Source organism: Ovis aries, chromosome 2, assembly GCF_016772045.2.
Source record: "Ovis aries strain OAR_USU_Benz2616 breed Rambouillet chromosome 2, ARS-UI_Ramb_v3.0, whole genome shotgun sequence".
In the NCBI taxonomy this organism is placed as follows: Eukaryota; Metazoa; Chordata; class Mammalia; order Artiodactyla; family Bovidae; genus Ovis; species Ovis aries.
In genome coordinates, this window is record NC_056055.1 from 33197802 (window position 1) to 33269890 (window position 72089).

The window sequence follows — 72089 nt, forward strand, 5'->3', positions numbered from 1 at the left end:
GAAGAAAATGGGTTACTGTCCTCTCAGTTCTCCCATGGGTGGGGGACATTGCATAGGAACGGGGCCGGATTCACCACATCCTGGGGAATTTTTAAATCAGCTCCGAATCAGTAATACCAGGCTTCCTGGGTGGCTCAGTGGTGAAGAATTCGCCTGCCAGTGCAGAAGACCCAGGTTCAATCCCTGGGTCAGGAAGATCCCCTGGAGAAAGAAATGGCAACCCACTCCAGTGTTTTTGAGAATATTCATGAGAATCCCAATGGACAGAGGAGCCTGGCGGGATATAGCCCATGGGGTCGCAAAGAGTCAGATATGACTGAGCAAATAAACAGCAACAATAAATCAACAACATCACTTGGCCAGCTCATAGGAACAGAACTTTCAAGGAAATTCAGCACTAGCATTCTGGTGCTGGAGAGACGGAAAGCTCTGGGATTCTTTCAGCACCGGAGGTGCATTGTTCCTGTAGGCCCAGAAACGCACAGTGACTTCTCACCTCGCCTTCCTCAGCTGGCAGCATTTACTTGCTGGGCGCTTTATTACTTTCCCTCGCAGACGCCTCTGTTTCTCATTAGAGCCGGGGGCCTGAGCCCCTGAGAGCTGATAACAATTTCGCCCCTAGACAGACCTTATTGGTTAACTGGAAAAGGCAGGTTAATGGTGTCTGCGCGGAAGGTATATTATTAGAAGTAAGTCTGTGAAGCAAACTCCCAGTGACTCTAATCTTCGGAATGCTGACTCCCGGGGTCAGTAATTGGGCACCACAGAATTCACCAGAGCAGCAGGCCTAAGCCTGTCTTCAGACCTCTTTGAAATGTGGTTCCTGGGCTCAGGAAAATAATTGCTTCATTTGAAGGGGGTGGAGAGAGATGAGGGGAGAAGAAACAACCTTCATTATTTCTCCAGTTTATCAATGCACCATGTTCTCCATATCCCGGTCTAATTAAAATAACACAGGCTGTTTGAGAAACTCAATCATTTCCACGGTGATTTTTGTCAGTTTGCTCCTCCTGCCAGTTCAGAGATGCCTAATGGCCGATAAGCCCGTGCTCTGGGATTCCTTCCTTCAGTCATTAATTCAGCAACACAGTGCCGCGGTGCTTGTTAACTGTTCTTTACCCCTGTTCTATGAAAACCCTTAATTAACAGGGAGGATATTTTAATGTCAGTGCTTTGCAACTTTCCAAAGAAAAATGCCAATGTAATCAACTTGAACTCTTGACCACTGCTCCTAACACGAATCTTCTTCTTCTCAGCCAGCTGGGCTACCTCTGTTTCACATTCCAAATACCCAGGCTGTGATAATTTGGGAGTGTGGTATCAGCACCAGGAAGTGCTGGAACATGCAGTTTTTCAGGAGATCCCTCGGAAATGTGTCCTTTGTATTAGGGCCCTGGTCATCTGAGAAAAGCTCTAGTTATGATCCCGAGATCCATTTTATATGTTCCTGGAAAAGGTGAAAGGGACAAAAAGAAGAGACAGTAATACTCTTTCAGGGGATGATTCTGTATAACCCTTGTGGCCAAACTTAATTCAGCCTCACATAGAAAAAAAAAAAAAAATGAGAGAGGAAAATAAAAAGTAAAATAAACTAAAATCCATACACTAGGAAGAAAGAAGTAGAGAGAAAGTCAGGAAAGAAAATAAACACTTGACCCCACCATGGCAATGTTGGCACCAAGTTTTCTGGCCTTGTGAGACAGGCATTGCAAGAGTTTCCGGCATGTGGCCAGCCCAGCCTGGCCTCCATCATGAGGAAAGCACTGCAGACACCAGGGAGCAACCACTGTGTGGTTACCTTAGAGACCTGAGGTGTGGTCCTTTCATCCGCATGACCTTGCGGCTTTGGGTCTGGCCCTTCGGTAACTGCACAAGCCCCTATGTCTGCCGGGCACTTGGCTTAAGACTCTTCCAACTCATTCTCAGGACCAGAGCTGAGAGCCTCCAGGGCCTCAGAGCCATTCCAGTATCTGACCTAGAACCCATCAGCCCTGCCACTGAAATGGCCTTTTGACCTGCCTTCTTGGTGAACCATTGGCCCAGGCTAGCACACACGGCACCCCACTCCAATACCCTTACCTGGAAAATCTTGTGGACAGAGGAGCCTGGCAGGCTGTAGTCCATGGGGTCGCTGTCAGTCCGGCACGACTGAGTGACTTCACTTTCACTTTTCACTTTCCTGCACTGGAGAAGGAAATGGCAATCCACTCCAGTGTTCTTGCCTGGAGAATCCCAGGGATGGTGGGCTGCCATCTATGGGGTCTCACAGATTCGAACATGACTGGAGTGACTCAGCAGCAGCAGCACATTTGATCTTGATGGCTTGTAGAGGCAGTCAGCATGCTTACGCTGGGGAAATGGAGATAATATGAAAGGCAAGAGAGTGGATATAAACCAACTCCACATGAAGTATAAGAAAACATTTTATAGCAAATTACCACTTCTCTCAGTGTATCCTGAGATGCCAACTTTATCAGTCAGTTCAGTCACTCAGTCGTGTCTGACTCTGCAACCGCATGGACTGCAGCACGCCAGGCAGGCCTCCCTGTCCATCACCAACTCCCGGAGCTTGCTCAGACTCCTGTCCATCGAGTCAGTGATGCCATCCAACCATTTCATCTTCTGCCAACTTTATAAATGTTATTAAAATAATGTTAACGATTGTTTTAAATCTTCCTCTTCTGTTAATGTTAATTACAAGGCGGATGCAGGTGTTCCTTGTGCTTCTCAGGCCACAGCAGAAAAGTATTAGAAAGAAATATATCAAAACCCAGAGTCTGGAATTTTAAAAATGAGATTCAGATGTGTCTATAAATCTGGCAGAGAGATGCAGGGAGGCCCTTCAAGCTGGGGTGGGCAAAACATGCCTGGAATTTGGTCGGTGACCTCACCTGGCCACTTACTTCATTAAGTGTGCTGCTTTGGGGCACGCACAGGTCTGGGGTCAGCCCGGGTGTTTTCATGCCTCTTCTAACACCAATACTGTTTGCTGGCCTTGGGGGCTGCCCAGTGTCCTGCCTCCTGCTCAGGTGTCATGACTCAGCCAAACTCGAGAGGCAGGAAACTGAGCTGGATGGATCACTGGTTTGATCTCAAGTGACAAATCCCTTGTTGTGACTTCTTCCATAGGCAGGAGATTGTTGATGGGGGTGGGGAAGCCAGAAAGAGGCAGAATCAGCAGAAGGTCAGCAGGTGAGTATTCACCAAGATGGCACCCCAATCCACACGCTGTGCCCATCAGCCCCGCTCCCGATGAAACTGCCCACAGGTTATCAGAGACTGGTGACTGACAGAAATTCTTGAGCTGATCTTGAGGCTTGCTAAAAATCCCTCCACTTGTAGCCTGCCTTCATTGAACAGGTTCACCTTAATTATTCTGTGGCAAATTGCACACCCTCCAAATTTCACAGACCCTAAACAGAAGACCTTTGCCAGAGTTGTTTTTCAAGAACTTCAAGTCAGCTGTGTCTGGTTCCACCTTGAGCTGACTAAGTCTGGTTAAGACCATGGACCCTAAAACTGGGCCTGTTCAGGGGTCCAGTGAATGATCTTTTGATGTCAGATGGCTCCATACTCCATTCTCAGACCATGCTGCAAAGTTGCTTCAGTCGTGTCCAACCCTGTGTGACCCCATAGATGGCAGCCCACCAGGGTCCCCCATCCCTGGGATTCTCCAGACAAGAACACTGGAGTGGGTTGCCATTTCCTTCTCCAATGCCTGAAAGCGAAAAGTGAAAGTGAGGTCAGTCAGTCGCAACCCCATGGACTGCCGCCCACCAGGCTCCTCTGTCCATGGGATTTTCCAGGCAAAAGTACTGGAGTGGGGCATCATTGCCTTCTCCATCAGACCATGCTGGATGCCTACATTTTTGAACCTACATCCCACAAAGAAGTATGTAACTCAGACAGGCCTGCACAGAACCTCACCTTTTTTATATCCCCAATCACCTTTCCCTATCATGAAGATCATGCTATTTTTTTAAATCCCATGTCTCAAGCCCCTTGCCTTTGGGGAAGCAGATCTGAGATGTTCTCCCATCTCTTTGCTCAGCTGCTTCATGAGTAAACCCTCTCTTTCCTGCAAACTTTGGCATCTTAGAGTTCTGGCTTGCTGTGCTTCAGGCAAATGACCCTGATTCAGTGACACTGATGCCACCTGCACAGTCACATAACCTATCAAGAGAACATGGAAAAGTGTTCAGGAATCTAGCACAAGGAGGTGTCTTGAAGGAAGCAGCAAGAATTCTGGAGTCAGGTAATTCTCGGTTCAATGCTTGGGTGGCCTTTCACTCCCTAGATGAGGCTAGGCAAGCAGCTTAGCCTTCCTCTGCCTCAGTCTTCAGTTCTGGAAAACGGAGATAACAATACTCCTGTGGCACAATTGCCAAGAGGAATGAAACAACAACATACGCAAAGTGCTTGCCACCGACATTTGGTCCTTTGTTGAGATGCATCAGATCCTATTTCCTTCTGCATATTATCTACTGCAAAACTATCAACTTAGTGGAGTAAGTAGAGGAAGACCTGGGAGACATAATTCTGGTCTCTTAACAAGGGAGGTGAGATAGATACAATAAAAGATAACAAAGCAAGGCTCAAAAAAAAAAAAAAAAAAAACAAAGCAAGGCTCTTTAACCTGAGAATCACTGGCAGTAAAAAGATATTTATGGCTAGAAAAGAGATTCACATGGCATGGGACTTTTCACTTTCACAGCTCAGTCACCCACCTGAGTGACTGAGGTTATCACGATCTCTTCATTTCATTTTCCAAAAGCCTGATTAGCCATGAAAATGTTTTATGGGAAGTAATTTACAATGACCATGTTTTATAGTTAAATTTGCTTAATGGTCGAGCCCACAGGTCCACCACACTTGGGTCCCCTTTCCTGTTCCCTGGCTTTCCACCAGTTGCCACAAAATCCAGTTCTACTATCTTCTTTCTGAAGTACAGACTTTTACTATGAGGGCCCTGAGAGAGAGAGGGAGACGGAGGAAGAAAGAGGCCTCCTCCCATAGCCTCCTCTCCAGCCCAAGACAAACTGCTCTTTCTTCCAGGAGGGTTGACAGTGAGGGTCTCCATTGCCTTACTGCTCCCTAGAGGCCCAAGGCCACCTAGTGATTGCTAATAATACTGGTCCAACTTCAGTTCGTTAGGAGATAGTCATTTTTACATACACCCGAGTGTAGACCAGCTGGCTGTTGTAGATTCTTCCCCACAAAGTGCAGGACATCACACCATAAACTTTCTGCAGTCCTCACCACATCAGGCCTGGGTCTCTGGGAACACAATCATTCCACAAAGAACATACACAGTTTCATAAGAACAGACAACAGTCTAGTACACACACGCACAAATTCTCCCAAAGAAACCCAGCTAAAGAATGCAATCAGTTCAGTTCAGTTCAGTTGCTCAGTCATGTCTGACTCTTTGCGACCCCATGAATCTCAGCACGCCAGGCCTCCCTGTCCATCACCAACTCCCAGAGTTCACTCAAACTCATATCCATCGAGTTAGTGATGCCATCCAGCCATCTTATCCTCTGTCGTCCCCTTCTCCTCCTGCCCCCAATCCCTCCGAGCATCAGGGTCTTTTCCAATGAGTCAACTCCCCAACAAACAAAAGTTAAACCTCATTCTGCTTACTCCCCAGTTTTTCCCAACAGTGATTGGGTGAGTACATACTTATTGATCCATTGCAATTCATACATTCATTCAACAAATAGTCATTTGTCGCAGCTAGTATTCTGGGAGCCAGGGACACTGCCTGTCTTTATGGAATTTAAAAGTAATAGCCCATTATAATCCTTTCCCAGAATTCAATACATACACACACACACATGTATGTGTGTGTGTGTGTGTGTGTGTGTGTGTGTGTGTGTGAGTCACTCAGTCGTGTCCAACTCTTTGAGATTCCAAGGACTGTAGCCAGCCAGGCTTCTCTGTCTATGGAATTCTCAAGGCAACAGTGCTGAAGTGGGTTGCCATTCCCTTCTCCAGGGGATCTTCCTGACCCAGGGTTTGAACCTGGGTCTCCTGAACTGCAAGCAAATTCATTACTCTCTGAGCCACCAGGGAAGCCCACATACATCTATACATACATTTAAAAAAAAGAAAGAGCAAGCTCATCTCAAAGGCTTGAATTCAAGTTTCCCAGTCTGGTAAAATAAAACATTTCTAACCTTTGAAGTAATTTCCATTTCTGCCCATTTTGGCTTTAAAAAAAAAAAAAAAGGCATGAAGGGCTGCGTCCTATTTATACATGAGCTTCATCAGCACTGGCTGATTCTCATAATGCTGCTTTCTTTTCTAGATACTCACAGCCCACGCATGTATTGATCCGCTGCATTCTTATCCAGGTTTTACTTCTGCAGGATCTATTGTTTTGTTTAAAAACATTAAAAACATTCTCCACTTCTAATCTTCCAGTGCATCTCCTAATCGTCACAAAATATGTCTGTGTCTGTATATTAAAAGGGTCACAAGAGCAACAATCATTTCTAGTAGATTTTCTGGTACCCCTGGTTTACAGTTCCCATTTTCCTAGCGAATATTCCTAAGGATACAGGACTTGACATTGTGTTGAGCCTTTATTCAGTGCCATCGCTCTGCTGAGACCATTATGCTCACTGTCCTCTTCACTTCCCACGGCAGCCCCACGAGGTCACCTCTTCACAGAGGAAGGTGCTGAGAATCACTGAGTAAGTCTCCAGCCAGCTAGCCATTTGCAGAGCGTGAAGTTGGCCTCAGGAGGGCCAGTGGAGAGTGGTGGAGAGTGAAAAGGGCCCAGGAGAGAGCCTGTGCTTAACTAAGGAGCAGGTGCCCAGCAGGAGAACCGACCAGATTCTGAGGTTCATGCCTACCTGTACCCCTGCCAACATCTCCAGCCTGGTGTGTGGGCATGGATTTACTCAGCCAAGTCTTGCTCAAACATTGACTTCTCAAGTTCTGTTGACTGAAATGGAATTGGCAGTTAGGTTGTTTTCCTTTTCTTTTCTTTCAGTTGCAGAAAAAATAGACTTTTCCACAAAACACTCCATCAGTATAGGCGGGATGCAGTAGGTGGGGGTACAAGTCTTGATAGCTTGCTTCAAATGTCTCCCATAAACTACTTTATTTCCCATTTGAAGGGGAAAAGTGAAGGGAAATCATCGTCTTCACTGAAATCTGAAGTTGTCCTTCTTTGTAAGTTTTATAAATGGGGTTGAATCAAGCTAAAGAAATTTAGGGAATGAAAGCCCCCAAAGAAAGTCTCTAGAAGTACCTTCCTGTACTTTTAATGTGTCCTACGTTCTGCGATATTGAAATTCATCCAAGAACTGCCACCTTCTCCAAGAAGCTGGCCCTCTCTGCCATCTCCCACAGACGGAGGCTATCTTCCTCTAAGGGAATGATGCCATATATCAGGGAGCCATTTCAAAGTTGAGCAAAAAACCACAAGTGGATTTAGGCTTTTCAGGTCTGGAGCGTCGACCTTCCACACACATTTCATGGGCAGGCCTTTACGCTGCAATCATGTCTAGATTTTTAGAGGCTTTTTCAAGACATGTCAGGATTTGGGGAGGGTTTCCTTTTCAGATAAATGCTCCAGCACTGACTGCTCTGTGTCTGAGCATAGTAAAGGCATATTCATTTCTGTGGGAATGTTGGAACGCAGAGCGGAAGAGGTTCTTTCTGCCCATGGCTGTCTCTAATCTCAGAAGTTCAAGTCTCCGAAGCTGATAGATCATTATTCAAAGTAGTGGATCTGACAGGAGGACGTAAGCCCTCTCATGATGGGCCGGGATTTGGTGCCATCACAAACAAATTTTTAGATGAAAATAAGCTGTAACCAAATCTTTCAGTGGATTCAAGAGAGAAGCTGCACTGACATCTTCTTCCTGCCATGGTTCAGGAGTAGAACTCAGAGGCCTCCTCACTTAAAACAGTTTTCATGGTGACCTTTAAGCTAAGTCATCCAGTCCACGCTCGAAACAAACTCTGCAGAGACCTTGCCTCCTAGCCTGAGTATTCAAATATAAATTAATTTGGAAACTACAACTGATTAAAGATGCATAGCATTATCTACAGAGAAGGCAATGGCACCCCACTCCAGTACTCTTGCCTGGAAAATCCCATGGACGGAGGAGCCTGGTGGGCTGCAGTCCATGGGGTCGCTAAGAGTCGAACATGACTGAGCGACTTCACTTTCACTTTTCACTTTCATGCATTGGAGAAGGAAATGGCAACCCACTCCAATGTTCTTGCCTGGAGAATCCCAGGGATGGGGGAGCCTAGTGGGCTGCCATCTATGAGGTCACACAGAGTCGGACACGACTGAAGCAACTTAGCAGCAGCAGCATTATCTTGACTGACTAGCAGATATTTGGTGAGGAGATACACCTCTATTTCTGGAAATAAAAATCCTCTCAGAAATACTAATTTTTCTCAGACTTTTTTTTCCTGTCTAAAATATCTGAGGGGGGACATCCCTGATGGTTCAATGGTTAAGACTTCACCTTCCATTGGAGGGGGTGCAGGTTCAATCCCTGGTCAGGGAGCTAAGATCCCACATGTCTCAAGACCAAAAAGCCAAAACATGAAACAGAAGTGATATTGTAACATATTCAATAAAAACTTTACAAATAGTCCACATTATTAAAAAAAAAGACTTTAAGAAGTAAAAATGAATAAGATGGGGAATAAGATGTACTCCCTCAGTCAAGCAGCTGACTCTGGGTGTGGTTTGAGGTTGAGAAAGAGAGGGTACCTCCTAAAGGGATGACAGTATTACAACCTGTCAGAGAGAGAGCGAAATTTAGAAAGCTCCACCAGTGATTGGGGTATGCTTACCCAGCACTCCCAGCAGCTCTCTCCTGTCTTTGAGTAAAAAGTGAAAATATTCATTCCCCGTAAGACAACCAAACACCAAAAGGTTATTGAGGCATCTATAACTTAGAACAGATCCTGTAAGTGACCATTTATTCAACACGGCTATGTTTACTGAGGGCTGCAGAAAACCCCTAGCATCATTCCACTAAAGAATGTCATAGAACAGATACATCCTAGTACTTTGGGCCAGTAATTATTATGGTCCTACTTGTGCTATTAAGCAAAAATAAACGTACTATCTGTCACTTAGTGATTACAGCTTATACTTATAAAGCTAGTTTAGCAGTCTTTACTGAGAAGAGATACATATTTTTCTCTTTTTCACTAGCACTTTTTAATGTTTTCTCTTACATGTATTCTCTACCATTTAACAAATTTTGCTTATAAAACTGTTAGAAAAGGCAAAGTGAAATATTTCACTCACAGTATTTTCTTAGACTATTCCTAAGTAAATAAACATAAATGGCCTAGATTTTTTAAAATACTCTAGAGTCTGAATGTAAAATAAATCATCCGTTGTGTAATAACTTTCATTGGAAGAGCCTGCAAATAGATTTATTCTGCCTCAACACTTCCCTCACTCCCATATGGGAAAAATAAAAGCAAATCATTTTTGTTTGACATAAAATCTTGACCTTTGTTGCATTCATGGCTGCTGAGAGAACAACATAGTCAGCAGAACCCCCTGGAGTGTGAACCATTGATCTTAAGTTCAGGAAGTCATCAAGTCTGCAGAAGTTTTCCCAAACTAGAAGACCACTTACTCCTTTCATTCTGAAGAGACTGACTTCCTGTCTTCATCTTTATTCTTAAGCCTTCACCAGAAGAGAACTTGGAGGAGTCAGCAGGAGAATTTATATCACAGGCCAAGCAGAGCAGCTTTGGGCTTGCTCACTGCCTGTGTCCTTAGAGCTGAACAACCAGGAAGGATGCACAGAATCCACTCATGTGTTGGTCATTGAGAGCAAAACTGGTTCCATATGCATACATGCACACACACACACACACACACACACACACACACACACACACACACACACACATCTGATTGTGTGTCTGGTCTTTAGACAAGGACCATCCCGCATTGATGTCAAGAAAACAGGGAAAGAAAAAGTTCAATCTGTTATTGCTTAAACCTATTTACAAGAGAAAATGCATTCAGATGACCTATTCAAAAGGTTTTAACTTTATTCCCAGTGACCAATGTGCATGAAATTAGCCAACTTTCTACCTTTTTAAAGAATATGAGCTATTAATATTTTTATTAATATAGGATTTTCAGGATTGTAGGATTATTACAGGACTTATTTTGGTAAGGGTCCACATCAATCTCTAAAATTTCCACTTTTTTTCCTAGGTTTTAAAAAATCATGTATCCAAGAAAGATAAAAGAGTCAAGTTAAAAATCAATATTTTGGGGATGGGAGGTCTTCTGGACACAAGCCCTATTGTGTCCTATAGCCCATCTATTTCAAAGCTAGATGCTTTGGAAGCCCATCTCTCAGGTGGAAGTCTTGAAAGTTGAGGTAGGAGATGTGAGGTTCAAGCCCGTTGCTCCTGAGGGAGAAGCTGGGAATCAGGAATTCCCTCCAGTATGTCACAGCACTGAGCAGGAGGTTGGTGGCAAGTCTCTTTCCCATCCATTTCAAGGTGGGTCTTTTCTCATTCTCTTGATGTGTAGGCATCTCAGTGTTTCTGGATTTCTTTCAGATTGAATTGTTCTCTTGTAGCTGTAGACTCGGTGTATTCCTCAGAGGTGAGTTCAGGAACCTCTTACTTTGCCACCTTGAACCAGAACCTGAAATTACTACTGACATTCAGGAATGGGAGGAAATGGGTGGTGAGGGTCTGAAAATGCCATCAGAACAGAAAAGGAAAGGGATTCTCATATAAGTGGTGGAAATCACTTAGAAATCTGGAATAAGGATTTTTAAGTGCACACACGCACACACACACACACTCACCCGTTGCTTCAACAAAACTGCCACAGGATTTCTCCCTTGCATTCTCATTCCCACAGCTCTAAGGCTGGGCCATATTATATTAATTGGCTGATTTCACTTGCCTCAAGTGAATCTGATTTGCACAAGTTCACAAAGATTTTGCCAGTATTCCCATGAGAATCATGAGTCAGTTACCCTAGAGTTCCCTGGGCCCAGTGGCCTCTGCGCTGAGGGCACTGAGAGACTCTGTCTTCCAACCACAGCACCCAGCCCTGCCATCAATAAACCTGTATTCCCACAGTCAGCAGGGAACCACTGGGGAAGATTTGAGGCTGCCCCATTGCTCAGTGTCACTCTACAGCAGTCCTGAATTTATTTCTCCACGCTGTCACTTTTTCCAACTTTACTTATGACCAGGAGAAGTACACAGTGATAAAAAAGAGCCAGGCCATGCACACACTGAGGTCACTCTCACATCCCAAATAGCCTATGGCAGGGTCAGCAACAGGCCAAAGCATGTGCATGAATACAGACATTTTTGGTGGTTTTTTTTTTCCCAGAGTTCCCCCTTGTCTGTGATAAAGCTGGAAGTGTGGTCACTGATTTGGTCAGGAGAGATAGCTGTCCACCTGTGTCCTAAATCTGCTACCCTAGTGATGACCCCATGACGTTTCCACCAATGCGGTTTCCCACCTCTCCAAATTCTCTCTTCCAGTAGATCTTCTGTGGAGGAAGGCTGAAATCTGGAACCAGCCTCTGACTTCAGGAATAAAACTTTCTCCTTCAAACTTTCCAGAACAAGAGAGCAACACCAGCTATTAATCTCAGAACATGCATTTAACAATTCTTTTCTAAAAGACAAAATAACATTTTTCAGTCCAGCAAGAACACACAACTTGTTAAATTGATTAATGAAAGTGCATTACTATTACACACAGAATAAACATTATTGTTAAAGACAGAAACAGAGCTACCTGCTAGCAGCTTATTTTCAGTCACCTGTAAAATAATATTGCCACAGATTCACATGGCAAAGCTATTGTTAATTAGTTAACTGACATAACATTGCCAATAATTTCAATCATGTTTGAGAGGCTCCTCAAATAAGTCATGATTCATTTAGCTACTATCTCCACCTCACTAAATCTTAAATACTGAGATGACAGTGATAAAATTAAAACATTCTAACCTAAGAAGTCACAAAATAAATGTGCCACATACCCATGTACCCATTTTGACTCTTTGTGTATGTAAATAAAATTTAATTTTGGATGTCTGGTTTTAATGGTATATTTTTCCCTCTAAGTTTTTAATTAATTAATATGATACTGACAGCTCAAGACCTGCAACTCTAGATTGACTTAATAAAGGGGAGTTGGGGTGCTTAGACTGCCTGGGTCTAGGTTGGGGTGAATCATGGCCAAGGCACTGAGGGTCAGTGGGATGACATATCGCTCACCGGGTGACTTCCCACCAGTTATGAAATGTCTCTGTTACTCAGTTTTCCAGTCCATATGGTGGGGAAAATTATAGTGTCTCTCTCATCAATTCTTATGAGGATTCAATGAATCAAAAGTATAAAGTTCTTTGAACAGGTAATACATAAAAAGCACAGAGTAAATAGTAGTTGCTTTTGTTTTCAGTGGAATTTTCAACCACTTACAGGATTGTTTCCCTTGACAGTGCCTCAAAATCAACACATCTAGAAAAAAGCATTGCTCTTCTCTTTAGAACAGCTCCCTTTCCCAACTTCCTAAGAAATAAAACCCCAGGGCAGTTGTGCCACTACTCAATAACTGGATTGATTACAGATATTGGTTATTGATTACATTATATATTGATTAAATATGTTGGTTATTGATAACAGAAGTATCAATAACCAATATATTTGACTCCTCCTATCTGCCCCCCACCCTGTCCTGCCACCAAGCTGCCACCAAAGACTCTTCATTCTTCTTTCTAAATTGGTTGCCTTGTCACATCCTCTGTTTTCCAGTTGTAATATTGTGATACAGCAAGAACTGTGAGTTTGATCTTTGTCCCTGGTTCCTGTAAGAAATGCCGTGGGAAGAAAGAGCCACCTCTATGGACCGTTGGTGAAGGCCTTTATTGGGCGGTCGCTCTCGGGCAGAACTCCCGGGGGCGGGTGAGCAAGGAGACAAAGGGAGTCTGCGAGGTAGGAGGAGTGAGGAAAGGTTTTATAGCTAGGGCCGGGTTCCCATATAAGGAAGAAAGCGCGGGTTTCAGCGGTGTCTAAGGGCTCCGTGTCGGCTTCCTGATTGGATGGCTTGGTTGTTGGCCTGCCTCCTGGGCTTGTCTGCGGCTCTCTGCAGGGACATGTCCCGACATGTCCGACCTTGCCCTTACCTTTCAGTTCCTAGCACAGAGTTTTTAAAACCCTTGGAATTTCCTGAAAGTTAAGGGTAAGAAGAGCATCCTTTGTTATTTACAATAAGCCCTTCTCAACCTTACCTGAGTTTATGCAAAATCCCATTTGGACAATGGGTTCTGATGCCAGAGGAATTTACCATCAGATTAGCAGGCTGGACATTTCAGTCCCACCATCCTCTACTGCTAGGAAGGAGAAAAGGGCATGGAATTGAGTTCATCGCCAGTGGTCAATGATTTAATCAATCATGCTCATGAAGGAGACCCTCCATGAAAACACTAAGTGCAGGGACACGTCCACAGGCTGGGAGGGTGATGCTTCCTGGGGACAGAAGCTCCTGTGCGGAGGAGACATCCAAATCTCACCTTGTATGCCTCTTCATCTAGCTGTTCATTTGTAGCATTTATGATATCCTTCACGATAAGTGGGGAACAGCAAGTTAAATATTTTCCTGAATTCTGTGAGCTGTTTTAGTAAATTATGAAACCTAAGAAGGGGTCACAGGAACACTGACTTGTTGCCAAGTCAGAGGCATTGGGCTTCCCCCAAGTGGCTCAGTGGTAAAGAATCCACCTGCAATGCAGGAGAACCAGCTTTAATCCTTGGATTGGGAAAAGCCCCTGGAGAAGAAAATGGCAACCCACTCCAGTATTCTCACCTGGAGAATCCAATGGACAGAGGAGACTATCAGGCTGTAGTCAATGGGGTCACAAAGAGTTGGACACAACTGAAGCAACTAACATTCAGAGGTGTGGGTAACCTGGGCACCTGCTACTTTGGATTGGTATCTAAAATAGGGACAGTCTTGTGGGACTGAGCCCTTACCTGTGGGATCCATGCTAATTCCAGGTAGTTAGTGTCAGAATAGAATTAAGTGGTAGGACACTCAGTTGGTGTCCACAGAGAAATGGAAAATTGCTTGATGTGGAAAACCCCTACATTTGGTGTCAGAAGTGTTGTGAATAGAAAATAGATTTCCTCTACAGCCTCCACATTCCAATGAAGACTCTTGTTACTTCAGACCTCAGTCACCACAGCCTCTGGGTTAGCAGACCCCTTCCCCCAGCCTGAGTCCCTGAGTCTAATCACCCTCTGAGACAGTCTGCATGGAATGGATACTAGCCGACACCTGTGTTGTATGACACTTCAGTGGCAAGAGACTCGCTCAAAGTAGCTTTCATTGACGGAAGCATGCTTATGGAGAACAGGCCATGTGGCTTTGTCTCGTGAATAGGGTTGTCAGAGAAATCTGGGGACACACTTATACTTAAGATCATCTGATTATCTGAAATTCAAATTTAACTTGGCGACTGGCTTTAGTTTGTATGGTTGGCATTGTCATTGTTATTGCTGTGTTTTTCGAGTTTGCTAAATCCAGCAACCTTACGTCACATACAACCAGGAGGACATCAAGGGCCTGTAGTTTACAATGGCAGCTAGAGTGTCTAAATAAAATAGATCTCACCCATCCAATACCTCTAAGGACCAGTGTGCAGTAGGACTTGTGTAGGATGATGTACGATATTTTCTTTTTAAAAATGCACAATGTGAGAGTTGCAAGTTAAGTTTTACTGGGGGCAAAATGAGGACTGTAGCCCAGGAGACAGCATTTCAGATAGCTCTGAGAAACTGCTCTAAAGAGGTAAAGAGGAAGGTCAGTATATATGTGATTTTGGTGAAGGGGGAGTACATACAACCAAATATGTGGTAAAGAATCCATCTGCCAATGGAGGAGACATAAGAGATGCAGGTGCAGTCCCTGAGTTGGGAGATCTCCTGGAGGAGGGCATGGCAATCCACTTCAGTATTCTTGCCTGCAGAATCCCATGGACAGAGGAGCCTGGCAGGCTATAGTCAGTAGGGTCGCTAACAGCTGGACACGACTGAAGTGACTGAGCATGGCACAGCACAAAGGTAGACTCTAAGTGCCCATGGCAAGTGTCAATTTGTAGACAGTGGTAACTAACACTAGTCTCACATGTTGGGAGAATACCTCTTATGTCTCTTCAGCAAGTAGTGGAAACTGCTATAAATTGGTGTACCCTGATCATACCCTACCTGAAGCAAGCTGCTCCTATTCACCTCCACCCATTGTTGCCACCAGGGATGTGGCAGAAAGAGTTAAAAAAAAAAAAAATCCCAATTTTTTTCCAAATAGAAAAGCTTTTGATATTATGCTATTCACAACTGATTTAATAAGAAAACATTGCTTTGGCAACTCTGTGTGGGCAGACAGAACAAAAAGGTGTATTGACCACATCACCTGGCCTTCAGGCTACTATCTGCCACCTCTTCTCTACAGAAACACTGGATATCAGTCCTCAGCTGGAAAGAAACATCCCTTGCTCAGTCCTCCTTGGTCATTAGGGTAACTCAGCAGTAAAGCAGTTCTTGACCAATGAACTCTCTTGGTACAGCTTGATTTGAATTCTCTGAAAGAGACAACTTCATTGGGTTGGCCAGTCACTTTGCATACAGCACTCTTCTTGGTCATTGGCCAGCCTCGGGAAGGGTACAGCATTCTAGTCCAACTGGCTGTACCCTGGGAAGAGAATTACAAGGCCCAAACTCCTCACATGGCTCTCACTCTGTAACACCAGTGGTACCGGGTTTCTTTCCATTCCTCTTTCCTCACTCTTCTGTCCCACTACAGAGTTCTCTTACTTCTCTTCTCTGAGGTCATATCTCTTCTTTCTTATGACCAAATTAATGGCTTCACATACTTCAGCTCTCAGCCTGTGTCACTTCCTAAGAGAATCCTTCCCTGGCCTTTGAATAGGTCTGCTACTGCTGCATACCCACAAATGGAATTCAGAAGATTTGCTAGTACTGTGCAAACACTGGCCAACAGCACATGGGTCTCATCAGAATGGGTTCTGGAATAACTCTGGAGGCTTCCTTCCTTCCTGCCAGGAACTGACTATTTCGTGCTAACTCATGGGGGAGCCATCCTGGGGTAGCTGGAGAGAGGACTTGTGAGGCCTCTGCCACAGGGGAAAGGGCACCCAGGGAGGCCAGGGCAGCTATACTGGTGTTTTAATTATCTACTGCTGTGTAACAAACCTCCACAAAACTCAACAACTTAAAGTGATAATTTATTATGTCTCACAGTTTTGCCATCTGGGTTGGTTTTGTCTGGTTGGTTTTCTTCTTCAGGTGTTAGAGTAGGAATGTCTGAGATGGCTTCTTCACTCACATCTGGTGTTTTAGCTGGGATGACTGAAAAGCCAGGACCTGGCTGAGCATCACTCTCCCCATGTGACATCTCCCCATGACTGGCTCGGTTTCCTCATAACACTATGGTGTAAGGATACTGTGCCTATGATAGATTGCTTCCAAAAGAGTAGATTTAAGCAGAAACCATCAGTCCTTTCAAGGCCTTAGCTCAGAATTCTCATACCATCTCTTCAGAGCCTCCTCCTGACCAAAGCAAGTCCTAAGGCCAGCCCTATTCAAGAAATCGGAAAGACTTTACCTCTTGGAGGGTAGAGCAGCACTTATGTACAGAGGGAAGGGAAGAATAGTGGCCATCTGAGGACAATATCTACCACCATCAGTGTGGACACATTCAAGTACCTTAACCCTGATACAGCAGATCAATGCATTGTGGCTGGATATCAGCCAAGAGCCTCTCTTAGTTGATTGTTGCAGTTTTACTCTTGTTTATGATTTGTATTACTAGAGTCTACAGGATGGCAGGAATGGTGACTGTGTTTGCTCTAGTGTCAGGTGTGGTGACTGTCACACGGCATCATTTAATAAGTATCTGTTGAATAAATGAATTGATAGTCCCTTTTTAAAACTGCAGCCAAAATTATCACAGAACTGCTTCAAGTGACTAAAATGCTTCCATTTTTATGTGGTGACAATTTGATAAAGGGTTTTTAAATGGGGAAAAACAAAGTTTAGTGTCAGAATTCTCTTTGGCAGAAGGACTAGTTTTGCTTAAAGGCACTAGAATGCATATTTTGGTACCAATACCAGGTGTTTGCAGGAGGCATAGAGGAGAAAACTGAACTGAGAAACAAAGACAATACAACAGGTTTCTCCTTCCCTCCCCTGTCTTATGGATGTTCTTAACGCCCAGCACAGATTCCCTACAACTGATAAAATCATCAATAAGAAGAGCCACCCACCAAGAGCCACCTCCCAGGAAGGCTCTCCTTAGGCAAGAATGAATGCATTCTTCCAGCATGGAATGCTTAGCGTGAGGTAAAGGTTTTATTTGGGAAGCAGCCTGGGGTAAAGAAAAGAAACAGAGTCAGAAAAACTGGCTTCTCTTCCAGCTTTGCCATGCTGTAAGAATTAACCCAAAGTAAGTCACTTTTTACACTAAAACAAACTCCAATATCTGAAGGGGGCCCATAGAGTTTCAGCTCCCACCCCTCCTGACCAGCGTAACTAAGCCCCTGTGTATGGTTACAGGATGTGACAATCCCACCCTTCAGCCTCTTTGTGCCTACTCATGATGCCCATCGTCCTGCTGACCCAGGCATTAAAAAGCCCAAGCTTGTACCACTTGCTTCATAATAGCTCAATCAATCGAGAGACAAGTTATTGGGGCAAGGAATAGTGACTTTATTTGGAAAGCTAGCAGACCAAAAAGATGGTGGACTAATGTCCTAAAGAGACATCTTCCCTGAGTTAGAATTCAGGCTTCTTTTGTACCAATAGGGGTAAAGTCCTGGTTCCAATCAGACTCTGAAAGGAATGTGTTTATTTCTTCTTTCCTGCAGCCATTCATAGGTAGCCCTGGTCAAGAGGTTTTCTGTGAAATAAACAAATGTATTTTAGCTTAATGCTCATTACAGTCAGCAGAGTTCCCAAAGAACAGCCATTATTTTTATGGAGGGGGCGGTGATACAGTTTATATATCTATATAGTCTTTTTCAGATTATTTCCCCATATCGATTATTATAGAGTTGGAGAAGAAAATGGAAACTCATTCTGTTATTCTTGCCTGGAAAATTCCTTGAACAGAGGAGCCTGGTGGGCTACAGTGCATGGGGTTGCAAAAGAATCAGATGTGACTTAGCAACTAAACAACAACAACAAGCAAATTATAGAGTATTGAGTAGAGTTCCCTGTGCCTTACATTATGTCCCCATTGATTACCAATCTTATAAATAGTAGTGTGTATATGGGACTTCCCAGGTGGCATTAGTTGTAAAGAACCCGCCTGCCAAAGCAAGAGACATAAAAGATATGATTTTGAACCCTGGGTCCAGAAGATTCCCTGGAGGTGGGCATGGCAACCCACTCAAGTACTCTTGCCTGGAGAATCTCATAGACAGAGGAGCCTAGTGGGCTATGGTCCACAGGGTCGCAAAGAATTAGACATGACTGAAGCGACCTAGCAGCAGCAGTGGTGTGTATATGTTAATCCCAACCTTCTAAATTATCCCTCCCCGCACCTTTCCCCATAATGTATAATTTAAACTTATAGGCAACATCCCTTTAGTGATTAACTTGTAGCAAAAGCAATAGAACACAAAGGTTAAAGTAAAAGAAACAGATCCAATATGCAGTCAGATTTGTTCTTCCCTGATATTCAGTCTTGACAATCTGAGATGCATCATTGACGGAGCTCATCTATACATCTGCTTACTCACAAGACATTGTAGTATTTGCCTCCAGAGTCTCCTGCCTCCCATCTCTATTCCACACACTTATGGCCACTTCCAAGTCTGTGTCCTCCTGGAACTCTGCTCTGGCTTGATTCCTACATCCTTGATTCTAGGCTTTCCTTATTTCACTGCTTCTGAAGATTTCTAACTTTCCTTGCTTAAGGAGAGCAGACCCTGGTGGTTGCCTACCCTAGATCCCTAAGGTAGACTTACCACTTACTGAGAAGCCATTGAAGCTGAAACCCCCAGGCCAGCCACTGGGCTGGGCTCCCATCCAAAGCCTGGGAAAAGCAAGCATCTCACGTTCAAGGTTACATATGTGTGTAAGATATTTTCACCACAATTGGGTGTGATCACTGTCATTTTCCTCCCCAGTTTCCCTGCCTCACACTTCCCCTCATATTGAATGGTGGCAGGGTGCTTGTAGGTAGTTTATGGTGTACTGATAAGGGGAAGTGAAGCTGGGGAACATTCAACATGGGCTTAGTAGACTATGTGGTTCACTGCAAGGTAAACCCACATTGGCTTAAAGCAAATAGTGAGGTTTATGAAGCATCTGGAATACAGCCAGAAGCCAGAACTTTTTTTAAGCTGTTTTTTTAAGCAGTAATACATTAAAATATATATATAAATTGTGAATAAAAGTAACCAATAAACTCTTTGATTATTTTATGATTTTATTAATAATTCAAATCATATGAATATATGGGAAACCATGTTAATTTCTTAATAATTTTGTACAAAATATTGACAACAAATTCAGCACAAAACTCACAATGCACATTAGGGTGAGGACTTTGGCAACTAACTGTTTTATGAGTGTTGTGAATAAAAGGTGTGTCTGTCAACCACACCAGGCACAGAAGAACACACAGAAGAACTTGAAATACCCTAAGACATTACAACGCATTTATGAAAGAAATCAGGTGACAGTGTCTTCAATTTTAGCAACAATCCTTAATCTTTAATGGCATTACTGATCGCAGGTTATCAAACTGAAAAATACTTTTTTAAGTTATCAATTTAGAAAAAAAAATTTGATCTATCACATGGAGAAAAGATTGAATTATCTTTTTATCATCATTGTAAAAAATTATACACAAATTATTGCCAGGTGAAGAGAGTTTTAAAGAAAATATTTCATAGAGATGTGCCAGGCAGTTACTTAAAGTGTTATTATTTTTGTTTATTTATTTTTAATTCTAATTTTGAATTCATGACTTTATATGTCTTTTCTTAAAAAAAGAATTCCAGAGTGTATAACCATCCAGCAACATAAAACCAAATCTGCTTTGCCAGTAGCTAATTACCCTTCCTCTCTCCTAAGAGAATTCAAATTCTGTTCAAGGACTCACTTTCTTCTATATAACCCTGAGTTTCAAGGAAGATGGTCCCTGCCCATCTCATGTGGTTGCATTCCTTCTGCCAGCCATTACCTTAGGCGTACACCTGTGATGCAATTCTGGTCAGTGGCTAGGAAAAAGTTCTAAAGGGGATTTGGGAAACGGTTTATTTTCTTTGATTAATGGGGGGGAAAAGGCCATTCTTTGATTAAAGAGGGAAAAAAGGCCATTCAGGGTGGGACTCCCTATCTTTATCATCTGGACATTGCTGTGTTTGGATGTGACAGCTGGAAGAAGTGGAGCAGCTATCTTTTGACCATGAGGAGATCTAGCCTCAGAACAAGCTATCAGAGAATGACACAGAGAAAAGAGCTAATCTAGAGACAGGGGAGCCTGGTGGACTGCCATCTCTGGGGTCGCACAGAGTCGGGCACGACTGAAGTGACTTAGCAGCAGCAGCAGGCTGTACTCATAGACTTCTATGTGAAGTCATAACATGTTTTCTCTCTGTTAAAGTCATGTAAGTCAAGTTTTCTATTACTTGCAGCTCAAAGCATCCCAACAAATACACTTACCATCGTAGTTTCCAGTGCCTCCAACAACCTCTTACAGGTGATTTTCTGGTTCTCTGTAGTCTTGCCCTATCCTACACATCCTACCATATTCCAAGGTCTCCCAAACTCACACTCTCTAATCTTAATGGGATACACACTGTGCATACTCTTTCCCACACTTTACTAAATGAGAAATTAATCACATGCCCTGCCTAGTTTGCCCATCCCTTTGTCCTCAAGGTACCAGACCCAACTCAAGCTGTAAGGGCCACATGAAGACTTCTCTGATTAACTCAGCTTACTCATTTCCTATTTATTTCTATATCTGTAGCTCTTTATCATATAGTATGATATATAATATTGAATTATACAAGATAGTAAAAAATGTCCCATCTTTTTAGACCTTTCATTAATTGTATCCCCATGAAGCTATCTTTTCTATCTTTAACACTTATTCAAATGCTTATCTATATAAAAACTTATCCAAAATCCATAATCTTAGAAATACTTTGAAATTAAAATTACTTACAGTATCAACAGTATTTTTTAATAGCTTACCTGTCTATTATGTGTACAATATGACTTGTAAAAAGCTTCCAACCTTAAATCAGCCCACTACAAGACCTAAAGATGGCTGATGCTACAACCCAAGCACACCAAAGACTTTAAAATGAATAAAAACTAAGAGCAATGTTAGGTCTGAAATGCAATTCTTTCCACTTATGTATAAATGTGTATGGATTTTTTATGATGGATAACTCAATACTTGCATTATAAGCTACTTAAAATTATTTTAAAATAATCCACTTAACCTCTCCTTGCTGTGAGTTGAGCGACTAGCTAAATTAGCACTGACATCTTTGAAAATGAAGACAGATACATTTGTATTTTACACAGGCTGAAGCTAAAACAAGACAGGCAGCTGCATTTGCTTTAGCTGGCATCTAGCCTTGAGTTATGGCTAATATATAACACATATGTTTTATTTTTTGTGCCACTGAAACATACTTTTGCATTTTTCTTTATGGTGGTATATTTGCAAACATTCCTCCTGTCTATGGAGTTTAAGTGTACAAGTTTCTCTCTTCTGAGCTTTGAGTCAAGAATCTGCTTGCTGGAGCTTGTGAACCACACCACAATCTCCCTCCACCCTCCACCCCCATGTTTGCCACCTCTTCCCTTCACACATTTTAGCACAGAGTTCACACCTACTGAAACACTCAAGAAATGCCCATTGATACACATCTATCAATACATATATTTATTCATTCCTCCTTATTTATTTAGGGATTTGTTGATAAACTGATTAGATCCCTGTAATCATGGATTTTATAGTCTAGTTTAATGAGTAAAATTATTAAATAACTACAAAAATAAATAGATATAGCTATAATACTGGCTTTTGATTAAATTCAAAATGTGCCTTCCCACCTTATATGGCTTCTCAACCCAAGTGCACAATTACCATTGCATCTAATCTTTATGTTATGCAATGAATATTCATGATGTTCAAGATTCTGGGAGTACACTGGAGTCTTATGGAGAGAAGAGCAGATCCCAATGTAGAGACTCAATTTTCAGGAAACCCAGTCATCAGCTCTGAGAAGCTCCTCCTGTTTTTCTCTAAACAGACTGTAATCTGGGTAAGCCATTTCTTTACACTGCATTGAATTATCCTCTCACGAGTTGTAAAAGTGCATGAGTCACAAAAGTTTACGTTATGCTGTGCTAACAAATACTCCTAAAATACCACAGGCTGAAAACAACAAAAGCTGATTTCTTACTTATGTTACACATTCTTCACATAGAACACTTTCCTATTTATTATCCACTTAAGAGTCCAACCTGAGGGATACTTCATCTCCCAGGAAAGAAGGAAGGTTGGAAGTGAACCCCCAAAATGAATATGCAAATACTTCATTCACAATTCATTGGCCAGAGCTGGTCAAGTGGGTTCACCCGACCACAGAGATGGGAGACTTAGCTTACTGTGTGACTGGAAGGGGGAGAGGTAGTTATTTATGTGTAGTGCTAATAACTACCAAAATGTGATTCACAGGAGCAAAGTCACCTGAAAGGAAGGCTCATGTCAGTCCAGGAGCAACCAGATACCTTGGAATCACTGGTTTAATTTCTGGATGTTATCTTCAGTCAGATTAACCTCCTAACTTTATATCACACTATGATAAGATGCTTCTTGGGGAAGTTGGCACTCATTTAAAAACTTAAATGTACTAGAATGATTCTTCTAAGCAGAACACATCCATGGGAATTATATGATCAGTGTATATTTTCTTGAGTATTCTTGAGGGCTACGACCACTGAAAACATCCACAGATGAATCGATAGAGGAAGCCAGTGCCCACAACCCAGGCCTTAAGAGATGCATACAGGATTCAGTTCCCATCTGTGTGAAGGGAAGGGATGGGTGTGGGATCCTGGCTCTGGCTCTGGCTCTTACAGGCACTGAAGGATGCTACTGCACTGACTGCATAACACAGAGAAGGTAGCTGCTGACTTGTTAAAGAATCTATCACAAGCCTAGGTCCAGCCCCACTGGCCACATTCTGTTCACCAATGATGCCTTAGAAAACTCTACATCTGTGTTGTCCAACATAGCATCCACTAGCCACATGTAGTTCTTTGAAAAGTTATTTTATCTTATTTAAATTGTATTTAAATTTTAAATTGAATTTTAATTATAATTAAATACAGTTTTGAAGAAGGAAATGAAAACCCACTCCAGTATTTCTTTTATATATATATTTATATATATACACCACTTCTTTATTCTTCAAGTCTTTGCTGAAGGCTCTCATCCACTGCCAACAGGAATAGAAATTGGCAGAATCTTAAGGAGAACAACTTGGAAAATTATACCAAAATTACACAATTTGATATGCATATTGATATCAGAAATTCCAGTTCCAAGAGTGTATCCTACAGGTGACTTGCCATGGGTACCTGGGTCTTTTTTTTTTTTTAAACTGGAGGCTAATTACTTTATAATATTGTGATGGTTTTTGCCATATATTGAAATGAATGAGCCACAGGTGTACATGTGTCCCCTCATCTTGAACCCCCTCCCATCTCCCTCCCCATCCCATCCCTCAGGGTTGTCCCAGAGCACTGACTTTGAGTGCCCTGCTTCATGCATCAAATTTACACTGGTTATCTATTTACATATAGTAATATACATGATTCAATGCTATTCTCTCAAATCATCCCACCCTCACTTTCTCCCACATAGTCCAAAAGTCTGGTCCTGTTTTGCTGTCTTACATATAGGGTCATTGCTATCATCTTGCTAAATTCCATATATATGTGTTAATACACTGTATTGGTGTTTCTCTTTCTGACTTACTTCACTCTATATAATAGGCTCCAGTTTCATCCACCTCATTAGAACTGACTCAAATGTGTTCTTTTCTTATATCTGAGTAATACTCCATTGTGTATATGTACCACAGCTTTCTTATCCATTTGTCTGCTATTAGACATCTAGGTTGCTTCCATGTCTTAGCTATTGTAAACAGTGCTTCAGTGAACATTAGGGTACATGTGTCTCTTTCAATTCTGGTTTCTTTGGTGTGTATGCCCAGCTGTGGGATTGCTGGGTCATAAGGCAGTTCTATTTCCAGTTTTTTAAGGACTCTTCACACTGGTCTCCATAGTGGCTATACTAGTTTGCATTCCCACCAACAGTGTAAGAGGGTTCCCTTTTCTCCACACTCTCTCCAGCATTTATTGTTTGTAGACATTTTGATGACAGATATACTGACCAGCATGAGATGGTACCTTGTTGTGGTTTTGATTTGCCTTTCTCTGATAATGCCATTCCAGTATTTCTTGCCTGGGAAATCCCATGGACAGAGGAGCCTAGTGGGCTACAGCCCATGGGGCCACAGAAGAGTCAGACGTGACTTAGCAACTAAACAACAGCAAATACAATTTTAAAGTTAGCTTCTTAGTTGCACTAGCTTCATTTTAAGGGCTCAGTAGCCATATGTGGCTAGTAGCTACCATAATTAAACAACACAAATACAGAATACTCTCATCATCACACAAAGTTCTGTAGGACAGTGCTATTCTAGCAGACCCAGATTTGAAAGCAGGATACCACCAAGGATGTAATTGTCAAAGAACAGAATTTGAATCTGATAGTCTTTGTGATTTAAAGGAAATACAGTGAATGAAAGAATATATTCAACTACAACACAGAGACACCACAGGCAGAAGGTAATGTGTGGAAAATTCAGTGTGACTAAAGATGCAGTTTCTTTAAGAGAAAATTTCAAGAATAAAGGAAGACAGACAAGGAAGCCTGTAAGTATTTGTAAGATACATCAGTGTGTAGAACTTATTGGAATATATTCAAATTTATGCAATACTATAAAAGTATGGGACAATTGGAACTTCAACATTGCATCATTGGTGATTTTTAAGGTTTGATATTTTTAATAAATTTATTCAGGTATAATAGCTATCATGGTTATGGCACACTAAGAAGCCTTATCTTTAAGAACTACATATTTAAAGACAAAATTATAGAATGTCTGGGCCTTGCCTCAAAGTAATTCAGAAGAGGGTGGATGAGCAAGTGGATGAAATGAGGTTGGCCTTGGCCATGGGTTGTGGATTGTTGATTTGAGTGACAGATGTACAGATAATAATAATAGTTATATCATTACAATGTATTATAAATAATAATAATTTTATTATTCTGACTAGTTTTGCAATTGTTAAAAATTCTCCATAATGAAAAGTTTAAAAAGAAAAAAACGTAGAGTAAGGCAGGCCCATGGAGAAGAAGGCCGTAGAGATACGGGATGGTCTCTCAGTTTCCTCTCCAGGCACTTAATAGGGGCACTGACCTTGGCTTGGGCCCTTCCAGTCAGTCAGTGGAGAGGATCTGTTTCAGGTACATCCTTGAATAAAGATGTCTGGAAGCCAGAGCACAGCAGGAGATGGAAAATGAAGCCTGGCAGTGTGGATAAACCCAGGCTACTCTCAACGTGTGGACATGAATCTCAGACTGCATAGCTATGGCAAGCAGAGAAAAGGGAGATGGAGTTTGGGTGACTCACCTGGATGCGTGTGTATCGATGCCTACTAAAGGGGAAAGGATCTTCTCATGATGCCCCAGCACAGGGGCCCTGAGGAACAGATAAGTTGGTGCTATGGACTGTTCCCCCGCTCTCAAATCCATAGGCTGAAGCTCTGCTGCTCAGAGTGAGGTGTTTGGAGAGGGGGCCTCAGGGAGGCGGTTAGAGTTTCCGGAGCCACGCAACCTGTGGCGTCATGTGACGGCAGCCTGAGCTGGCCAAGACCGGCAGGAAAGAGACTGTTTCACCATGTCAGCCTTAACGTCCCAATGAATTTGACTCTGCAGATCATTTGTGAGGCCTCTCAGGGAGGAAAGAATGTGACAAAGGTAGGGAAGTAACATTTGTTAAGTGCTTACTGAGACTGCTGCTTTGTGAATGTGGCTAGACATCTTAGAAGACTTAATCATTGTAACTTTCAACATGTAGTTTTCCTTCCCTTTCAGTGCTCCTTGACTCAAGAGAGGAGGAATGGAGGCCACTTGAAGATCTTTATGGTCATCATCTCCCAGAAATTAAGCCACAAGAAGACCTTAGGAGAATCAAGAACACAGATGGGAACTTCACCAGAAGCAGTGGCCACAGCAAGGCTCCTCCAGGCCCCAGATGGGAAGGGTCCTCTAGCTTAGGAGATGGAAGGAAAGAGAGAAGATCTGTGGACCTCTCCTGGCAACACCACAAGAAAGGTGGGGGAACCCAGAGAGGAAGGCTATATGTCCATCAAGGCAGAGCAGACCCCAGCAACCTTCCTAGAGTCCCTTACCTGAGTGGGACCTGGACGCACTAAAGATATACCCAGTGGGCTATTTAGACATGACTCTTGGCTCTAGGCAAAAATGCCCACACCCTACTTAATCCTGGTATAACACAGATCCCCAGGGAAAGATCCAGAAGAGGAAGCCTAAGCTTACAATGTTTGTTCATCCAGGTGAAGGCAATCATAGACTTAAAAACTATAGAAAATGACAAATTATAGAAAGGAAGAGAGTTATTCTCAAATATTTTAATTGGAGACTGATTCACGTAGTAGGTATGTTATCTCATGCACTTTAATCCTCCAACAACCCCATGAAGTCAAAGTGTCTCTATTGTATGTTCTTTATCCTTTCTTTGTTCCAATTGACACACAGGTGCTGACCCCTCCTGGGGTTCCAGGCATTCGGATGGGTGTTGGTGGGAGTAGGGAACTAAACTGGTAAAGAACTTGCCCTCTTATGTCTTAACAGCCTAGTGGAAACAAGACATAAGCCATCATGCAAATAAAGAAAGAAGATCAGTACAAACTTTGATAAGCATGCTCAGATAACAAACTGGATGATGCTACTAAAAAAAAAAAAAAAAGCAGAATCCTCTTGGACATATATCCAGAAAAAAACAAAAAAAAAACACTCATTTGAAAAGATACACACACCTCAGTGTTCACAGCAGTGCTTTTTACAGTAGCCAAGATACAGAAGCAACCTAAGTGTCCATCAACAAATGAACTGATAAAGATGTGGTGTGTGTACACAAGGGAATATTACTCAACCATAAAATAGAACAGCATCTTGCCATTTGCAGCTACATGAATGGAATTTGAGAGCATTATGCTAGTGAAATAAGCCAGAGAACGATGAATACTGTATGATATGACTTATGTGAAATGTGAGAAAAAAAAAATACAACAAAATAGTGAACATAAGACAAAAGAAGCAGAGTCACAAATAGAGGGAACAAGCTACTGGTTGAGGTGAGGGGCAGTACAGGAGTTGGGAAGAGGAAGGTACAAACTGCTGGGTGTAAGCTAGGCCCAAGAATGTGTTATACAACACAGGGAATCTAGCCAATTCTTTTTTTACAAAAACTGAATAAAAAGTAGCTTTTAAAAATTATATAAAAATTTTAAGTGCTAAAAATATGCATGTATAAAAATAAAAAGAATTTGAAGAATGAACAAAAAGAGAATGAGCAAAATCAGCTTGGTTGGAAAGGCCTCTCCAAGGTGGTATCCTACGAGTTAATACCTAAAGCCTTATTGTAGAAAGAGTTGGGAGATAAAAGGGAAGGGAACTGTAAAGATTTGAGAGTGAAGGAAGGCAGGGAGGTTGGGTTGAAAAGAAAGAAGAGTGCAGTGAGGGGGCTGGAGGAGACGTCAGATCACCCAGAATCTCTCAGAGCAAGACTCGGTTGTTGTTCAGTCACTAAGTCACGTCTGACTCGACAATCCCATGGATTGCAGCACACCAGGCTTCCCTGTCCTTCACCATCTCTCAAGCAAGACATGGAGTTTCAATTTTATTCTTAAAACAATGGGAAGCCATGGGTTACTTTCAAGTAAGGGATTTGCCCACAACTTGTGTAACTCAATGGACATAAGTTTGAGCAAACTCCAGGAGATAGTGAAGGACAGGGAAGCCTGGCATGATGTAGTTCATGGGACTGCAAAGAGTCAGATACAACTTAGCAATCGAACAACAAAGTATATGGGTTAAATAAGTTAATATATGTACTGCACTCAAAGCAGGGGCTAGGGTAGACAGCACTATACTAAGACTCTTATTCTTATCCTTCTTATTAATGTTGCATTAGAGAAAGTCTTGGGCTTCCCTGGTAGCCTGCAATGCAAGAGAAGCAAGCTCAACCCCTGGATCAGGAAGATGCACTGGATCAGGAAGATGCCCTGGAGAAGAAAATGGCAACCCACTCCAGTATTCTTGCCTGGAGAATTCCATGGACTGAGGAGCCTGGCAGGCTACAGTCGATGGAGTCACAAGAGTCAGACACAACTGAGCAATTAAACTACCACCACAGAGAAGAGCTCAGAATGAAAGCAAGTAGACAAGTTGGGAGGCTAGTTTCACAGTCCTTATTGGAGCCTGAACCAGGGTGGTTGCTGTGAAATTGGAGAGAAGAAGGCTGTATTTAACAAGATGAAACACAATCATACAATCAATAGTATTTTCTGATGAACAGGAAAGAATGTTTCCCGCTAGGTTTCTGTCCTCATAGACTGCGGCATGCCAGGCTTCCCTGTCCTTCACTATCTTCTGGAGTTTGCTCAAATTCATGTCCATTGGGTCAATGGTGCCATCCCACCATCCTCCATCTCCACCTTCTCCTTCTGCCCTCAATCTTTGCCAGCATCAAGGTCTTTTCCAAAGAGTCAGCTCTTTGCATCAGGTGGCCAAAATACTAGAGTTTCAGCTTCAGCATCCTTCAAATGAATATTCAGAATTTATTTCCTTTAGGATTGATTGGTTTGATCTCCTTGCTGTCCAAGGGACTCTTAAGAGTCTTCTCCAGAAAACCACAATTCAAAAGCATTGATTCTTTGGTGCTCAGCCTTCTTTATGGTCCAACTCTCACATCCATACATGACTACTGAGAAAATCATAGCTTTGACTATAGGGATCTTTCATGGCTGTAGTCACTGTCCACAGTGATTTTGGAGCCCAAGAAAATAAAATCTCTGCCACTGTTTCCATTTTTGCCCCATCTATTATTGGCCATGAAGTGATGGGATCAGATGCCATGATCTTAGTTTTTTGAATACTGAGTTTTAAGCCAGCTTTTTCACTTTCCTCTTTCACCTTTATTAAGAGGCTCTTTATTTCCTCTTTGCTTTCTGCCATTAGGGTGGTATCATCTGCATATCTGAGGTTGTTGATATTTCTCACAGCAGTCTTGATTCCAGCTTGTGCTTCATCCAGCCTGGCATTTCACATGATGTAGTCTGATAAGCAGGTAACAATATATACCCAAAAGTTATACTGGACCAGGTGCTGGTGGGAGAGAGAAATGGAAAATAATTGTTTCATGGGTAAAGAGTTTTAGTTTGAAATGTTGAAAAGGTTCTGGAAATAGATGGCTATGATGGTTGTATAAAAAAAGAGAATAATCTTGGTGGCACTGAACTGTACACTTAAAAATGCTTAAAATGGCAGAGTTTGTAATATCCTATAAGAGAAAAGAATCTGAAAAAGTATATACAAATACACACATATATATGTATGTGTGTGTGTGTATATATATATATATATATATATATTCAGTTCAGTTCAATCTCTCAGTTGTGTCCAACTCTTTGTGACCTCGCGGACTGCAGCATGCCAGGCCTCTTGTCCGTCACCAACTCCTGGAGCCTGCTCAAACTCATGTCCATTGAGTCAGTGATGCTATGCAACCATCTCATCCTCTGTGGTCCCCTTCTCCTCCTGCCTTCAATCTTTCCCAGCCATCAGGGTCTTTTCCAGTGAGTCAGTTCTTCACATGAGGTGGCCAAAGTATTGGAGTTTCAGCTTCAGCATCAGTCCTTCCAACGAATATTCATTAGGATGGACTGGTTTGATCTTCTTGCAGTCCAAGGGACTCTCAAGAGTCTTCTCCAACACCATAGTTAAAAAGCATCAATTCATAATATATAATATATATGTGTATTATGTATATATAGTTGAATCACTGTGCTATACACTTGAAACTAACACGATATTATAAATCAACTATACTACAATAAAATTTTTTAAAATAAGTTTTAAAAAATAAAATGATATGAAAGGAAAATGGTAATATAGGAGGTAACATATGTTAATTAGTTTGATTATGGTAATCATTTCACAGTGTGCACAAATACCAAAACATCATGCTGCTTTTCTTAAATATATACAAATTTTATTCAAGAAGAATAAAACCATCTAAAAAAATAATACATGGTAAATTTTATACAATGTATATTTCACCATAATAACAAAATGAAGCTGGATACTTGCTTATATCATTGACTAGAAATTAGTGAAACTTAGTTGTGCTGTGTTTATCTCACAGGGAGCTAGGTGATGAGTCAATGTCATTCATCGTCCCCATACACTTTGAATGTGGAAGGACTGGTTTAAACTTGGATAGGAAGGTGCTGGAACTGAGAGATAAGCTATAAATAAAACCATGACAAGTGTCTTTTTTTTAAAGCTTGAATTAGAGGCTAGATTTCAAATTGCATCTTCTTTTATCTGAACAGGATCACGTTCTATAAGCAAGCATCTGTCTGCATTAGTTTATGATCCCCTCAAGGCCAAGATATGCCTTTGCCTGTCTTTTCAAGTACATTCTCAGTGATTCATATGTGAAAAAACTATTGTTGGAAAAATCGACTAGAGAAGTCTAACGTAACTAGAGTGGCCACCACCCAAAACCTTTATGGAACTGCTAGAAATTAAAATGCTAAGGACTCTTGGCCCCTGTGGGACTTCCCTGGTGGCTCAGATGGTAAAGCGTCTGCCTAAAATGCAGGAGATCTGGGTTCAATCCCTGGGTAGGGTAGATCCCCTGGAGAAGGAAATAGCAACCCACTCCAGTATTCTTGCCTGGAAAATCCCATGGACTGATGTGCCTGGTAGGCTACAGTCAGTCCGTGGGGTCACAAAGAGTCGGACACGACTGAGCGACTTCACTTCACTTCACTTCACTTCTGGGCACCTATAGTAAAGAACTCACCTGCCAATGCAGGAGACGTAAGAGATATGGGTTCAGTTCTAGGGTTGGGAAGATCCCCTGGAGGAAGGCACAGCAACCACTCCAGTATTCTTGCAGGGAGAATCCCATGGACAGAGGAGCCTGGCCAGCTATGGTTCATGAGGTCGCAAAGACTCGGACATGACTGAAGAGACTTAGCACAAGGATTCTACTCAAATGAAGGTTGATTCATTTAAATGGAGTCCTCTGAGCTTTCAAAACCAGTCAGCTTTCTTCTGCTGCAGAGCTTTCCTTTTTTTTTTTTTTTTTTTTTCCTAATTTTCTTAAAGTTTTAACTGTGGTAAAATACACAAATAAAATTTACCATGTAATCATTTGTAAACATATAGTTCAGCAGTGTTTATATATACATTGTTGTGCAACCAATCTCCAGAAATTTTTTCGTCTTGTAAAACTGAAATACTATACCTATTAAATAACTCCCCACCTCCTCCTCCCTCAGTCCCTGGTAGCTTTCATTCTACTTTCTGTCTCTAAAATTTAACAGCTCTGGATACTTCATATAAGTGAAGTCTTGCCTATTTGTCCTTTTGTGAGTGGCTTATTTCACTAAGCATAATGTCCTCATGGTTCATCTACATAGTAGTATGTGTCAGAATTTCTTCCCTGTTTAAGGCTAAATAACATTCCATGGTAGGTATAGGACACATTTTGCCTATCTACTCAAGCACTGAAGGATACTTGGGTTACTTCTACTGTTGGTCTACTGTGAATAATGCTGCTATAAACATGGTGTACAAGTATGTCTTTGAGACTTTGCTTTCAATTCCTTTGGAAATGCATCCAGAAATGGAATTATTGGAATAGTAGTTCTATGTTTAATTTTTTTAGGAACTGCTACACTGTTTTCCATTATGACTTCATCATTTTATATTCCCACCACCAGTGCATGGGAATTCTGATTTTTCCACATCCTCATCAACACTTGCTATTTTCTAGCTTTTTTGAGGTAGCCATCTTAACAGGTATAAGGTGGTATCTCATTATGGATTTTTTTTTTCAATTTAATAGGCTTTATGTTTTAAAACAGCTTTAGGTTCACAGAAAAACTGAGCAGAAAGTAGAGAGTTCCCACGTTTCCCCTACACATGTGCAACCTCCCATACTGTTAACGTTCTGAACCCCAGTGGTACATTCTTTGCAATCAATAAGCCTGTGTTGATATATCATACTCCCCCAGAGTCCATAGCATACCTTAGGGTACATTCTTAATGTTCTATACTCTGCGGATTTTAACAAATGTATAATAATGCTTATCCACCATTGGTGGACAGCAAGGAGATCAAACCAGTCAATCCTAAAGAAAATCAACCCTGAATATTCATTGGAAGGCCTGATGCTGAAGCTGAAACTCCAATACTTTGCCTACCTGATGTGAAGAGCCAATACAAAGATCAAACTCATTGGGAAAGACTCTGATGCTGGGAAAGATTGAGGACAGGAGGAGTAGAGGGAGACAGAGGATGAGATTGTTGAATGGCATCACCAACTGAGTGATATGAGTTTGAGCAAACTCTGGGAGACAGTGAAGGACAGGGAAACCTGGCGTGCTGCAGTTCATTGAGTTGCAAAGAGATGGATACAACTGAGTGACTGAACAGCAACAGAACGGGAGGGAGGAAGAGAGAGAACAGAAGAAAGAAATTCCTGTGTTTGTGGAATTTACATGCTACTGGGAGTATTCAGGTGACAAATGAAATACATAGCACATTCAATTGTGATAAACACTTTTTGGAAAGGAAAGAGTTGGACAGAAAAGGAGGACAGAATGTACTAAGGAATGGTGTGGGGCTTTAATTTGGTGGCTCAGACGGTAAAGAATCCGTCTGCAATGTGGGAAAACTTAGTTTAATCCCTGGGTTGGAAAGATCCCCTGGAGGAGGGAATGGCTACCTACTCCAGTATCCTTGCCTGGATAATTCCATGGACAGAGGAGCCTGGCAGGCTACAGTCCATAGTGTCACAAAGAATCAGACACGACTGGGTGATAACACTTTCACTTTTTTGATTTGGAAAAGAGTGGTTGGGTAAGTCCACATGGGAAAGGTGACATTTTGAGCAAAGGTTACTAGGAACTGAGTGAAGAGGCCACGCACCTGTTTGGAAGTTTGAATGAGAAAAAGAGGGAATTCAATGGGATGACATGTGTAATATGCTCCACACAATACGTGGGACATTGAAGGTGTTCAATGAGAGAGAGACAGAAAAAAAAGCACTTAGCAGGGCCTTACCAGGCCTAGCAGAATAAATTCTACCCACAATATTGCAAATGCAGGTGGTTTCAGGTATAATAAAAAGACATTGCCAGAACACTCAGCAATCCAAGGCTTTGCCTCAAAGTGTGGCTTACAATCCGGCAGCACCAGCATCACTGGGAGCTTATTAAGAATGATGATCCTCGGCCAGCACTTTATAGCACTCAGATGATATCCAGATTTTGAGAACTGTAGGTCTAGAGGGAATACAAGCACAATTACCATGTGACCTTGAAGATGACTCTCACAGCAATGATCTCACATTATCTCAATCCTTAGCCCAAAGTAAATTCTCAGGGAATTCAGGCAGACCTAGAACTCAGACCCAACTCTGTTAGCCTCTAAACCTCACATTCTTTCCACTGCTCTCACACCTTTGCTTGACATCAAGGCAAACACACAACAAAGAGGAGGTGTCCCCTTTACCCTGGGGCTCCCTGAACCCTGTGAGTTGTTTCAGGTCTCCAAGGTGCTGGCATGCTCCAGCATCCCCATAGAGATCCCTGACTCTGCAGATCCTTCTCAGAGATTACAGAACACATAATTAAAAACAGAAAAGACAGTATCCTACTCATCTAAAGGTCAACTTTTTGCATATAATAAGTTTTTTTAAAAAAACCAAAGAGGATAGGACTTTAAGGAAATCAGCCCTCCATCTGAGCCTTCCCAGGTCTGTGGATTCTCTGCAGATTCTGGCATCTGCATGTCTACGAGTGACATTGGATGATGGCCCACGTGCTTCCTGGATCCTCCTGCACCGAGGCAGCCCTGGGTCCTGCAAGCCAATTCAGTTTGTGCAGTGGAGGGGACATGGTTCCAGGGGTTAAGAGCTGGCAGCAGGGTAGGCAGAAGCCCAGCCACCCCCACCACAGACCGTCATTCAGAGCACCATGGAGGTCTCTTTTGTGCGGTGGGTGAGGTTTCCCACCATGGGTTCCGGTGACTTGGAATGCCAAGGGCCTAAACTTAATTAACTTCTCCGGGCCAGGACTCTTCCATCTCAGCCTGCATCCTGCTTCGTGGGGCGGCGGGACGAAAGTGCTCCCTTCACAAACAGAGGCCAGGGACCTTAGTGGGAGCGTTGGCAAATACAACAGGGCCAGTGGCATCCTCATTAAACTCTGATTAGCAAGTGGACTTGATCCAGGCCAAATCAGAGCTGAATGAGATTTCTTTCTTTCTTCTTCTTTTTTTGCTGCCAGTTGATCAGATGTAGGCAATTAAGAACCCCCACACCTCCAGCCCTTGTATTTTTTTGAAGCGGGGAGCTCATACCAGTCAAGCCATAAAGACACTATTGTCCTAAGAACAATATTCCCCACTAATCTCACTTCTGGCAATTTACTTTTTCTTCCCAAGCAGATTTAGAAACTTAAAAAAAAAAAAAAAAGATCCTTGAAAGAGTAAGGGGGAGGAATACTCCATGGTACCTAATCCCATCGCAAAGTGGGAGTTTTCTTGTTCCATTCAGCTTTTCTTTGAATGAGCATTGGATAAATAAACTTCTACTGCATTGCCACATTGATGCGGAGACCGTGAGGACCCAATTATGCATATGGGGCGTGTGCATTCTAGTTTGCAAATCAAACACAAAGAGGGCAGCACAAGTGCTCCCTTGTAATCAGTTCTCACTACAAATTTACAAACCTGCGAGGTGAGATTGGCCTTTGTTAAGTATTTAAAAGCAATTATTACCTTTCTTTAATTTTCTGGTGGTAATTAGGCTCCTGAATCCAATCCAACCTAGTCTGCCTGGAAGGATTCTTGCTGCTCTCTGTGGTCTGGGAGGGTGAGGTGAAGGGGCTCCTTGAAGCCAGCCTTGCAGGAACTCCTGAGAACTACATAAAATTTTCAGCCCGAGGCCAAGAAGTCTGACAGGCAGACACTGAGAAGCTGTGTCCTTTTGCCTATGAAGAGGGAAGATAAAAGACAACGGGAGAAGTGAGACATGCAGAGAGCAAAAGGAGAGATAGAAACTCAGAGTAGCAGGGAAGTAAGGCAACAGAACCTTGAGACAGAAAAAAAGACAGTGAGGATTATCTAAAATGAGGTAGAAAGGAGAGTCACCTCACTGTTGTTACTGTTTTCACACTATTATACTCATGCACAGGACTCCTATTAATGAGCTCGGCACCTCTGGGCACCCAGGCCTCAATGCCTTTGGGCTCTTGCAATGAATGAAGATGCTGAGTCTCTCTGAAAAGAAAAATCAAAAGGGAAAGAAAGCAAGAGAGAATCCAAAAGCCCTGAAAAATAGCTAATCCAAAAGATATACCTTTCACCAGGCTCCAAAGGTCAATTAACTTGGCAGGCAGGAGACCCAGGAAAGATTTGCCAACCACTCCAGCCTGCGCAGACTCTAGGTGGAGGTTGGGTGTGAATTCCACTGCTCATCACATGCCCTGGACCATGCACTGCTCATCACATGCCCTGGACCATGCACTGCTCATCACATGCCCTGGACCATGCACTGCTCATCACATGCCCTGGACCATGCACTGCTCATCACATGCCCTGGACCATGCACTGCTCATCACATGCCCTGGACCATGCACTGCTCATCACATGCCCTGGACCATGCACTGCTCATCACATGCCCTGGACCATGCACTGCTCATCACATGCCCTGGACCATGCACTGCTCATCACATGCCCTGGACCATGCACTGCTCATCACATGCCCTGGACCATGCACTGCTCATCACATGCCCTGGACCATGCACTGCTCATCACATGCCCTGGACCATGCACTGCTCATCACACGCCCTGGACCATGCACTGCTCAGCACACGCCCTGGACCATGCACTGCTCATCACATGCCCTGGACCATGCACTGCTCATCACATGCCCTGGACCATGCACTGCTCATCACATGCCCTGGACCATGCACTGCTCATCACACGCCCTGGACCATGCACTGCTCATCACATGCCCTGGACCATGCACTGCTCATCACATGCCCTGGACCATGCACTGCTCATCACACGCCCTGGACCATGCACTGCTCATCACATGCCCTGGACCATGCACTGCTCATCACATGCCCTGGACCATGCACTGCTCATCACATGCCCTGGACCATGCACTGCTCATCACATGCCCTGGACCATGCACTGCTCATCACACGCCCTGGACCATGCACTGCTCATCACATGCCCTGGACCATGCACTGCTCATCACATGCCCTGGACCATGCACTGCTCATCACATGCCCTGGACCATGCACTGCTCATCACACGCCCTGGACCATGCACTGCTCATCACATGCCCTGGACCATGCACTGCTCATCACATGCCCTGGACCATGCACTGCTCATCACATGCCCTGGACCATGCACTGCTCATCACACGCCCTGGACCATGCACTGCTCATCACATGCCCTGGACCATGCACTGCTCATCACACGCCCTGGACCATGCACTGCTCAGCACACGCCCTGGACCATCAGAGGCCCACATGGTTCCTGATGGTCAGATCCACCTCCCATCTCCTGGAGACAAAGGCTGACATATCCTCTGGGTTTCATGTAAGCACAAACTATTCATCTATTGAGCTACTGAGGATTAGGACAGTTGTACCCGTCTTGAGGTAAGGACAGGGTCCATTGTGTCTGCAGCTGGTGAGGACGCTAAATGGAAGGTCAGAGGTAATCTGAGTTACTCTGGAGGAAACCAGGATAGAAAGGATGTGGGGGGCAATCGTACCAGTGTCCAGGGAAACCCAAGACAGAAGGGTAGTTCCAGGGGACATGAGCAAACAAGAGGCAGGAGTTGCCATCTGCTCTATGGATGCAAACTGTATCACTTCCCATCAAACCCATCATTCTCTCCCAAGATGGGGGTAAAGTCTCTGCCTTTTAGAATGCAGGATTTTGAATTATTTAGATCTGAGTTCTAGCTTCCCAGATGGTGCTAGTGGTAAAGAACCCACCTACTACTGCAGGAGATGTAAGAGACGCATGTTTGACACTTGGGTCAGGAAGATCCCCTGTAAGAGAGCATGGCAACACACTCCAGTATTCTTTTCTGCAGAATCCCAAGGGCAGAGGAGCCTGACGGGACTGAAGCAATTCAGTATGCATACACAGAGAGCTGGGTTCATGTCCTTGCTTAATTCTTATCAGCTATGTGATGCTGGTAAAACTCCTTAATGTCTCTGAGCCTTGGGTTTCTTCTGCTTTGTTTTTTGTTTTGCCTATAAAATAAAGAGAATCCCTCTTCAAGAGGATTAAAGTACATAACAACATGTGCCTGTGACAGACAATAAATAAGTAAACATATGGCAAAATTGTTCTAATAGTACTAGATCATTCATGCCTGTTGATTCTGTTTAGGAAACCAGGTTAAAAAGATAAGCAAGTACTACTTCCAAGAAAAATAGGAATGAAACTGATGGAGAAAATAGGTAGCTTTAATATACACAGAGAGAGAGATGAAAGCATTGCTATAATTCACAGTCAAGTGTAGCATAGTGCACATATGGAGTGGCAGTAACACACCTTCCCCACAGCCTTCACTGAGAATCAACTATTTCAGAGGAGCTTTAAATATGAACAAGCACCTTATCCAAAAATCTTACCTTTGGGGGTGACTTAAGCAGTGTAACTCCCCTATGAGGCAGAATGCAATAAGAGGCAAAGCAGTTGAACAAAGAAATGCAGGGGCTCATTGAGGAAGAAGAGATTAGTTCCAGATAGGAGGATTAGGAGAGGCTCTAGGTTGAAGCTGGCATTAGACCAAGACTTGGAGACAGGTAGAAATAAGAAGAAAGGGGATTCTGAGAGGCGGGAAGGGTGTGAAAGCAGGAAATGCAAGGTCCGCCTGGGAGATAGTGAGAGCCAGGCTGTGTCAGTGGCTGAGGTGACAAGAGAGCGCCTTTGTTGTGATGGGCTGAACTTTTATTTCATCCGTGGCGGATAGAATGGAATTGTCTGACCATCATCACTTGAGGAGTGTACATCTGGACTCCAGGTGAAGAGACACCAAAGCCCAGGGGCCAGCAGAGTCCTTTTCAATGAGAGAAAGGATAGGGGCCTCAAGCAGGGTGGAGGGAGTACATATAAGGGTGTGGATATGCACACACTGGGGAACTGTCCACAAGAGGACTGGCACCACACTGAATGTGAGGGGTGAGGCAGAGGAAAGAGTTGTAGAGAATGTTGAAATCTGACCCCAAACACCCCAAACACTGAAAGAGGAAAGGAATTGGAAAGGTCGACATACTGCACTTAGGACCCCCTAAGTAGGAGATGACAGCATTTCAGCCAGTCACTTGTAAGGTACTGCCATTGTATACATGGCTCTGAATCTCAAAACAGAAATTAAGCCTGGGGACCTACCTTGAGAGCCGAGTTAATCAGGGGTCAAGTACAGAAAATAGAAAATGTGTCCAGGTCGCCTACACAAAGGGGTTTAATGCAGGGAATTAACACAGAGATGATGGAAGCATTGAGAAGCCAGACAGGAGATGTGAAGGCAACACAGAAATTGGAACAGCAAGAAGCTGATACCTCCCCTGAGACTGCAGAGACAATGAGTGAAGGAGGGGACCAGTGCCCAAAAGCCTGAACCATCTCTCAGGAGCTGCTGGACATCTGGACACAGAGTAGGAGTTTGTCCAGCAGAGAATGAGGCATCGCAAAGACCGTGTGTACAACGATAAAGAGGGCTTCCCTACCTGCCTGATGAGGATCGGGCTCTGGGGAAGAATAGGCGTCTTGGGGTGGAGGAAAGAGCAAGTGTGATGGTGCCTGGGAAGAGACAGAAAAAGAGCAAGAGCTCCAGGCAGCAACCTCCCAGGGCTGGGGAAACTGAGGAAGGGGGCAGACGGCAGTGCAAGGAGAGAAAATGTGCCTGCAGCCCACCTCCCTCCCACTTCAGGCCTCCAGGAGGCAGTGCCCCATGGCCTCTAGGGCCCCAAATTAAGTTGATTCCCCCACCAGCAGCCTGCATGAGTTCTCTTCCCTCAGGCCCTAACACTATAGCATGGCCTCTTCCTACTGCATCATTTATTCCTGAGGCCCCCACCCGTGACGTCACTGTTGCCCCATTCAATGATCGTCAGTGATCGGCAGCACATCCATGATTATGAAATAGTCCTGTATGGCCCTTTCTTCATACTTCTCTTTCTCTAGTTTAAAAAGTAAAAGAGATATTCACTGAAGAAAGCTAAGGAGAGCCATAGAGATTTTCTGCTCAGAAGCAAGATTTTGCCTCTGAAGATCCTGAATCTGCAGTGATAAGGATTTCTTTTGTAAAAAACTGAATGGTTCTTTTACAGGCAGCATCTCAGAGTGTGGAAGTGTGAGGAGAGATCCGCAAAGTTAATTAACTACCACCCCTACTCCCCTCCCTCCTGTTTGCCCAGCTCATTCAAACACATAAATGCCACTACAAACAACCACTAAATCTACAGAGGCTTGTTCTGGCTGTCAAACACAGCCGTAAAAATAATATGCCCTCCAGCAGGGGAGGGGAGAGCGTGGATGGCAGAGCACTCACTAATTTTCAACAATCCCTCCTTAGAGACGTAATCTTCAAATAAATATTTAACTTGCTCTGTCTTTGGTCTTAGATTATTTACAAATCAGGCTTAAAAGGCGATTTAAAATGATCCTTCCCTGAGCTATTTGCACACCTAGCATTGCCCCGGGGTGGGAACGAGCCTTCCCTGGAGGCCGAAGCCGGCCTGTGTGACCATACAAGGCCTGCCAGCTGGCTGAGTGGGAGGGCTGGCGCACGCTGGGCAGTCCACCTGTCCTCTCTCAGGTCTCGGCACACTCCTGCCCTTGTGAAGCGAGGGCACGAGCAGGCCTGACCTTAGAGAAAAATGGGACAGAATTTCCATCCCATAGCCATTCGGGACACCAGGATTCAGAGGAGAATGAGGCAAACCCTAACTCCTGGGCCTGAGGATTTAGAAAAGAAACTCACTGCGAAAGAAACTGGGATACGGGCTCCTGCACACCTAGAAACAATTCTGAGTTTGCACCTGGAGGTAGAGAGGAAGGGTCTTATGGAAGCCTTCAGACCTTCAGATGACATTCTCCAAGAATACTGAACACTCTCAAGAGGTTAACAGGTGATCCAAGGAAAACAGGGATTTATGGTGAACCTGTAAGCACAAATCCATGTTCCTCTTGTTAGAGACACACAAGCAGAGGTTAACACATTTTTTTTCTCTAAAGCGCCAAATAGTAAAAAATTTCTGTTTTGCAGGCCTTCTGCCTCTGTTATAACTCTGCCTGTCAGAGTAAAGCAGGCATGGAGTATATGTGAATGAATGGACATGGCCAGGTGCCAATAAAACTTTATTTACAAGAGCAGGTAGCAGGTAAGACCTATCCTATGGGCTGAAGTGTGCTGACCCCTCACCAGAATGGTAAAAGCTCTGCCTACTCCTGAATTTTTAAAAATGCTGATTTTCATCTCATCTTTTTTCTCCAACCATCTTTGGGAAAATCTTTATCCCCAAACTTTCTTATCCCCACATATCTATTGACATCTTGTGTGAACTAAAACTGGTGATTCATGGAACAATTTGGGAAATAATATCCTGGGGAATGTACTGGGAAGGAAAAACCTCTCTGTAAAAACTTGTAACACCCTGGCAATCTAAATATCTAATGCTGGAGCAAAAGCTCTGGTCGCCTGAGGGAAAAACCATTCTCCACTTTAAGATAGGCAGAAAATAAGCAGCAGCAGGAACCAGACAGGAGTCGGAGACCAAGGGAAGCTTCAACGATAGAACCAGCAGTTGGTCCTCAGGAGGCCCGTGGTACAAGCTAGGACACCAAGGAAAGAAGGGCTCACCAGCGTGGAAGCTCATGGCCCACATGACTCTGAATTGTCTCTCAAGCTCCAGAAAGTTCTCAAGGCTGCTTGGAGAATAATGGAAAGTATAGTAATCTGATAAGCCAATGGCTTCAATAAACAAACACAACAGAAGTTTCTCTTTCATTTGTATAAAGTCTCAACAAGTGTTCCTGGTCAGGGGGCAGTTCTCATCAATGCAGTAAATCAGGGACCCGGACGCTTCCTTTTTTGTGCTCTGCCATTCCTGAGGGCTTCGGAGTCCTCTGTGGGATCCTCTGCAACTGACCATCAGTCAGAGAAGAAGACGGGCGGGGAGCTATGGACCAAAGAATCTTGTGAGCACCCTGGTCCATGCAAGGATACAATACAGGAGGAAGTCCAAGGTGCCTCCCTGGAGAACCAAAGATAACTCCCAGCCAACAGTACAGACTCTGAAATCTGCACATTGAGTATTTTTTTTTTTAATGTGCATAGTCTTTACTATAGCTTTACTATAAATCATCAATCTATTAGAAACTAATATGGATCTCTTTAAGAATAAGACATCTAGGTTCTCATTGGCATCTGCTTTCCACTCATTGTTAGAAAATATACTATTTATTTGAGATTTTTTTTTTAAGGCCAAGTAATATCTCAGTGTCATTATGACAAGTGTCCACCTCCTGGGAAACCTGAAAGGGTCTCTGGGCCTCCCAGGTGGAGATGAAACTGTCCTAGTAGAACTGCCTATGCTCAAGTGTCTTCTGGAATTCCTTGTAAATTTCAGCGGGCACCAGCCAAAGGAACATCTTATTACTCTGCTGGTTTTTAAGGTACGGTTCCAAGGTTAAAATAAACATTGTGTTCAAACTTAATATTTTCAAACTGTCCAGGCTTATCTTCCAAAAATAGTGTATTAGTCACTTTACAAACTATTCCTGCCAAATAAAGGACTTCAAAGCATTGAGTGTTAGCTACAAAGAAGTTAGCTGAGGCTCCTCTTCTCCCCCCAAAATCCAGTTGTTTGGAAACCTGAGCGAATGCAAACATTACAAACACAGAACAAGAGTCTTTCTCCAAAAGCGCACATTGGATCTTAACTTGATCTTCATTCTCTGTCCCATTCACCACCAGTCTTCCTCCTGCTTATTCACTTTTTTCTCTTTTAATGTCTCAGTCAGCTACACCAACTCTTTTTTTTTTTTTTTTTTGGCATAGGAGGAAATTATTAAATCAAATGTAATATTGTCATATTCAAATAGGGAAAAACAAGGAAGAGATGCCCACTGAGGTGGATATTATTCTAAACCAACAAAACAATCACCACAAAGCAGAGCAGAGCTTACAGAAACTCCCGTGAGCTTTTCCCTTTCGTGAGACACTCCTGCAGCTCAGCTGACCCTCTCCAAGCTGGGCTGCCCAGTGCCCTCCATCATCGGGAAATCCATATCAGCTCAGCATTTGTTCCACTGCCTGATCAGGAGAGAGGAGCCCAGAACTCTGGCCTGTCTTCCAGGAACCTCACTGCAGGCACTGACCTCATTCAGGAATAACTGCGTCCTTCGGTGAGTCTGGGTGGATTCTGAAGCGCAGTCAAAGCTGAACAGAGACCAGGTTAAGGCGATCAGACCAGACCCTCCCCAGCAGGGGCGCCCCCTAGTGGTTCCTGATCCCCAGCTGCTCACAAGCCACATTGCCCGCAGATAAGCGCAGCCTGCAACACCCACTCCTGGGCTTGGATGGCCCTCTCCAGGCTGGGCTGCCCAGTGCCCTGGGCCAGCAAAAGCTAAATTCTGACTACCGGAGGGAGTTGGTGATGGACAGGGAGGCCTGGCGTGCTGTGATTCATAGGGTCGCAAAGAGTTGGACACGACTGAGCGACTGAATTGAACTAAGGGGAGGGAAGCAAGGATGAAGAGGAGAAATGAACTTAATTTAGAAAAAAATAAGTACTTCTTCAGATAGTTCTGGAATACTAGCTGCTGTCTTTCTAAGGGGTGAGAAGCAGAGGAAGACAGCAGGCTTCTGGAAGCATGTTGGAGACACAGGCTCAGGTACATCTTTTGAGATTTCTACCCCATTTTTTACAATAGTTTTTCATTGAGGAAACATGCCATCTTTTAAAAACTAGATGCCAAGGAATGTAATTTTGGAAAAACACAAGAGACAATTCACAGGCCAAACATTCTTAACCCTCTGAGTCCTCACATCATGCTCTTACTGTGCCTCCTCCAACCCACTGATGTAGACTCTTCCTGGAAGTTAAATCATAAACTCAAAGTCTTAGTTTTTCATTATCGTCACATGAGATAATGACTAAGAGATAAGAAAAAATCATACATACACATTTTATTCATATATTAACTGTACATGTAAGTATCCATATATTTACACATATGCAATACACATATATTACATAGTTCCTGAATTACAAATACATTTTTAAAAGACTATTGCTTTTATTATTATTATTATTATTTTGGTTGTAGAGTCTTTGTTGTGGTGCATGGGCTTCTCACTGCATTGACTTCTCTTGTTGCACAGCGTGGGCTCTAAGCCTGCAGACTTCAGTAGTTGCAGCACGCAGGCTCAGTAGTTTCAACAGGTGGGCTCTAGAGCTCAGGCTTAGTACTTGTGGCCCATGGGCTCTGCAGCGTTTGGGATCTTCCTGGACCAGGAATTTAACCCGTGTCCCTTGTGTTGACTGGTGGATTCTTAACCACTGAGGTACCAAAGACATCCACAAATACATTTAGTCTTCATAACAACCCTGTGAGACAGGCATGCAAAGATGTCTCCCATTTCAAAGATAAGGACAGGGAAGTCAGGTGGGTGAACGAGGTCCCTGGGGAGCCAGTGAGATGCAAAGCAGGACCTGGACACACAGCAGCAGAATCAGGTCCCCTCCCGGGTGTCTCTGAAGCAAGAGTGGAGAGTGAGGGCCAATCTGTGTTTCCCCTCAACCCCCTTGTGTCTTGGATCTGTCCACACATATCCACATCCATGTCCACACTGCGAGGCACAGCTATTTTTACCTCCTCCAAGTCACTGCTCTACGAAAAGAGGGAGAAAGGGGCCAGACCACAGATGTGGTGAGCGGCAGGTGAGCCAGGATGTCAGGCCAGAAACTGAAAGCATGGGAGGCCCACAGGGCAGAGGGTGGCCATCCCCCCGCCCTCCGTGGGTCTCTAGTGGTGTCTGCTGACATCAGATCTAACCACCCAAAGCTCTGAAGTCAAGGAGCTCAGGCTGTATCTTGAAATAAAAATCAACTGCATACACACAGATACACAGACACATTTTGAAACTAAGAGAGGCACTGATTTCCTTACTCCGACCAAACATTTTTAACTTCAAGAGACTCTGGATAACCCTAGAGTCTACAGTGTCTCCCCCTGAATCCATTAGGACAGCCAGCTGCTCATTCCTTGCCTTCTACACACTTGGCAGGAGAGGGTCTGGTGGCTGGATGCGGAGGGTGCTGGGTGCCCCATGGACCCCACCACCTCAGTGGCCCAGGGACCAAGGCTGGTATCCATTTATGACAAAGCAGCCGGATGCCCTGCTTCTGTCACTGCCATTGTCAAGCGAGCTACTTCATCCTGGTAGAACACTGCTTCCTAGGACTCACAAAGTGAAAAGATCAGTGTTTGACAGAAATCTGGAGGTGTCTATACCATCAGAGGCAGCTGATCTTATTTTCTCTAAAAGTGTTGCCACTACTCCCTTTCTCCTGCAAGCATTTCTCTTCCTTGAAGAAAACTTATTTCACTCTCTGCACCTCGAGCACACTTGCCCTCTGACAGCCGAGAAGTAACCCTAAAATCTAAGATTCCCCTCCAGCTATAATCCTAAATCGCCCTAGTAGACGGAACTTCTTCCCAGGCTTTTGTAACTACTTTGTTTCTTGGAGGTGTATAATTTGTATTGTAAATACAGAAGGACCAAAGGATAGTGTTCATCATGTCAAGGAAAGAACATTACTAAAAAAAAAAAAAAAAAAAGTTACATGACTCAAAGCAAATTTATACAAAATGAATTCCTGAGGGAAAGAAATCAAGGATGTGCAAAATACAGGGAAATTAAGATTGGAAGTCAGGATTCCTCAATGGAGCACCCCAATGAATTTAGATTCTCAGGCGAGATCTCTATTAGTTATTTCTGCCATCAGTAGCTGACACTGAGAGCCCAGATCATCCCCCTGGTGGACCTCTGGGTAGCTGGTGCTAAATCGCTTCAGTCTTGTCCAACTCTGCAACCCTATGGACTGTAGCCCGCTAGGCTGTACTGTCCATGGAATTCTCCAGCCAAGAATCCTGGAATGTGTTGGTTGCCATTCCCTTCTCCAGGAGATCTGTCCTGACCTAGGGATCCAGTACACATTTCTTTAAGTTTCCTGCATGGCCAGGCAAGTTCTCTATCACTAGCGCCATCTGGGAAGCCCTCAAATGGTCCATGACTGAGAAATAAGTTCATCTCCAAGACAAAAGAAAGACAATGAAATAAGACTGGAGATACAGATTGAATTATGTGTATATGTTAAATCAGTGCCTTCACGGAAGCCACAAAAGGACAGGCAGAGATCTCCGTGCTGTGGTCTTGACGGGCCTTGTCACATTCTGTTATGAGCCGAACTATGTCCCCTTAAAATACAGATATTGAAACCCTAACCTCACAATGTGACTATATTTGGAGACAGGACCTTTAAAGAGGTGATTAAGTGAAAATGTGGCCATTACAGTGAGCCCTAACCCATTCTGACTGCTATCCTTCCATGAAAAGGAAACTCAACACACTGGTACCACGGGTATGCACACACAGAGGACAGACCACGTGAGGACACAGCAAGAAGGTGGCCATGGGCAAGCCAAGCAGAGAGGCCTCGGGAGAAACCAAGCCCACCCACACCTTGATCTTGGACTTTCCGCCTTCAAAGCTGTGAAACAACAAACGTCTGTTGTTTAAGACACCCCGTCTGCTAGTATTATATTTATGTGTATGGAAGCCCAAGCAGACTCATATATATCCCATGAAGCCGTACAGAAGGACCAGGGAAAGCACAGCCTTGGAATGAGGAGGCTAAAGGCTCATGTTGGGCTTTGTAGCTGTCGGTTGCATTCCCAAAAATGTCAGAGTCTCTGAGCATCACTTTCTTCCCATGTAAAATGTGAGTGTTGATTGGCATGAACTCTGAGGTCCCTTCTACCCCACACTTTATTTTTTTTTTTTTATATTTTTTAAAATTTTTGTTGAATTCATTACAATATTGTTTCTGTTTTACGTTTTGGATTTTTAGTCAAGAGGCACATGGGATCTTAACTCCCCATGTGTGTGCTTAGTCATGTCCAACTCTTTGCGACTCCATGGACTGCAGCCCATCAGGCTCCTCTGCCCAAGGGGATTCTCCAAGCAAGAATACTGGAGTGGGTTGCCATGCCTTCATCGTTAGTCCCGTAATCAGGGATCAAACCCGTACCCCCCCAACCCCCACCCGATACCGGAAAGCAAAATCTTAACCACTGGACCACCAGGGAAGTCCCTTCCCCACACTTCGCTGATGTTCCGCTTTTGCATTACAAGGATGCTTCACCCAGAACCCTACCTTCCAGCAGTGGCTCCACAACCTGCAAGCGCAGTGTTCCCTGGGACTTGAGATACGAAAAACAAACTGCATTCTCCAGTGGCAGGATTTAATGAGTTGGGAAACAGTGATATGGGTTTTGTCATTCTCTCTAATTGGCTCTTGTTGAGAGCAGGGGTACCTTTGCCTGGAGACCTCTGTGATCCTGACTGCTCAGGTATTCAGCCCAACCCCCTCACATCTTCTTCTCACACACACCTCTCCCCCAGGGCTCACTCTGCCTGGCTTTCCTGCCAAACTCCCATCCAAGACCCAATTAAATATACCTGGCAAGGTCTGTGCCTGAAGGCGGAAGCCCTTACTTGCTAAGGGCTTAAATCACTTGACATGTGCGTGCCAAGTTTCCCTTCCATATCAGTTTTACTGATGAGTCTTTTCTTTTTCCTTTTTTAAGAAAATCACTGCAACTCATTATTTTTAAAGAAGTCTTGATGGGATTTGGCTCAGGTACAACATTTCAACCAACAGCAAAGAACATAGATGATTCCAAAGAATAAAAAGCAAAGCTGAGACCACCTAAGTAAAGGTTAACTGATAATGTTCAACGTGGCTGCTGCGATGCCACATGCGTGTCCTAGCTCATCTCCAGCAACCTTAGAAGTAGGGCACTTGAATCCCAATGACCCTACTCATCAGAGAAGCTTCTGCCTTCCGCTTTTCTTTTCTCTTCTTTTCTTGTCTCCTAATTAAATCCAAACTTTAGTCCTTTATGTAGAGAGAGAGGGGAAAATAACATGCAAATTGAAAATGTTGTACCATCACATCACTTTAAACCTCATTTCTTCAACCACAAGGCCCTTGAATTATAAAAAAATAGACCAGAGGGGATAAAAGAGGTTTTGAAAAATAAGAAACTCTCCAAGAGCATTTAGTTTACATTACCCTGTTTCAGGGGCTTCCCAGGTGGTGCTAATGGTTTCCTGCCAATGCAGGAAACATAAAAGACTCAGGTTCAATCCCTGGGTCAAGAAGATTCCCTGGAGGTGGGCATGGCAACCCACTCTAGTATTCTTGCCTGGAGAATCTCATGGACAGAGGAGCCTAGTGGGCTACAGTCCATAGGGTCACAAAGAGTCTGACACAACTGAAGTGGCTTATCACACACACACTTCTGTTTCAACCTAACACTAAGATAATTGAGTTTAAACCTCGCCCAGGGTTTTTAAAGTTCATACCTAACCAGAAAACATTCTCATTTGGATGAGTGGCTCAAAAAATAAAGAAAGAAATTTCATAAATCCATAAAATAGCAAATAAGAAGAAGAGAAATAGAATAGAAGTTAGTTACATAATAATGGATCCCAAAAGCAGAAAATCTGTATGCTTTAAAAAACTAAACTTTGTGCAATTTGAGGCAGAGACTGATGACTCCAATATTATTAACATCTCTGATGCCGGTCATATGTGGATCCCAGACCAAATGATGAGGGCCAGGAAATGCATGGTAAAGGCATACAGAATCAGGACACAGAGGACAGGGCTCTGGCCAGACTAAGACAGACACTACATTGGCCACTCCTAGAGGAGACGCCACTGTCCTCGAGAGAGTGCCACCCATGAATCAGAAGCACATATGATGAGTTATTTCTCAGGTTTAGTGCCATCAGCTGGAGCTTTCTGGGCATCTCTGATGTGATCCACACTAACTGAGAGTCATGTGTAAAAGTGGCAGGCAGCCTTCAGCCTAATGTTTTATAAGCATGTTATTAAAGGCAGACAAGATTATTCTATTATTTTTGATACTATTGTTAATAGGACTGTTCCTAATTTCCTTTTCAGATAGTTTGTTGTTAGTACACAGAAACACAAATAATTTCTGCATGTTAATTTTGAATCTTATCCTGTAACTTTTAGAATCTGTTTATTAGCTCTAACAGGACTGGTGGAAATCTTTAGGGATTTCTAAATATAACATCTTGTCATCCAAAAGCAGAGACAACTTTATTTCTTCATTTCTGATTTGAATGCCTTTTTTTTTTTTTTTCCTTGCCTAACTGCTCTGGCTAGGACTTCCACTACTATGCTGAATAGAAATGGTGAGAAGGGGTACATGTATCTTGTTCTGTAAAGCTTTCAATTTTTCACTACTGAGCATGGCATTAGTTTAGGTTTTCATATACAGTTTTTATTATGTTAAGTTAAATTCCTTCTAACATTCTTCACTCAGTTACAATGTGTGTGTTTTTCCCCCATACAAACAAGCAACTATAGGATGCCAGGTTGGTGTCCTAAAATATATTTTGACACTATCTACCTGGAGATGTTGTAGGAAGGGGGGCCCCCTCCAGGGCCCCAAGAGTGGGCTCTTGTCTAATACTCAGAAAAGAATTGTCCGAGGTGACACGTGCTGACACAGCAAGATAATTTACTGGAAAAGGACACCCGGGTGGAGAGCAGCAGGGTAAGGGAACACAGGAGAACCGCTCTGCTGTGTGGCTCGCAGTCTCAGGTTTTAGGTTGATGGGATTAGTTTCCGGGTTGTCTTTGGCCAATCATTCTGTCTCAGAGTCCTTCCTGGTGGCGCACGCATCACTCAGCCAAGATGGATGTTAGCAAGAGGGATTCTGGGAGGTGGACGGACACATGGTGTCTCCTTTTGACCTTTCCCGAACTCTTCCAGTTGGTGGTGGCTTATTAGTTCTGTGCTCCTTACCAGAACTTCCTGTCATAAAACAACTCATGAAAGTGGTTACTAGGGAGCCTGGCCAGAGTGGGCAGTTTCAGTCAGTTCTTCCCTTAACAACACCCAATTAGAGACTTCATACTCAAGATACTTCTTGGGAATTGGGGCGGAGGTCTCTTTCTTCTGTAACTTCTTCCCGCTGTGCATGGGCGTAGTACTGCCTAGCGGAGCAGAAGTCTCTCTCTACCTGATCTAAGTTGAGGTGTTCCATATTGGAAACCAGCTTCCACCCTTGTGGTAACATCAGCTTGGCTTGGAGCTGCTGGAGATAAACTTTGTAAGGAGTTGGAGTATACAGGGGCCAAACAGAAGGCCTAACAAGATAGTTATCACTGGACCCAGAAACGGCAGGAGCCAAGAAGGGAAAGGAAAAGTCCATACACCAGTTGAACTCAAACCCCAGATCTCTGAGGCCTGTTCCGAAAGCCCCTTGATATCTTCTTGGACCTGTCCAGACTGGTTATAATAAAAACAGCTTTCTTCCTTTAGATAGAGGCAAGTGCCCCCCTGCCTTGCAGTCAGTAAATCTAGGGCCTGACGATTTTGTAGGACCATTGCGGCTAGGGAGTCTAACTAGGACTGTAGGCATTGGAGGGTCCTCACAGTTTTTTCTATGGATATAGCAGTGTCAGTAGAAAGCTGCTGAAATTTATGTATGTAAAGAAGTTCCCTCAGTGGCAGCTCCTGTCTAACCAGCAGTCAGTCCTAATGCCAGGAAGAAATGGTTAAGTACTACCACATGACATATCATTTGGTGGGTATATATTGGTAAAGGAAAGGAGATATTACTCCAGACCAGATCTATGTGGGGTGTGACATACCCTAGGGAGAAAGTTCCTGACCAAAAAGGTGGCAGGGATAAATAAGCCTTATCCCCACATACGAAGTAGACACAATAACTGGGTTCAAGCTGGGCAACAAAATGGGTTTGCCAAAGGGGGACAGGATTTCCATCTGTCTTACAACTGGAACATGGCATAACGGAACAGGGGCAGTCCTTTAGCAGCTGGGAGGAGACCGTCACTCCACTTGCTGCAAAACCTGCAGCAGTGAGGGCATTTAGGAAAGGATTCAAGTGTTGTGAGGCATTCTGGGTTTTGTCCTCAGTTCAGTTCAGTTGCTCAGTTGTGTCTGACTCTTTGCAACCCCATGAATTGCAGCACGCCAGACCTCCCTGTCCATCACCAACTCCCGGAGTTCACCCAAGCTCATGTCCATCGAGTCGGTGATACCATCCAGCCATCTCATCCTCTGTCATCCCCTTCTCCTCCTGCCCCCAATCCCTCCCAGCATCAGAGTCTTTTCCGATGAGTCAACTCTTCGCATGAGGTGGCCAAAGTATTGGAGTCTCAGCTTTAGCATCACTCCTTCCAAAGAACACCTAGGACTGATCTCCTTTAGAATGGACTGGTTGGTGTCCTCAAGGTAGAGAGTATTTCGTTTAAGCTCCCACCATAGGGTTAGGTATTCAGGGTTGGGGAATAACAAGGGAATAACAGGGGTCAGAGTTGCCTGCCCAATTTAGAAACCAGGCTGAGCAGGTGTGGCTTTTTGGTTGTCCAGAAAAGAACATGGATTTTCAAGACTGGTTAATAGCATCCGAGGAGAGCCTCATGCTCAGGGATAGGTATAGTGTGTCAGTTCTGCCAGAACTTCTAGTTCCCAGACTTTGGGCTAAATCCTAGAGAAATTTCTAGATTCTGGTTTTCTCCATCAGTTCTGACAGTTACCCCGCATCATGAGTTGTCCAGATTTTCCACTGACACCCCCGTTAGGGAATCACTTTTTAGACAGATAGGGAAGGTCACTTGGGGAATGTTAGTCAAGAAAGAAAATAAAGGCTTGGGTGGGATTACAGATGTTATCATGGGAGTAAATACAGATAACTGTTGCTGATATCAAGGCATGAAGTTTTTCTCCCCTTTTTCCCAAACGGCCATACCATGACTAGAAGGGGTGCACTGGGCGACAGCAAGTAGCTGGGCTGGAAGGCTGGGCCACTGATACCCTGGTATAGGTTGGACATACCCCCAACTTCTGCTATTAATGCAGATCCAGCAAGGGCTGGTCAGGTTGAGTCAAGAAACAAAGTGGTTTGCAAGTGTATATGCATCATTTAGGGAGAGATTGACAGCTGTACAGGGAGACATGATGAGGAAGAGGAGGAACATCATAGGATGCATTTTACTTATCTGAGGGAGATTTGATGGGGTTATGCTTGAACAAGAGTCTGAGGTCTTCAACAGGTTCACAGGAATCATTGTCCTCTGATTTTGGAGTCTCAGTCCCCGTCTCCCCCTCCTGTAGGCCACAGGGTTTTATTCTAGAATTTGTGGACCCAGGCAGATAGACCCTTCACTTTTATAGCAGTTTAGGTTACTAGGACAACCTGATATGGCCCTGTCCATCTCTCAGATAGCTGGCTTGGGCTCACTTTTTCTTGCCACGTCTTTACTAATACTTGGTCCCCTGGCTCTACTTGGGGATTTTTCAAGTCCTCCTGTGGTCTAGGGAGGATCTGTTCTCCATATCATCGGAGTTCTTGTTGAAACCTTCCCAGGTCAATTATATGTTTTAGGAGTGTATTGGTGTCCTCATCGAAAAACAAGTCAGAAGTTAAGAATGGACGCCCATACATCATTTCATAAGGCTCAATAATAGTGACCACTTGGAGGCTGCCTATACGCTCATGAGAGCTATGGATAGCATATGGATCCATTTATTATGGTTTCTTGACATAGTTGGGCCATAGCCCTTTTAGAGTCTGCTTGGCTCTCTCCACCTTTCCTTAGGCTTGAGGCCGTCAGAATACGTGGAGGCAGTATTTGAGTCCTAAGGATGCAGCCAGGTTCTGCGATATTGTGGGCTGTAAATGAGGACCCACTGTTGCTCTGAAGTGATTTAGGCAGCCCAAACCTAGACACTATCTCCGTCAGCAGAACTTTACAGACTTCTCTAGCTCTCTCTGCCTCCTGTACAATGTCAGGCAGAGAAACCACAGATCAAATTGCCAACATCCGTTGGATCATCAAAAAAGCAAAAGAGTTCCAGAAAAACATCTACTTCTGCTTTATTGACTATGACAAAGCTTTTGACTGTGTGGATCACAACAAACTGTGGAAAATTCTGAAAGAGATAGGAATACCAGACCACCTGACCTGCCTCTTGAGAAATCTGTATGCAGGTCAGGAAGCAACAGTTAGAACTGACCATGGAACAACAGACTGGTTCCAAACAGGAAAAGGAGTATATTATCACCCTGCTTACTAAACTTATATGCAGGGTACATCATGAGAAACGCTGGGCTGGTTGAAGCACAAGCTGGAATCAAGATTGCCGGGAGAAATATCAATAACCTCAGATATGCAGATGACACCACCCTATGGCAGAAAGCAAAGAAGAACTAAAGAGCCTCTTGATGAAAGTGAAAGAGAAGAGTGAAAAAGTTGGCTTAAAGCTCAACATTCTGAAGACTAAGATCATGGCATCTGGTCCCATCACTTCATGGCAAATAAATGGGGAAACAGTGGAAACAGTGGCTGACTTTACTTTTGGGGGCTCCAAAATCACTGCAGATGGTGACTGTAGCCATGAAATTAAAAGATGCTTATGCCTTGAAAGGAAAGTTATAACCAACCTAGACAGCATATTAAAAAGCAGAGACATTACTTTGCCAACAAAGGTCTGTCTAGTCAAACCTATGGTTTTTCCAGTAGTCTTGTATGGATGTGAGAGTTGGACTGTGAAGAAAGCTGAGCGCTGAAGAATAGATGCTTTTGAACTGTTGTGTTGGAGAAAACTCTTGACGGTCCGTTGGACAGCAAGAAAATCCAACCAATCCATCCTAAAGGAAATCAGTCCTGGCTATTCATTGGAAGGACTGATGCTAAAGCTGAAACTCCAATATTTTGGCCATCTGATGCGAAGAACTGACTCATTTGAAAAGACCCTGATGCTAGGAAAGACTGAAGGTGGGAGGAGAAGGGGATGACAGAGGATGAGATGGTTGGATGGCATCACCGACTCAGTGGACATGAGTTTGAGTAAACTCCGGGAGTTGGTGATAGACGGGGAAGCCTGGCGTGCTGCAGTCTATGGGGTCGCAAAGAGTCAGACACAACTGAGCAACTGAACTGAACTGTAGCTTTCTCTGTCCTAGTAGGGAAAGCTTCAATCCATCCTGTGAGTGTGTCAACAAAGACTAGCAAATAGGAGAACACTTGGATCTTTGGCATGACTGTAAAATCGACCTGCCAGTCCTCTCCTGGGTATGATCCCCAATGTTGGACAGGTTTAATTAGAGAAGGTGGCAAGAGTCTGGTTTTTGGATTATTTCTTAGACAGGTATCACAATTCTGTGTGACCTAACAACCTCAGCCAACTGAGGATGGTAGGGAATAGGCTTGAGCAAGGTTTCCAGATTATCTCTTCCAAAATGGGTACTTTTATGTAAGGAGTTAGTTACTTTCCAAACCTGAGAGTCAGGGAGTATTATTTGGGCCTGATCAGTCTGGAACCACCCATGTGACCCAATCTCCCAGCCCTACTCAGCATATCAGGAATGTGCCTCTGGGGTATAATTTGGAGTCAGGGTTTCCTTGGGGAAAAGAGGGCAGATAGCAGTGACAGTGGTAGTTTCCCTAGCAGCTCATTTTGCCTCCTGATCAGCTTTCTTATTTCCCTGGGCCTCCTTTCCTTGCCCCTTTTGGTGACCCTTACAGTGGATGACAGCTAATTTAGCAGGAAGTTTGACTGCCTCCAGGAGCCTGAGAATGAGCTCTTTGTGTTTAATAGGAGAGCTTCAAATACTGAGCATCCCTCTCTCCTTCCAAATTGCTGCATGGGTGTGCAGGATGAAGAAAGCATACTTAAGAGTCCATATACATATTAATCCTCTTTCCTTCCCCTAATTCTAAAGCTCTTGTCAAGGCAAAAAGTTCAGCTTTCTGGGCTGAGGTGCTTGGGGGAAGAGATCCACTTTCCCTATTTACCTCCAAGCTCACTACAGTATATCCTGCTTTCCTCTCTCCTTTTTCTACAAAACTACTGCCATCTGTGTGCCATTCTTCCTCTGGGTCAGATAAAGATGTCTCTGATAAGTCAGGGCTAGAAGACTATAACTCATCTATGATTTGTCTGCATTGGTGATCCATAGAGGAAGTAGGGAGATCTGGCACTAAGGTGGGTGGATTTAAAGTCTGATAGACCCTTAACTTTATTTCTGGAGTGTCAAGGAGGAGGGTTTGGTATTGGGTGATCCTTGCCTCTGTGATCCATCTAACCCCTTTAGTTTCCAAGACTTCTTGTACTTGGTGAGGTGTATACACCATGGTGGGCTGACCCAGGGTCAGCTTAGATGCCTCTTTAACCATAAGAGCGGTGGTCACTACCGCCCAGAGTCAAGTGGGCCACCCTCTGGCCACCTCACCTAGTTGTTCTGGGAGATAAGCTATGGGTTACAATACAGGCTCCATCATTTGCCTTAACATCCCAAGAGCAGTTCCTATCCTTTTAGAGACCTACAGCTTGGAAGGCTTTTCCAGGCTCGGGAGGCCTAAAGCTGGGGCTATAGTGATAGACTCTTTCAGGGCATTAAAGGCAACCTTACATGTCTCATCCCAGTCAAGTGGCTTGTCCTCTTTCCCACTTCTCGTATAGAGGTTGGGCCAATTTTCCATAACCAGGGATCCAGATTCAGCAAAACCCAGTCATTCTTAAAAATCCCCTAAGCTGTTTTTTCATTAAAGGATATGGAGCATTTCAGGTGAGGGATTTCCTCTGGGGGTCGAGCATTCTTTATCCTTCCATAATTATAAATCCAAGATATTTTACTTGGGTTAAGCTAATCTGAGCTTTTGGCGGGGGGTGGGGGGTGGGGGGTGGGGTGGGGGGGGAGTACTTGATAACACTTTTCATACAGGAAATTTAAAGTTTTAATAGTATTCATTTGAGAGCTGGTAAAATCTGGACCAGCTATGAGCAAGTCATCCACATACTGTATTAGATTACTGTTTGTTAAGGTTAATTCCCTTAGTTTTCTCCCCAAGGAAGTCCTGAAAATATGAGGGCTGTCCCTAAACCCTTGTGGTAGTCAAGTCCAGCAAAGTTGTATGGCCTCCCTTGTTCCCAGGTCCCACCACTCAAAGGCAAAGAGTTTTGGGGATTTAGCATAGAGAGGAATGCAAAAGAAAGCAGCCTTAAGGACAAAGAATGAGAAGTACTTAGCATTTCCTTGCACTTGGGATAGGAGGGTATATGGATTTGGGACTACGTGGCGAATGGGAACAACAGCTTTGTTAACAGCTCTTAGATCTTGGACAAATTGATAAGATCCATTTGGTTTTTTAACAGGCAAGATTGGAGTATTGCAGGGAGACTCACAGGTGATGAGAATTCCGATACCTCAGTATTTGTTAACTAATGGTCTAAGACCCTCAAGAGCTTCTGGTTTTAAGGGATATTGTCTTTTCCAGGGGTAGGGAGCATTTGGCCTCAGAAGAATCTTCACTGGTGGAACATTTATGGCTAGCCCAGGGCTGGAGACATCCCACACCTGGGGATTGACCTCACCTAAGAAAGGGAAGGACTCCTGCTTTTCTACATCTGACTGCAAATATTCAGACACCAGGCAAAGGAAATTATCAGCTTCTAGCTTTCCCCAAGTCACTCTGGTCTGGAGGCAGCAAAGAAGGTCTCTCCCCAGTAGGGGAGCAGAGCAACCAGGGGTGTATAAGAAGGGGTGGGTTCCTTGCCAATTGCCCACCTTACTATATTAAGGAGGGGCTTAGTATAATTTCAGCTTTGGGGTTTTCCACCTACCTCCATCACCATTTTGGTCAGGGAGTCTAAAGGTCCTAATCGGAAAGGAAGAACAGAGAAGTCAGCCCCCGTGTCCAAAAGAAAGTTCACATCCTTACCTTCTATTTGTAGAGTCACCCAAGGGTCAAGAGGAGTGATCTGGATCTCACTATTCACCAGGTTTTCTCAAGCCACTTGGCATCATCAGTCCCGGTCACCCAGGACTAACACAGCGGGAGCGGGTGTAGGGGTCTCCATACACCTTCCCCTTAGGGTGATATGGACACTTCCCTTTCCAATGCCCGTCCTCTCTGCAGTAGGCATACTGGGTACATCTCAGCTGCGGTGTATTTCTAAGATCCCTTTTTCTTCCTTACTCTCCCCATGACTCTCGCATAGTGGCAGGATGAATCAAGGCCAGGATTTTAGCCTATTGTCGGGGCAAGGCTTGGGTCTGCCTCTCTATTCTCCTATCCTTTCAGGCTTCCTTTTGCTCCTTTTTGGCTTCCTCCTCTGGGTCCCTATTCAAAAACACCCTATTTGCCTCCTCCACCAAATCAGAGATTGGGATCTCTGGTCCTTTTCCTAGTTTTTGCAATATTCTCTCTATGTCTGGGACTGCCTGGGTTATGAAGGACTGGGCCAACAGGACCCTTCCTTCTATACTCTCTAGATCTGCCTGGGTAGTTATTAAAGGCTTCTGTGAGTCTTCCCAAATAAAGAGCTAGATTTTCATTCTCTCTCTGTAAACATTTTTATCTTTTTATAATTACCAACCTTTCGGACAACCCAGGTAGGCAAGTAGTGAGGTGTCTTAAGGATTCCTTTCCTGCCTTTGTATTGGGATGCCAACCTGGCTCTGTAGAGGGGATTGCCTCTTCCACAGGGGCCAGACTGACATCCACCTGCTGCCCTTCATCAGCCACTTTTCTAGCCTGATCCAGGATTCTAGCTTTTTCCTCATCATTACAGCACCAAGGGAGGAGGACCATTGTATCCCTCCAGGTGGGGGAGAACTTAAAGCTAAGACACTCAAATTCATTGCTAAATTTGGAGGGTTCTCTGAATATGTACCAAATTGTTCCCTACAATGGGTAAAGTCTTACATTGAAAAAGGAACATGAACATGCATAGTTCCCCCCTCCCCATCTGGTACCTCTCTTAGGAGGCAGATTTTGTCCCAGGATGACCTTTCCTTCTGTAGAGGGCAGAGCTTACTTCCTGATTGTAATCCCATCGGGGAAGGGACTTATGGAGGTGGAGCCGAGACAACTGTAAGCGACATCCTTTCAGGTCCTATGACTTTCAGACCTGGCCTCGTGACTTCTGGGCTTGTCTAAACTTCCTTTCCCTGTGACCTCTCTGCCCGAGGTGAGGGGATCAAGGGAAGGTCAAGGGGATCTTATGCTTCAGACCTTGCCAAAAGGACTTTGAAAGAGACTTTATCAAAGTCTTCAAGCTTACATTTTCTCTTTTTTTTCAGAATCCTGGTAGAGGGCCATAAAGGCCTGGACATAGGGAACCTCCTTGTATTTACCTTCGAATTTGCAATATAGACTGAGCTGTAAAATGGTGTTGAATTCAAATGACCCCTGACTGGGGCCATTTTTCCCCTCCTCTCAGGGAGTAAGTAGACCAATATCGAGTACAGTATTTGATTTTTCTTTTCTTTTCTTTTTTAGCCCTTCCAGTTGGTATCCCTCCCAGTGGGCCTAAAGACAACCCAGCAGGGTGTCTAAAGGGAAGCTAGGTTATTTCCTATTTTAATAGTTGTATAGTTTATATCTTGTTCCCAGTGGACTAGTACTGGGGTGGATGCTCCTGTATCTGACTCAAGAGAGATTGGAAGCTCTCTCCTGGTCCCAAATTGCCTGATTGTATATTCACCAAACGAAATGTTCAATGGTAAGCACAATCAATGGGGCTGAAGGACTGGTCCCAAAAGGTGAATTAACTCCTAAACATATGTCTAGGGTATTAATTTTCACCCAAGACCAGGTGCAACTATACTGAACCTCATCAATCACTTCTACATGGAAGCATTCAGCCAAAAGCTCAGTTAAATGACAAATTTTTTATAGAAACAGGGCACCCAATGGAGGGCTTCTAATGCCTGATTATCTCCCCAAGAACAGAAAGCACAGTTGATGGGGAGGAGAGAGCATAGCCTCTCAGAAAATCTTTTATAAAGACCCAGAACTTTAGGCCTGAGTATCAAAACACAGAGTAAACAGAAATACCTTGGGTCTTCAAAGAGAGGAAAAGAGGCCAGGTTGAAAGAGAAGGCCTGGAGAGAGAAAAGAGGTCTAAAAGTGGAGGAGAGAAAGAAAAGAAAAGGGGTGGCCTTACAGACATCTCCTGCCACCTGCAGATACCCAGGTGTCACAGGACTTTTCCCTGGGCCTCCAGAGAAGGGAGGACTAGAACTCAGACTCAAAACAAGAATTTGAGTTCTCTGCCAAGAGGAGGTGATCAGTCTCCAATCCTCAGCTCAGGCTGAGGCTCATTGACCAGATTCCTGCATGCAGGACCAGTGTACAGGAAAACATTAGGATAGGATAGGAGGGGTTGAAAAGAGGGATGAGATAAAAGGGGTCAACAAAATCTCTTGTTCCTTACCCAGTCGATGCACTCTGGCCAGTTGTCTGCATCAAGAGGAGACCAAGGACAAATAGGTCCCCGTTGCAGCCACTGGGTCAGGTCCATTGGCAGACAAGCTGGTCCTGGAGTACCTGGAGCAGTCAAGATATCAGCCACAGTAAAAAATGGGGATCTCTTTGTGGTCACCAGTTGTTGTAGGATTGGGGGCTCCCTCCAGGGCCCCAAGAGTGGGCTCTTATCTAACACTTGGAAAAGAATTGTCTGATGATACATGTGCTGACAAAGCAAGAGACTTTATTGGAAAAGCGTACCTGGGCAGAGAGCAGTAGGGTAAGGCAACCCAAGAGAACTACTCTGCCCCGAACTCTTCCAAATGGTGCTGGCTTATTAGCTCCAAGTTCCTTACCAGGACCTCCTGTTGTAAAACAGCTCATGCAAATAGTTTGGAGAAGGCAATGGCAACCCACTCCAGTACTCTTGACTGGAAAATCCCATGGACGGAGGGGCCTGGTGAGCTGCAGTCCGTGGGGTTGCGAAGAGTCAGACACGACTGAGCGACTTCACTTTCACTTTTCACTTTCACGCATTGGAGAAAAAAACGGCAACCCACTCCAGTGTTCTTGTCTGGAGAATCCCAGGGATGGAGGAGCCAGGTGGGCTGCCGTCTATGGGGTCACACAGAGTCGAACATGACTGAAGTGGCTTAGCAGCAACAGCAGCATGCAAATTGTTACTAAGGAGCCTGGCCAGGGTGGGTGGTTTCACTCAGTTCTTCCCCTAACAGAGATAGCATTGGATTCCCAAGGCTAAGGGCTCAGATCTCCAAGACTACCCCTCCCCACTTCAGATTGTCACAGATTGTCATCTGTGCTTCTCATTCACCAGCAATAGATTTGTGCTTCCAGCAATGTCATTCTCAGGTTCAATGAATTTGTTAGGGGAGCTCACAAAACTCAGATAAACCTTTTACTTACTAAATTAAAGGCTTATTAAAGAATACAACTGAGGAATAGTCAAATGGAAGATATGCAAGGGCAAGGTTTGAGGAAAGGATGAGAAGCTTCCCTGCTCTCTTTTAGCACATCATTCTCCCCAAAACTCTGTTCACTGAGGTTTGTGTGGAGCTTCATTACAGAGGCATGACTGGTTAAATCACTGGCCCTTGGTGGCTGGATCCATCTAGCCAGTCTCCCCTCCCCGGAGTTGCAGAATGTGTGTGTGAAGGGGAGATTTCCACCTCATTCATGGAACAAAAGACACATTATTGTCCTTATCACAGGAAATTCCAAAGGTTTTAGTAATTCTGTTCCAGAAACAGAGACAAAGACCAAATATATTAATATAGCTCTTTTTTCCCCCCTTTAAAATGGAGAAACAACACAACTATATTTTTAAATTCTAATGTTCTGCATGTTGTAAGAACCCACACAAAAAATTTTTTGACCTATAAAATTTTATTGATTTCAGGTGTACAACATACTTTCTTATATGTATATCACTTCAGTTGAGTTCAGATGCTCAGTCGTGTCCGACTCTTTGCAACCCATTGACCACAGCACACCAGGCCTCCCTGACCAATTCCCAGAGTTTCCCAAAACTCGTGTCCATAGAGTCCATGATGCCATCCCACCATCTCATCCTCTGTCATTTCCTTCTCCTCCTGCTCTCTATCTTTCCCAGCATCAGGGTCTTTTCAAATGAGTCAGCTCTTCACATCAGGTGGCCAAAGTATTGGAGTTTCAGCTTCAGCATCTGTCCTTCCAGTGAACACCAGGACTGATTTCCTTTAGGATGAACTGGTTGGATCTCCTTGCAGTCCAAGGGACTCTCAAGAGTCTTCTCCAACACCACAGTTGAAAAGCATCAATCCTTCAGCTCTCAGCTTTCTTCACAGTCCAACTCTCACATCCATACATGAGCACTGGAAAAACCATTGCCTTGACTAGATGGACTTTTGTTGACAAAGTAATGTTTTTCCTTTTTAATATGCTGTCTATGTTGGTCATAACTTTCCTTCCAAGGAGTATATGTCTTTTAATTTCATGGCTACAGTCACCATCTGCAGTGATTTTGGAGCCCCCAAAAGTAAAGTCAGCCACTGTTTCTGTTAGGGGAAGCACATTGATTGAAACCACCCACCCTGGCCAGGCACCATAGTAACCATTTGCATGAGTTGTTTTATGACAGGAGATCCCGATAAGGAATACAAAACTAATAAGCCACTACCAACAGGAAGAGTTCAGAAAGGTCGATCGAGACACCGGGTGTCCATCCACTTCCCAGAATCCCTCTCGCTAACATTCATGTTGGCTGAGCAATGCGTGCGCAACCAGGAAAGACTCTGAATTAGAATGATTAGCCAAAGACCACCCAGAAACTAATCCCATCACCATAAAACTCAAGACTGCGAGCCACATAGCAGAGCAGTTCTCCTGGGTTCCCTTACCCTACTGCTCTCCATCCAGGTGCCCTTTCCCAATAAAATCTCTTGCTTTGTCAGCACATGTGTCTCCTCAGACAATTCATTTCTGAGCGTTAGACAAGAGCTCAGTTTCAGGCCCTGGAGGGGCTCCCCTTTCCTGTAACATTTCCACTGTTTGTCCATCTATTTTCCATGAAGTGATGGGACCAGATGCCATGATCTTTGTCTTCCGAATGTTGAGCTTTAAGCCAACTTTTTCACTCTCCTCTTTCACTTTCATCAAAACGCTTTTTACTTCCTCTTCACTTTCTGCCATAAGGGAGGTATCCTCTGCATATCTGAGGTTATTGAGATTTCTCCCAGAAATCTTGATTCCAGCTTGTGCTTCTTCCAGTCCAGCATTTCTCATGATGTACTCTGCATAGAAGTTAAATAAGCAGGGTGACAATATACAGCCTTGACATACTCCTTTTCCTATTTGGAACCAGTCTGTTGTTCCATGACCAGTTCTAACTGTTACTTCCTGACCTGCATACAGATTTCTCAGGAGGCAGGTCAGGTGGTCTAGTATTCCCATCTCTTTCAGAATTTTCCACAGTTTATTGTGATCCACACAGTCAAAGGCTTTGGCATAGTCAATAAAGCAGAAGTAAATGTTTTTCTGGAACTCTCTTGCTTTTTCAATGATCCGGCGGATGTTGGCAATTTGATCTCTGGTTCCTCTGCCTTTTCCAAAACCAGCTTGAACATCAGGAAGTTCACAGTTCACGTATTGCTGAAGCCCGGCTTGGAGAATTTTGAGCATTACTTTATTAGCATGTGAGATGAGTACAATTGTGCAGTAGTTTGAGCATTCTTTGGCATTGCCTTTCTTTGGGACTGGAATGAAAACTGACCTTTTCCAGTCCTGTGGCTACTGCTGAGTTTTCCAAATTTGCTGGCATATTGAGTGCAACACTTTCACAGCATCATCTTTCAGGATTTGAAATAGCTCAACTAGAATTCCATCACCTCCACTAGCTTTGTTTGTAGTGATGCTTCCCAATACCCACTTGACTTCCCATTCCAGGATGTCTGGTTCTAGGTGAGTGATCACACCATTGTGGTTATCTGGGTCATGAAGATATTTTTTGTAAAGTTCTTCTATGTATTCTTGCCACCTCTTCTTAATATCGTCTGCTTCTCTTAGGTCCATACAATTTCTGTCCTTTATCGTGCCCTTCTTTGCATGATGTGTTCCCTTGGTATCTAATTTTCTTCAAGAGATCTCTAGTCTTTCCCTTTCTATTGTTTTCTTCTATTTCTTTGCACTGATTGCTGAGGAAGGTTTTCTTATCTCTCCTTGCTATTCTTTGGAACTCTGCATTCAAATGTGTATAACTTTCCTTCTCTCCTTTGCTTTTCACTTCTCTTCTTTTCACAGCTATGTGTAAGGCCTCCTCAGAGGCTTTATGTTTATAGGGTTAAATAATCATTGGAAAAGACCCTGATGCTGGAGAATAAGATGGTTGGATGGCATCACTGACTCCCAGGACTTGAGTTTGGGCAGACTCCAGGAGATAGTGAAGGACAGGGAAGTCTGTCATGCTGCAGTCCTTGTGGTCACAAACAGCTGGACACAACTTAGTGACTGAACAACAATCACCACCATAAGAGTAGTTAACGTCTATCACTACATATAATTACAATTTTTTTTTCTTGTAGTGGGAACTTTTAAGATCTACTCTCTGAGCAACTTTCAAATATATAATAAACAGTATTATTAACTATAGTCACTATGCTATACATATTCTTATTATAAGTCACCATGTCACACTTGTTATACCTAATTTGTTGGCCATTTCAGTGTAAAGGGATGTTATTCTGTGCTCACCCACTCAATCATGTCTGTCTCTTTGTGACCCCATGAACTATAGCCCAACAGCCTTCTGCCCATGGGATTTTCCAGAAAGAACACCGGAGTGGGTTGCCATTTTCTCCTCCACGGAAAGTAGTGTTGCATTTTGTGAAATGATTTTACTGAATATATTGAGATGATTATATAACTTTTTATCCTTTATGCTGTTACTGTGGTATACCACATTCATTGATTTGTGTATATTGAACCATCCTTGCATCCCAGTAATAAATTATACTTGATCATGGTGTATGATCTTCTCAATATTCTGTTTCATTTGGTTTGCTAGAATTGTGTGGAGGGTTTTTCCATCTATTGCCAGAGTCCAGCTCCAGCAGCCAGGGAATCAACCTGAAGTGGTGAGCGGTGTCAGTGGATGATGATGTAGCCTCTGACTCATAGTACAGAACTACAAGCTTCAGGTTTGCTTTTATACATTGACAAAAGCATTAGGTCAGAGGTTTTTAGTTTCCCCCACCCAGATTTACTGTACTTAACTTGTGATTACATTGTAACTCATGCTACATTCCTCAGTTTCTTATCTTTCTAAATCCTGTTTGCCCCTAGCATCTTAAAATCACTATCTCCTAAAAAGGCCTCTAGCTATCCTTAATTATTCCTAAACCCTAAACTCAGCAATCTTCTTTTGCCATAAATATTTCCCTCACAAACAGGTCTCAGATAACAGTCCTTCCCATGGCCTCAAGCTGCGGCCTACAAGCTCATCCTCGGACATTCTTTGTAAAGATCCTTGAACAAATGTCAATGGTTATTTTATAGATTATTTTCTGGGCACAACTGTAGAAGGCTTTGTGCTTTCTCATGCTTCTCTCAAGCACCTTAACATTCTTTCCAGCCAACTAAACCAAAGAAAGGAAAGAAAAAGTCGAAATCACAAGGCCTAACTCCTTCATCCTGGGGCTGTAACTGAGAGATGAGGAGAAAGGGTTGGAGCTGTGCCTCCATTTTGTCAGTAATGCCCAATTTGGTTCCCAACAATCTATGTTCATCAAGGATATTGGCCTGTAATTTCCTTTAATTTTTTTATATTTTGTTTTTGGTTTTAGGGTAATGTAGGCCTTGTAAAATGAATTTAGCAGTATTCCATCCTCTTAAAATTCTTGGAAGATTTTGAGAAAGATTGACATGAAACCTTTATAAATGTTTAGTAGTATTGACCAGTGAAGCCTCTGGTGCTGTTTTTCGTTACTGAGTGCTTTTTCTTTTATCTTATTCTTTTTTTTTTTTTTTTTGATTACTGATTCAATTTCCTTACTTGTTATTGATCTGTTAGTACTTTATATTTCTTCATGATTCAGTCTTGGTAAGTTGTATGTTTCTAGGAATTTATCCATTTCTCCTCAGTTCAGTTAGCTCAGTTCAGTTCATTCGCTCAGTCTTGTCCAACTCTTTGCAACCCCATGAATTGCAGCATGCCAGGCCTCCCTGTCCATTACCAAATCCCGGAGTTCACTCAAACTCACGTCCATCCAGTCAGTGATGCCATCCAGCCATCTCATCCTCTATCGTGCCTTCTTCCTCCTGCCTCCAATCCCTCCCAGCATCAGAGTCTTTTCCAATGAGTCAACTCTTTGCACGAGGTGGCCAGAGTACTGGAGTTCCAGCTTTAGCATCATTCCTTCCAAAGAAATCCCAGGGCTGATCTCCTTCAGGATGGACTGCTTGGATCTCCTTGCAGTCCACGGGACTCTCAAAAGTCTTCTCCAACACCACAGTGCAAAAGCATCAATTCTTTGGCACTCAGCTTTCCTCACAGTCCAAATCTCACATCCATACATGACCACAGGAAAAACCATAGCCTTGACTAGACGGACCTTTGTTGGCAAAGTAACGTCTCTGCTTTCGAATATGCCATCTAGGTTGGTCATAACTTTTCTTCCAAGGAGTAAGCGTTTTTTAATTTCATGGCTGCAGTCATCATCTGCAGTGATTTTGGAGCCCCCGCAAAATAAAGTCTGACACTGTTTCCACTGTTTCCCATCTATTTCCCATGAAGTGATGGGACCAGATGCCATGATCTTAGTTTTCTCAATGTTGAGCTTTAAGCCAACTTTTTCACTCTCCGCTTTCACTTTCACCAAGAGGCTTTTTAGTTCTTCTTCACTTTCTGCCATAAGGGTAGTGTCATCTGCATATCTGAGGTTATTGATATTTCTCCCGGCAATCTTGATTCCAGCTTATGCTTCATCCAGCCCAGCGTTTCTCATGATGTACTCTGCATAGAAGTTAAATAAGCAGGGTGACAATATACAGCCTTGACATACTCCTTTTCCTATTTGGAACCAGTCTGTTGTTCCATGACCAGTTCTAACTGTTGCTTCCTGACCTGCATATAGGTTTCTCAAGAGGCAGGTCAGGTGATCTGGTATTCCCATCTCTCTCAGAATTTTCCACAGTTTATTGTGATCCACACAGTCAAAGGCTTTGGCATAGTCAATAAAGCAGAAGTAGATGTTTTTCTGGAACTCTCTTGCTTTTTTGATGATCCAGCGGATGTTGGCAATTTGATCTCTGGTTCCTCTGCCTTTTCTAAAACCAACTTGAACATCAGGAAGTTCAGGGTTCACATATTGCTGAAGCCTGTCTTGGAGAATTTTGAGCTTTACTTTACTAGTGTGTGAGATGAGTACAATTGTGTGGTAGTTTGAGCATTCTTTGGCATTGCCTTTCTTTGGGATTGCCGTGAAAACTGACCTTTTCCAGTCCTGTGGCCACTACTGGGGTTCCAATTTGTTAGAATGTAAATGTTCATAGCAAAACCCTCTTCCAACAACACAAGAGAAGCTCTACACATGGAGAACACCAGATGGTCAACACCAAAATCAGGTTGATCATATTCTTTGCAGCTACAGATGGAGAAGCTCTATACAGTGAGCAAAAACAAGACCGGAAGCTGACTGTGCCTCAGATCATGAACTCCTTACTGCCAAACTGAGACTTAAATTGAAGAAAGGAAGGGAAACCACTAGACAATTCAGGTATGACCTAAATCAAATCCCTTATGATTATACAGTGGAAGTGAGAACTAGATTTAAGGGACTAGATCTGATAGACAGAGTGCCTGATGAACTATGGATGGAGGTTCATGACACTGTAAAGAAGACAGGGATCAAAACCAACACCATGGAAAAGAAATGCAAAAAAGCAAAATGGCTGTCTGGTGAGGCCTTACAAATAGCTGTGAAAAGAAGAGAAGTGAAAAGCAAAGGGGAAAAGGAAAGACATAAGCATCTGAATGTAGAGTTCCAAAGAATAGCAAGGAGAGATAAGAAAGCCTTCCTCAGTGATCAATGCAAAGCAATAGAGGAAAACAAAAGAATGGGAAAGACTAGAGATCTTTTGAAGAAAATCAGAGATACCAAGGAAACATTTCACACAAAGATGGGCTCAATAAAGGACAGAAATGGTATGGACCTAACAGAAGCAGAAGATATTAAGAAGAGGTGGCAAGAATATACAGAAGAACTTTACAAAAAAGATCTTCACGACCCAGCTAATCACGATTGCCAGGGTCCAGCCCCAGTGGATCCAGGGTAATTCGAAGCGGGGACGGAGTAGGTGTCCTAGGAAAAAGCTTATTTAATTACAGATAAAGAGAGATTAGAAAAGGATAGTGTAGTAAGAAATATAGTGGAGAAAAAGAGGCTGAATAACTTGGTTTACGTGGAATACCAATCACCACCTACGTAGGCCACAGGCGTCTTTCCGTTCTCCCAAAGGAGAGGAGGCACTGAGGCCTCCCCAGTCCAATCTTAGAAGCCTAGGAAAAATTAGCAGGCTTGGTGAGTACCCACATTCCAGATGGGAATTCAGCCAGAAGGGGAAAGAAAGAATGACACGGGGGAATCAGTGTTTCCAGAAACTGATCTAATTTCTTTATTTTTCAGGTTTGCTTATATGCTTTTTATTATACTTAGGGATGAATACAGAGTCACGTGGGGGTCAGCAGACCTGACCCTTGTCAAAATCAGGTGCTTCATAGAAATGTATACAAAGGTCTTATGGGTTTTACATCATCTTCTGGCCATGAGGCCTGCTGACATTTTATGATCCTTTCTTTCTGATAACGGTCAGTCAACCAGAAAATTTATTTTTTCCATGGGTGATTTTTTCTTAAACCAGGCACTACCCTTCAAATAAAATTGCATTCCTATAGGGTGAGGGTGTAGTGGGTTACAATCAAGAAAGGAATTTACTTAGCCTAAGGTTTAACATGGTTAATCTTAAAGATTAATACTTATTTCTCCCATATGCTAGTTATATTCATTATAAGGGCAGGGAATATGGAGATTTAGCAGCAAATATTGGCTCAACAAATGAAAAACCCTTCACCAATATATTTCTAATCAACCCACTATACTATACTAATAATTTTCTAACTTCTCAAAAGAGTCTGTATTTAGAAAGTTTTAAAGCATCTCCTGCCTCTCACGGTTGGGAGGCTGTAAACAATCACATGTGGCCAGACAAATCTGCTTAGGCAGGCTAGAGAACCTTCAGAGGAGTTTGTAAGTTGAAACACTATTGTCACGCCCAGGAATTTTTATTAACTGGAGCTGCAAGTTAACTCCTTCTCCGAGAGAAATGGTGATGGGGGAGAGCCGCCCGTAAAGTAAGAGGTGTAGGTTAGAGCATAAAACAGACTCTGCTTTTGGGGGTAGATGCTCGGGAACAGGGGTTTCCTGAGACTCGATACTGCCTTTGTGTATGCCGAAGCCTCCTTCCTCATGACCTTTGCCATGGGCGGAGTTCCTCACGCTGGCTCCTGGCACACAATCGTGTGATCACTCACCTAGAGCCAGACATCCTGGAATGTGAAGTCAAATGGGCCTTAGAAAGCATCACTAGGAACAAAGCTGGTGGAGGTGATGGAATTCCAGTGGAGCTATTTCAAATCCTGAAAGATGATGGTGTGACAATGCTGCACGCAATATGCCAGCAAATTTGGAAAACTCAGCAGTAGCCACAGGACTGGAAAAGGTCAGTTTTCATTCCGATCCCAAAGAAAGGCAATGCCAAAGGATGCTCAAACTACCACACAATTGTGCTCATCTCACAAGCTAGTAAAGTAATGCTCAAAATTCTCCAAGCCAGGCTTCAGCAATATGTGAACCGCGAACTTCCAGATGTTCAAGCTGGTTTTGGAAAAGGCAGAGGAACCAGAGATCAAATTGCCAGCATCCGCGGGATCATTGAAAAAGCAAGAGAGTTCCAGAAAAACATCTATTTCTGCTTTATTGACTATGCCAAAGCCTTTGACTGTGTGGATCACAATAAACTGTGGAAAATTCTGAGAGAGATGGGAATACCAGACCACCTAACCTGCCTCTTGAGAAATCTGTATGCAGGTCAGGAAGCAACAGTTATAACTGGAAACGGAACAACAGACTGGTTCCAAATAGGAAAAGGAGTATGTCAAGGCTGTATATTGTCACCCTGCTTATTTAACTTATATGCAGAGTACATCATGAGAAATGCTGGGCTGGAAGAAGCACAAGCTGGAATTAAGGTTGCCGGGAGAAATCTCAATAACCTCAGATATGCAGATGACACCACCGTTATGGCAGAAAGTGAAGAGGAGCTAAAAAGCCTCTTGATGAAAGTGAAAGAGGAGAGTGAAAAAGTTGGCTTAAAGCTCAACATTGAGAAAACTAAGATCATGGCATCCTGTCCCATCACTTCATGGGAAATAGATGGGGAAACAATGTCAGACTTTATTCTGGGGGCTCCAAAATTGCTGCAGATGGTGACTGCAGCCATGAAATTAACAGATGCTTACTCCTTGGAAGGAAAGTTATGACCAACCTAGATAGCATATTCAAAAGCAGAGACCTTACTTTGCCAGCAAAAGTCCATCTAGTCAAGGCTATGGTTTTCCAGTGGTCATGTATGGATGTGAGAGGACTGTGAAGAAAGCTGAGCGCCAAAGAATTGATGCTTTTGCACTGTGGTGTTGGAGAAGACTCTTGAGAGTCCCTTGGACTGCAAGGAGATCCAACCAGTCCATCCTAAAGGAGATCCATCCTGGGTGTTCATTGGAAGGACTAATGCTAAAGCTGAAAATCCAATACTTTGGCTATGTTATGCGAATAGTTGACTCATTGGAAAAGACCCTCATGCTGGGAGGGATTAGGCACAGGAGGAGAAGGGGATGATAGAGGATGAGATGGCTGGATGGCATCACCGAATTGATGGACATGAGTTTGAGTCGACTCCTGGTGTTGGTGATGGACAGGGAGGCCTGACGTGCTGCAATTCATGGAGTTACTAAGAGTCAGACATGACTGAGCAACTGAACTGAAATGAAATGAACTGAACTGAAATGTTTATAACTTTATCTTATGATCCTTTATATTTCTGTGGAATCAGTTGTAATGTCTCCTCTCTTATTTCTAATTTTATTTATTTGAGTCTTTTTTCTTTTCCTTCAGTTAGAAATTAACTTAACCTAAGAGGTGAAAGACTCAAACTCTGAAAACTATAAAACACTGATAAAAGACATATAAAAATGGAAAGACATCTTGTTTTAGTACTCTCAGGCCATTGTAACAAAATACCACAAACTGGGTTGCTTATTAACAACAGAAATTCATTTCTAACAGTTCTGGAGACTAGAAGTACAAGAGCAGGGTGCCAGCATGTTCAGGGTCCAGTAAACTCCTCTTCTGTTTGAAGACTGCTAACTTCTCATTGTGTTCTCTTATAGTAGAAGAAACAAACTAGCTCTATGGGGCCTCTTTTATAAGGGCACTAATCCCATTCATTGAGAGCTCTACCTTCATGACCAAATTACACCCCCAAAGGTCCTACCTCCTAATACCATCACCTTGGGGTTAGGATTTCAACATATGAATTGGGGGGATAGAGGAAGAGAGACATATTCAGATCATAGCATATTCCATGTTTATGGATTGGAAGAATTATTATGGTAAAAGTGTCTTTACTACCTAAAACAAACTAGACAGTCAATAAAATTCCAAAGCATTTTTTATAGAAATAGAAAATATTTTTCACAGGGATCATAAAAAGCCCCAAATAGCCAAAGTGATCTTGAGAAAGATTAGACTTAGTGGCATCATACTTCCCAATTCCAAAATACACTACAAAACTACAGTAATTAAAACAATACCATACTGGCATAAATACAGACACATAGACCAATGAAATAAAATAGAGATCGAAAAAATAAGCCCATGAGAATATGGTCAACTAATCTTCAACAAAGGTGTAAGGGCACACAAGGCAGAAGGGATAGTCTCTTCAACAAATGATGCTGGGAAAACAGTAACCACATGCAAAAGAATGAAATTAGACCCATATCTTACTTCATTCATGAAAATTAATTCAAAATGAATTACTAATTAAATGTAAGATGTGAAACTGTAAGTCTTCTCAAAGAAAACATAGGAAGAAACCTTCTTGACATTGGTCTTGGTGATGACAGCTTGGATTTGACACAAAAATCATGGCAACACAACCTAAAATATACAAGTGGGACTACATTAAACTAAAAAGCTTCTATAACTCAACAGAGCAAAAAGGTCACATACATATGGGAGAAAATATTTGCAAGTCATTTACCTGATTAGAGATTAAGATAAAAAATATATAAGAATCTCCTACAACTCAATAGCAAATAAATAAATAATAAGCTTTTTAAAAATTGAATGAAGGATTTGGATAGACATTTCTCCTAAGAAAACATACAAGTGTCCACCAGATAAATAAAAAGGTATGCAATATCACTAATTATCAGGGAAATGCAGATCAAAACCACATAGAGATGTGGTTAGGATGGTTTTTATAAATAAATATATAAATAGATGTTGGTGAGAATGTGGAGAAATTGGAACCCTTTATACACTATTGGTGAAACTGTAGAATACACTATTGGACCTATTATAGAAAAGTATGGAGGTTCTTCAAAAAATTAAAAATAAGACTGCCAATGGAATCCAGCAATCTCATTTCTGGGTATATATCCAAAAGAACTTAAGTCAGGTTCTCAAAGAGATATCTACACCCACATTTTCATTCCAGCATTATTCACAATACCCTGGATAAAACAATATTATTCAGCTTTTAAAAGAAGGAAATCCTACCATTTGTGACAACTTAGAGAACATTGCTAAGTGAAATAAACCAGTCACAGAAAGACAAACACTAAGTGATTTGACTTTATAAGATATCTAAAATAGTCAAACTCATAGAGGCAAAGAATAGATGATGGTTGACAGCTGGAAGAAAGGAGGAGATGGGGAAGTTTTGCTCAGTGAGTGTAAAGTTTTAGTTATACAAGATGAATAAATTCTAGAGATCTTTAAGGCATAGTACCTAGAGTGAACAATATGGCATTGTATACTTTTTCAGAGGATAGATCTCATGTAAACCTTCTTCACACACACACACACACAAAAATGCAAGGAAATTTTAGGAATTCATAGGTATATATAGTACCTTGATCATAGTGATGGTATCATGGGTATATACATATGTCCAAATTCATCAAAATGTATATATTAAATATGTGCCAATTTTGCATATCAATTCTATTATACCTCAATGAAGCTTAACCACAACAAAGAAAAGAGTTAGAGGACAAAGACTCTCCAAAAATCTGTAACCTCCTTTTGAGTTGATTC

At 43.2% G+C, this 72089-nt stretch overlaps 1 long non-coding RNA gene across 1 annotated transcript; it reads right to left on the minus strand.

Moving 5' to 3' along the window:
• Positions 1-30460: 30460 nt before the first annotated feature.
• On the minus strand, positions 30461-42968 carry LOC132659290 (uncharacterized). Its single transcript, XR_009599527.1, has 4 exons — positions 42731-42968; positions 37522-40704; positions 35285-35496; positions 30461-33786 (listed from the first exon to the last, which is right to left on the minus strand). It is a non-coding gene; the product is annotated as an uncharacterized LOC132659290 (long non-coding RNA).
• Between the last annotated feature and the right edge of the window lie 29121 nt (positions 42969-72089).